The sequence below is a fragment of the Mustela putorius genome, unplaced genomic scaffold, assembly GCF_011764305.1.
Source record: "Mustela putorius furo isolate JIRA1106 unplaced genomic scaffold, ASM1176430v1.1 tig00003845_pilon_pilon_pilon, whole genome shotgun sequence".
In the NCBI taxonomy this organism is placed as follows: domain Eukaryota; kingdom Metazoa; phylum Chordata; class Mammalia; order Carnivora; family Mustelidae; genus Mustela; species Mustela putorius.
In genome coordinates this window covers 51,184,743-51,256,831 of record NW_025421998.1, presented here as the reverse complement: position 1 = coordinate 51,256,831, position 72,089 = coordinate 51,184,743, and the positions used below count along the sequence as shown (strand labels likewise).

The window sequence follows — 72,089 nt, the reverse complement described above, 5'->3', positions numbered from 1 at the left end:
CTGCAATTCTGTTATACAATAAAGTCTTGTTCTTTTGTTGCAAGATTGCCCTGGTTCATTTTTTTATTATTAATTTAAACCATGTGGGTAAAGGGTAATCCAGTAAGCCATAGGATTTCAGATCAGAGCTTTCATACAATCACATGTAACACCAAACATCTGGATATTTAGATGGATAGGCATAGGAAAAAAATTAAAAGAACCAAAGCATTGTCTGAATGAATAGCTATTAATTGTGTATAATTTTATACACTTTGAATATAACATATTCTTAGCATACCTAATACAAACAGTGGTCAGATTATAATAGAAATTAAAAATCATAAGCCAATTGCATCAGCCACATATAAATACATAATAACCAAATAGCTTTCAGTGAAAAGACCTTAAAATTATTATAAATTGCTTAAGTAACCTAGAATCACTTTTATTACATCTAAAAGCAAGTTTAACAATCCACTTAAAGAGAACCTAATATACGGTTTTCTTGGAGCTCTAAGTCACAAGGTTGTCTATTTAACATAAAACCTGACTCAGAAACAGTTTCCCTCCAAGGCACATTACTAATGACACACAATAATTAATATTTACCTTCGTCTATTTTTTGCCAACCCCTGTACTTTTCCTAACCCTACTTCCATAAGAGTTTTGATAAAAAAGAAATCATGATGATGTAGCATTGGGAAAAAATCTTCTTTCAAATTTCTATATTTTTTTCAAGGTACCTAAAACTTAGGAAAAATAAATAATATAAAGGAGATTTTTAAGAATCTCACTAACAAGTGATTCTCTCCTGTGTTTTAGAAGTCTGTTTAAAGCAAAGCAAGGAGGTACACTTAAGAAGCAAAACTTCTCATGCTTAGTAAAATACTAGGTTAATATTGTTTGTATTAAAATAAGACCAAGAATAGTAAAATGTCCTATTTAGTACCAAAGAGGCAGGCATAATAAAGTTAAAGCTAAAAATCATATAGAATTACATAAAGTGCCTATTGCAGTCCAGATCAATTTATTTCCAATGCATGATGCAGACACCAAGGCAGCTCTTCTAGAAGGTTTGCCTGAATGGATGTTATTTGCATTCTGTAATCCAGATGCTGTGTATTTTACTGCATTTGCCAGGTGCGGACATTCAAAAGTAAAAAACCTAAAGATCAAAGAAACAAAGCCTGATCTTGTTGAAATGTTTAGCCACAAGTCATTCATACAAGTAGAGACTTTTTGTTTCATGAGGTGTTTACATCCTTTGTTGTTAAAGCTATTTATTACCTTTGAAAACAGTTCACCTTCCTTTTTGGAATACTATAGAGTGTGATAAGGTCTTAATATGTGTTAAGGGAACATCCATGTTTGCAAGGGCAACCACTACCTCTATTACTACAAAAATAAATTCAATCTTTTGGGTTACAATATAAAAACAGGTCAATGTCTTAACAAAAAGGAACTCAGGCCCATTAAGTAATATGTGATAAATATGGAAACAACAAAGCTAAAATACATGAGGGGGGAAAAAAGTTCTAAAACTCAACTAGCTCCAAAGGTAGTTAACAAGAGGGGGCTGAAGCCACAGGTTATAATGTCTGCAGTAGCGTGCTCTTTTTCTGAGAGGTCTCAAGAGAGTTGACCCTCTAAATCCAGCATCTCTTTATTCCTTAATTCAACAAGTACTTACTGAGTACCTGCCTTCTGTATGCCAAGCAATGTATACACCAGTGAAAACAAGCTCCCTCGAGGATCTTACAACCTACTGGAAGAGATAGATATTTTTTCAGCAGCATAGGAAAGGCAGGTGTTAGACTGAGCAAAGGTCAGGCACAAATATTAAGGAAGGATCTAACCTTTTAGTCCATCTAAGCAGACTTCCCAGAGTGATTTCTATTGACAGATTAAAAAAAATAAACATTGCATATTAGTGAGAGAAGGGGATGGGGTGAGGGACCCTGGCAGGAGGAAAAGATGGGCAACTTCCCAGAGATGAGGCAAGCCAACAAATACATGTAACCACATGCAGAAAATGAGGACTCTAAGACAAGCAATGGGGAGAGGTAATGTATGAAAAGAAAAAAAAAGCAAACCTCCAAATCATGAAGAATTTTATTTCTTTTTTCATTTCTACCGTCCGAGGAAGGGAAAGTCATCTCAACTCACCCTGTACTGTTCCTTACTCAGCTCAACCTTAGGTAAGAAATTCTTAGGTATCATCTGAGAACTATACAGTCCTCAATACACGATACATCTGAGAACAGTACAGTCCAAAATGCACGATAAACATTCTTCCAAAATACAGACTTATTCTATTTTAAATGAAAGAAATACACATAGAACACTTTACACTAGCATTCAAATATTTACTACTTACTCAAGAAAATATGTATTTTTTTAATCTTTAAGAAAATTGCAAATAGCAAGGGGGAAGGACTGGGATTCCATTGGACCCGTTGCTCAAAAATAGAGAAAACTATGAACTTAATCTCTCTGTAAATAAGCTTTCTACCTGTTACCTTTTATTTCCATTATTATTTATATGGTGATAAGATTAATATTAAGAATATGGCATTGGGCATCAAGCATCTAATATCTGCCACACACTCCCCTGAGGTTTTCATGAATTCTCTATTTGTTCTTCACAATAAAGACTTACAAACTAATTACAATCATTATCCTCATTTTATAGAGTAAGATATTGAGTGCCTGTGATCTAAGTAGATCACAGGTCTGATAAGTACAGTTCTAGGACTCAAAAGGAGGACAGTGGAAAGTATACAAATATGCAATTTTAAATTTCCACATATTCTTTTTTTTAAAGATTTTATTTATTCATTTGACAGAGAGAGAGAGAACACAAGTGGGCAGAGTAGCAGGCAGAGGGAGAGGGAGAAGGAAGCTCTCCAATGAGCAGGGGGCTGGACATGGGGCTTAAACCCAGGATCCGGGGATCATGACCTGAGGAGAAGACAGACACTTAACAACTGAGGTACCCAGGCACCCCAGTTTTCACATGTTCTGATAATACACACACAGTCCTAGGTAGATAAATGAATAAAGATTCATCTCACAAAACAAAAACTTCCCAGGTCTATAGGGTCCCACAGAGAAATGCTTACTGTTCTCTCGGGGATGATGAAAGAACTCCTAAGAGATACACACTCTCTGGCATCATAAGAATAGAATCATTCTCAGGCTCACCAAATTCATCCATGGTTGCAAATACATTTGTCTCTTTTTCTTTCTGGACTTCGTTCGCCAATAGGTCACTACAATAATTAGTTGCAAACTCAGTCCAATCCTTGAACATTCAGCAACTTATTATTTTCTGTTTTTTGTCTGAGTTGTCATAGATAGAAATAAACTATTTTAGTAAAAACAGAGTCCATATGGCCACACTGACACATTTTATTTTAAATAAAATTACCCGTAACACCCCATAAACCTGAGCAACAATTTGGAGATCGGGTGTTCCTAATATCTAGTACTGAATATTATCCACTTTCAAAACTTAATGGCTTAAAACAATTATTATTTCACATTGTTCTTTGAGCTGACTGAGTTCAGCTGAAGTGGTTCTTGTTTGGGGCCTCTCATTTGACTACAGTTAGAGAATGGCTGGGGCTAGGATTATCTCAAGGCTTCTTCACCCATGTGTCGTGTCTGGTGCCTATGCTGAAATGGTTGGAATAGCTAGGGGCTAACTAGATATCCGTCTGGCTCTCCATGTGGCCAGCTGAGCTTCTTCATAGCATGATTCTCCTGGCACGGTCAACCGTCTTACACGGAAGGTGACTGCACTCACACTGAGCATGCCAGGATGTTATAATTAGAAACTACCAGTTTCTTAAAAGCTAGACTTGGAAAGAGACACAAGGTCACAATGTTGTACTGCCCCGATCAAAAAAGACCCCGAGCTCACTTAGTTTCCAGAGGTGGGGATGAGACCCTACCCCTCAATGAAAGAAAGGTCAAGTAATTCGTGACCACCTTTAATCTATGATACTAAATTCTTTGCTGGAAATAAAGCCTTAATCTCTTTATATTCTTATTTTTAATTAATCTATTGAGATATTGAAATTTATTTTTTTAATGTTAACTTCTTAAATGTCTAAAAGGAGAAAAACAAAAAGTATTGAAATTCAATATGCTTAGTCATTGTTCATAGGAATAAAGTAATTTATATTCTCATAGAATTTTAAGTTTGAATTAGCTTATAACTAGCACGTACGGTTGACCAAGGGTTCAAATGCACTTATTCGTGTTAGTCTCTAGTCTGAAAATTTGATGGATGGTGTTATTTGGGGATTAAAACTTCAATTCAGTTCAGAAGAACTGGCAAAGATGCCAAGATTCAAGATCAGTGGGAAGAAAATGGCAATTCTTTCATAGTACTTAAAACTCTTTTGGAAAAGTAAGAATTTATGATAGACTGCATAGCAAATAATATGCTCCTTTTAAATGATTTTATAATGATAGTAACAATTTTCATACACTTCCATAGGAGAATTTTTCTTTCCGTAAGTATTTTTTAATGACTATTTAAACAATACTTGATATTCACACAGAATTTGAACCATGCTATAATGGCTTGATTCACTTCATTAGTAAGTCTGTGGGAAAACCAGTGGCCCCTTAATTTGGGACTAAAAGGTTTCTTCCTATAGCCTTTAATTTAAATTCCCAGGGAGAAATATAGGATATGACTCTTTAAAGTTACATATATGAAGTTAGGTTATCTCAATCCAGTTTTAACAGCACTGTTTTTATGCTGAATGCAATTTATGATCCAATCCACAAGAGACACTGTGCAAAGACTGTTGACAATAAGACACAGGAGCGCTATGAGTCCACCACTGGGAAAGAAGACAGATAAAGTGTATATATACATACTATAAACTACTGCATCACAATAGGGAACATATTGAATAGATATTTAAAAAGTAACATAGATCTTAAAATGTAATGTTGAATAGAAAAAGAAAATTATATCTATATAATGATAAAATTTATGTAAACTAAAAATCCACACAACAATATATGTATAGTCTTTGCAAGAACAAATACAAACACAAGGATAAACCTTAATCACTCTATAATTGCTCAAAGGGTGAAGACAGAGGAGGGAAATTGCAGATAAAATGGGGGAAATGACTTTTTTAAGTAAACAAACAGAGAAACTTTGTACTGGCTAATAACATGATTTGCTACAAGCTTGGTAGTTGTGCTTGATTTAGTCTTTTTCACCAAATAAAACAAGTTATGACCCAATTACTGTCATCTAGTTTTAAGTTACAAATTATTAGATATTATAGATTCCATTCTACAGACGGATTAAATACTACTACTTATTGGCTAAATGCCATATTGGACAAAGGAAACTATTAGAACATCACTGCATATAAAAATCAGTCATATTAAAATAATTTTTAATATGGAACCAAAGGGGAGCCTTCTAGAATCTTCCATGATCTACTCACACCTTCCCAGCCCAAGTTAATGGGCTCTTTAAGGCATATTTTAAAGGTTGGCCTATGTCCAAACAACTGCTTTAAGAGATTGACCATAAAGGTACATTAAGTTAGAGAGGATTCTCAGAATAGTGGAATAGTAAGCACCAAAAATCTGTCTCCCCACCAAGACTACAATAGCACTAGCAAAATTTGTCTGGTGCAACTATTTTGGGACTCTGGAGACCAAGGAGGGTTTGCAATCTTTAAGAGAAGGGAGGTCAATTGCGGTTAATTTTGGTCAATTTCAGCTCTTGGCACAATAGCAGCAACCTGGTGCCTACTTCCCAGCCACATAACAGGCAGCCATACAGGCATTCCAGGAACAGCTTGCACACAGTTTCTAAAAACCACAGTGGTTAAAAGGACTCTGTCGTCCAAAAATCAGGGATCAGTATTCTGATTACTGGCTGCTGCTTCTAATCACAAAGACACAGACAAAGAGGCAGGTGACCATTTCTGCTGTAACTCCCCCCACTACTGCAAGCCCTTGCCCTATAAAACTCTTAGAAGAAAACATAGGGGAAAAGCTTCATGGTATTAGATTTGGCAATTATTTCTTGGATATGACACAAAAGGTACAGGCAACTAAAGAAAAAGCAGACAAATTGCACTTCACGGAAATTTAAAAATTACGTACATCAGAAGACACTACCAGAATATTAAAAAAGAAACCCACAAAATGGGATATTATATTTGCAGACCATATATCTGATAATTGATTAATATCCAGAATATGTAGGTAACTCCTAAAACTCAACAACAACAAAAACCCAATTTGAAAACCAGGGAAAGCACTTGAATAGACATTTCTCTACAAAAGATATACAAATGGTCTATAAGCACATGAAAAGATGATCAACTTCATTAATCATTACGGAAATATAAATGCGAATTACAATGAGATACTACCTCATACACCTTAAGATAGCTACTATTAAAAAACAAACAAAAAATAACAAGTGTTGACAAGGATGTGAAGAAATTGGAACCCTTGTGCACAGTGGGTAGAAATGTATAGTTGCTGTGGAAAGCAGTACAGTAGTTCCTCAAAAAGTTTAAAATAGAATTACTATATGACCCAGCAATTCCACTCTGGGTATATATCCAAAAGAATTGAAACCAAGGTCTTTAATGCTCTCATTAAATGAAAATGAAATATTCATTTCATTTGTACATCCCCGTTCATAGCAGCATTATTTAAAGTAGCTTAAACATGAAAGCAATTCAAGTATCCATCAATGGATGAATAGATAGATAAAATGTAGTACATACATACAGTAGAATATCATTTAGCCTCAAACAGGAAGGAAATTCTGACATGCTACAAGATGGATGAACCTTGAGAAAACTGTGCTGAGTGAAATAAACCAGTCACAAAAGACAAATACTATAAGATTCCACTTAAATGAAGTACTCAGAGTAGTCAAAATCATAGAGACACAAAGTAGAATGAAGTTGCCATAAGCAGAGGGAGGGGAGAATAGGAATTTATTGTTCAATGGGTATCGTGCTTCAGTTGTACAAGATGAAACAAGTTCTAAAGCTAGATAGTGATGATCCTTGCACAATGTGAATCTATTTAATACCAGTAAACTGTACAGTTAAAATGGCTGAGACAGTAAATTTCACATTATGTATATTTTACCACAGAAAGCAGCGGGGTGTGGTGGGGGAGGAGGCAGGCTCATAGCAATCACAGATCTATTACAACTCTTGAAACACAGCTAAACACACACCAGTTCCTTGATTGAAGCCAGACCAGTTGCCTGAGAGTGATTTACCATGGCTATTGGCTTTGCCTTCTGGCCCGTTGTTTAGAGCTGAATAACTTTCTGTCTGCTTCATGTCTATAGAAGGCTGAAGACCCACAGACCTCTTTTCATTTTAAGGCGACTCTACTCTTAATGTTCTAGTATATGTTCTTTAAAAGCCAGGTGGGTTTCTTGCCTATCAAATTAAAATCCATACCACACTGCATAGGAATGAGCTAAAGCCAAATCACCAAGGAAAGGTAAAGCATATTTATGACATAGCTGGATAGGTGTGAGAATTTATGTTAAAATTGAAACTTCATAATATAGCCAATAATAAAGCTTTTATACATTTTTCTAACATGGACCTATATGCAGAAGATTTTAATTGTTGTTGATAGCCTTATGTAAATTGGCTGTAAATCTAAAGGAATTTTGAAGAACATTTTGTTGATGTTGATAAATTCAAAGTTAATTTTACATTTTGCAATATTCTTGAATGCAACATTGTCACAAGAGTTATCACAAGAGTTAGTGAATTTATTTAACTTAGACACAAGTTTAAAACTGATGTTTTTCCTTTAAGTTCATATCAATTCTTCTAAAAACTATGAACCAGTTTTATCAATATGAATGTAAATGCTAAAGGAAAATGACTTGTGTTTTTAATTAAGTTTTTGGACAACTTTAAAGTGTATTTTAAACAATTTGGGTATATAAATCTTCTTTTTCAACTGGAAGTTTGAAAAAAAGTCTATTCAGTGAAAATTTAGTGTCCAACTTGAGATGTGCTATAAGTATAAAATCTATATTGGATTTTAAATACTTAGTACTTAAACACTTAGAGGATTGGAAAGTATCTCATTAATAATGCTTCTATTGACTATTGAAATGATAATAATTTGTCAGACTGTATTAAATACAATATATCATCAAAACTAATTTCACCTATTTAATTTTACATGTGGTTATGTGTCAATTTCTTTCTTTTTTTCTTTTTTTTTTTGAGATCCAAATTTACTCTCCACTACCTGCTCTGTAAGCATAGACTGGATTCTTTTTTTTTCTTTTTTTAAAGATTTTGTTTATTTATTTATTTGAGAGAGAGAGTACAAGTGGGTAGAAGAGGGAGAAGCAGGGAGCTCCCCGATGAGCAGGGAGCCCAATGTGGAACTCAGTCCCAGGAGCCTGGGACCATGACCTGAGCCGAAGGCAGACACTTAACTGACTGAGCCACCCAGGCGCCCTGGACTGGATTCTTAAAGCATTTTGCCTTTACAGTCCACGTGCTTCCAAATTTTGTCTGAGGGTGTTAGACACTGCAGGATAAAGGGGACTCCTCTTCTTGAGGAGCTTTTGGTGTTTACCTTGCTCTTGTGGCACAGTTATCAAGAGTATGGGTGTTTGAGGACATCTGGTGGTGCACTGTCCCAGCCAAATTTCTAGAGTACACAATCCCTCAGCAACCTCAACCCTGAAGTAGCGCCCCCTGCTAAGGTTACCCTTCTTTGAGTACTCTCCCTCAGCTCTAGAGTACCTTTTATAGTTTTCCTTACATTGTCATAGCTACTCTTCTTTCTTAGCTCAATAATTCTTTATATTAAACTTTCCCTGCTTTAATTACCATGTGACTTGTGTCTCCTGATTGGACTTAAACTTTTGTAGGGTATAGGCACAGAATATTTTTAATAACATATGTGGCTTGTATTGTATTTATTTAAGGTAGTGTTGCTGTAGAGCATACAACTAGAGAAGGCAGGGGGAGAGAAAGTAGCAGAAAGTTTTGAAAACAATGATTTAAATTTTTAAATTACATTTAAATGAAATTAAGAATTAAAAAATAATTTCAAGCTTCAAAAGACAAATGAAGTGCTTAAATCGAAACTTCAAAATGGTACTAAAATATGAATCTACTTATTAAGATTCAAAGATTTTGATGGAAAAAGTCTGGAAGTGTTACCTGAGAAGTCACAGTATTTAGCCCACTAAAAGGAAGTTTAAGCCATACCTCAACTGAAGAGAAGAATGGAGAGGAAGAGATAGATATGAAAAAAAAAAAAGGGGGGGGGGGTAAATTGGGAAGTTTTTATACAAAATAGATACCTTTCGAAAAGGCCAATGTTATGTCAAAAATAATACCAATCTGTTGGGTATTCATCCTTTGCCAAACAATTAAACCATTGCCAAAACAAATATGAATATCTGAAAAAATGGTTTACCCCTTACAAACTTCTAGTCCAAGTCTCAATTAGCAAAAATGAGCACAAATTAAACCACAAAATAAAACCACATTTTAACTTTCTAATGTGAATTTAAGTAAGCAACAAATATTCAGATATAAACAATCTACTGCTTAGAAGTCTGTGATATTCCTTAGAAAAAAGGAGTAATCATTATTGCCTATTAAGAACTGCCCCACCAAATGCAAGTTGGTGCAGCCACTTTGGAAAACAGTGTGGAGATTTCTTAAGAAATTAAGAAATTAATAGAGCTACCCTGTGACCCTGCAATTGCACTACTGAGTCTTTACCCCAAAGATACAGATGAAGTGAAAAGAAGGGCCATCTGTTCATAGCAGCAATGGCCACAGTTACCAAACTGTGGAAAGAGCCAAGATGCCCTTCAACAGATGAGAGGATAAAGAAGATATGGTCCATATATACAATGGAGTATTATGCCTCCATCAGAAAGGATGAATACCCAACTTTTGTAGCAACATGGATGGGACTGGAGAAGATGATGCTGAGTGAAATAAGTCAAGCAGACAGAGTCAATTATCAAATGGTTTCACTCACTTATGGAGCATAAGGAATAACATGGAGGACATTAAGAGAAGGAAAGGAAAAGTGAATTGGGATAAATCAGAGGGGGAGATGAAGCATGAGAGACTGTGGACTCTGAGAAACAAACTGAGGGTTTTGGAGGGGAGAGTAGTGGGGGAGAGGAGAGCCTGGTGGTGAGTATTAAGGAGGGTATGTATTGCATGGAGCACTGGGTGTGGTACATAATCAATGAATCTTAGAAACTGAAAAAATTAAATTAAATTTTTTAAAAAATTTAAAAAAGAACTGCCCCACTGAACTGTTTAAAGTTAGGCCAAATCTCACTGACTGTTCAGACAATACTTAATACTGTCTATATAAGCAATGTTATAATCATGTTGATTTCATGTTTGATGGGAGACATATCTAATACTATTTCTTAGTCAAAAAATCCTAATTAATTTTGTTCTGTGTGGTCTAAAAGTGCATTTAGAGATTTCAACGTAATAACTGAATATCTTCAGAACATGAAATGAAGATCATCATATCAATCAATAACAATAGTCAGCAAAGGAACGGAAGGAAATTTTACAGGAATGTAAATTCCACAGCACTCCAACTATAATTTCAGTCATGCAAGGACCAGAATATTAAGCCATCAGAAAAATAATCCATAAGAAAACTGCTGATTCCATGTTTTTTGTACTGAATAAAGTCCTAAAATTATGTTTCAGAAAGTTTGTTTAGTATTATGTAACTACTTCGGTTATGTGGTTTTCATATTTTTTAGTCTATTTACCACAACCACTGGTCCTACATTTAATTGCTCATCACACAGAAAGCCTTCCTAAGCTTCTGAAATAATAGAATCACACAAAATTTCATCAAAGTTTAAGATGAGAATTGCATTAAGTTACATATAGATGATAAATGTAATCAAGATTTTTTTTAAAAGGATGCTCTGTGTGATCCACTAAAAAAACTAATTTAAAATTATGACATAAAGGTCTTTTCCAGAATTACCAAAATCAGTTAAAGCAATTACAAACTGGATTTCACAATGCTCTACCCACATTCAATGTTATATACATAATTTAAACAATAGTGTACCAAGCAATCTCAATGAGTTGCTGGTGGCACAAAACCAGGACACTGATTTCAAGGAATGTATAATGGGACATCATGGGCCAGAATTCTAAGCTGATAATACAACTTAAAAAAAAAAAAAAAAAAAGATTTTATTTATTTATTTGTCAGAAAGAGAGAGAGAGCACAAGCAGAAGGAGTGGCAGGCAGAGGAAGAAGCAGGCTCCCTAAAGAGCAAGGAGCCCAACATGGACGCTGGGATCATGACCTGAGCCAAAGGCAGATGCCTAACAGAATGAGCCACCCAGGGGTCCCTGATAAAACAACTTTTAAGGTTTTAGGAATTCCAAGTCTATACCTCAGGAACCCAGGTCCATTCTCAAGCCACTAACAGCCACATTGTTCAAACCCATTGGTCTGTGATTCTCACTTTTTGGTGTGTACCATCAGTATTCTGAGTAATCACACCTCCCATCAAGTAGCTCAAGGGGAGTTTTGCTTATTAGAGATACTCTATTATATGTACACGTGTGGGTTTTGTTACCTTTTTTTTTTGTAAAAGCTTTATTGAAATGTAACTGACATATAATTCACTGCACCTATTTAAACACAATTTAGCAAGATTTCACATAGCTGTACATCTATGTAAAACTACCACTGCAATCAAAATAATAAGCATATCTATCACCACCAAGTTTCATATTGTTTTCCAAGTCGTCTCTCCCAACCACATGCCCTCATTCACTGGCCAGGACTGACCTGCATCAGTTATTATAGACAAGTCTGTATTTTCCAGAAATTTATATAAGTGGAATCATAATCTATGTACTCTTTTTCGTTCTGTGTTTGCTAACTCAGATAATTATTTTAAGATCCATCGTGTTGTAGTGAGTATCAATAATCCATTCCTTTTTATTACTGAGTATTATTCCATTGTTTAGATATACCACTGTTTGTTTATCCATTCATCTATTGATGGACATCTGGATTTGTCCACTTTGGGATTATTAAAGTAAAGCTGCTATGAATATTCATGTGCAATTCATATACTTTCATTTCTTTTGGGTAAGTACCCTAAGAGTGAATAGTTGACTCATTTGGTAAGCATATGTTTAACGTTCTAAGAAACTGCTAAATTATTTTACAAAATAGTCATATCATTTTACATTCCAAATGGCATAATATGAGTTTCAGTTTCAACTTTTTTTTAAATTTTTTATTTTTTATTAACATATATTATTAGCCCCAGGGTAAAGTTTCATCTCTCTTATTTATCCATTCCGATAGGTATATAGTATCTTCTTGTGGTTTTAATTTATATTTCCTTATTGATTAATGATGTTGAGCCTCTTAGTTTTCCATCACAAATATATTTGCTTTATTAAAGTGTTTGTCCAAATTTTTTCTAGGTCCAAATTTTTTATTGTGTGGTTTGTTTTCTTAACAATTGAGTTCTGAAAGTATTTTTAATATATTCTAACTATACTTCCTATGTGTTTAGATATGTAGCTTGTAAATAGTTTCTCCTAGCCCTGTGGCTTGTCTTTTCTTTCTCTTAAGAATGCCTTTTGAAAATCAAAGGTTTTCATTTTGATTAAGTCTGATTTATCAATTTAGTATTTTTATGAATCATGTTTCTGCAGTCAAATCTCAGAAATTTTTTGGATAACTAAAGATTACAAAGATTTTCTCTTACTTTTTTCTAGAAGTCTTGCAGTTTTAGGTTTTACATTTAAGCCTAAGATCCATTTTGAGGAGCACTATATTTCTCTACACATAAATTAACTATACTGATGAAGAAATACATGAGGATAGGTCGGTGGCCAATGTTACAATCATAGGTTGTGTGATACAAAAATCCTGAGGATTGCTTTAAAGCCCTACCACCTGGGGCACCTGGGTGGCTCAGTGGGTTAGCCTCTGCCTTGGGCTCAGGTCATGATCTTGGGGTCCCGGGATAGAGCCCTCCATCGGGCTCTCTGCTCAGCGGGAAGACTGCTTCCCCCTCTCTCTCTGCCTGCCTTCTTGTAATACCTCTCTCTCTCTCTCTGTCAAATAAATAAATAAATAAATAAACAAACAAACATTAAAATAAATCCTACCACCTGAGATGTTTCACATGTTTTTTGTTCATTTTTTGTTTTAACTAACTGAGCCACCCAGGCATCCCTCATTTTTTGTTTTAAATAGCAAATTCAGTCCTTATTGCTCCACCTTGCCCAAAAGTCCTCTACTATTTTTTTTTTAATTTTAGTTATTTATTTGAGAGATCGAGAGAGAGCACAAGCTGGGGGACAGAGGAAGAGAGAAGCAGGCTTCCCGCTGAGCAGGAAGTCCAATTCAGGGCTCAATCCCAGGACCCTGAGATCATGACCCAAGCTGAAGGCAGACGCTTAACCTACAGAGCACCCAGGTGCCCCTACTCTTTCTTTTTTAAGAGAACTAACAATATAATATCTGTCATTATTTCCTACCTGAAGAACTAGAGGGGGGGGAGGGAACAGAAGGATGTGGTACCAGGGGTGTGTAGAATATCTCACATCAAAAGAGCTAGAGGCTAACCGTGGTCTATCCCTGGAATTCAAAGAATACCCAAAGAATGTGCAGAATAAAGAGAAAAGGTAAGAGATGAGCCTGAAGAAGATGACAGAGATGAGATTAATAAAGACCTAAGTCATATAATGGATTTCTAATTCCCTCCTAAGAATAACTAAAGTCACTGAGAGGTTATAAACAGGATAGCTGTGATTAGATTTGCAATTTGAAAAGAATCACTTTTAGTTACAGAGTAAAAAATGACATGCATTATAGTGGGGTAAGAAATTCAGAGACCAGTTAGGAAATGTGAAACATTTGGAGTAAGTCAGGGGTATAGGATGAAAGGTTCAGAGTGTACTGTGACCAAAGGCAAATAATCAGGAACAAAGAAAGCATATTCCTTACATGGTTAAGAGAGAGCATGTGAGGTTTAATGGTACATTAGAAGATAGAGGAATATGGAAAGTTTTCAATGGTACAGGGAATAGAGTTCATATTATATGAATAACAAAATTAAATATTGAGCAAATTGAAGGTTTTGTTTTAAAGAGTAATAATATGATAATAATATGGCCCATGGGCTAAAGGAGATGAGGGTGAATTTTAAGGACTTTGGAGATAACTGCAGGTATTGATTTAAAGCAATATGAGGTTTGGGCAGATGTGCTAAAATGGGGTTTGAAATTCAGACAAAAATCTCTTTATCTAGTTTTAAAGCCTCACAATTTATCCACAGTCAATCTATTAAGCCAACCCCATTTCTCAATTCGATCATAGTTATAGATGATTTTCTTATAAACTTAAAATATTACTCAGCCCTCAAAATGTTTTATGTATTTTAAGTATGTTTACTATACTACTTTATAATACCTTCTATATTATGCAAGTCATTTCTGACTACATTTAGAATTATTTCAAGCCACATCATTCTGATTAAGTTTAGCATCTTAATTATAAAAATCTTATCCATCTATTGATTTATACCCTAGCCTATTTAAGCATTGAATAGATTAATGACAACAAACTGATTAATACTCAAATAAAGCAAATTAACATCTTCATGACTCTAATTATTTATCAATGAAGGCAAAATGATAAGAGACTGATGCATTTCCACTTCCCTTTATGGAGAATATTCTTATGATATCAAGCTCTACGGTGAAGAAAATATATTGTGTACTAAAATTTGAAATTTAGTTTTACCTATTTGATTCAAAAATTGCATTATAAAACAACTACTGATTTTTCCCCTCAGCCTAAATTAACATTGTTTTAAAAACCAAAAAGTTACATCACATCAATGAAACAAATGCTCAAGTTCAATAAAATTATCACCACCGACTTAAAATTTATAAATGACAATTCAGTAACTATACAAGTGAATATACATCCTTCAGTACACTGTGTGTGTATAATGACTGAAACCAGATTCCACTAAGAAATGATTCACCAGGGATGCCTGGGTGACCCAGGTGGTTAAAAGTCTGCCTTCTGGGGCTCCTGGGTGGCTCAGTGGGTTAAGCCACTGCCTTCAGCTCAGGTCATGATCTCAGGGTCCTGGGATCGAGTCCCACATCGGGCTCTCTGCTCAGCAGGGAGCCTGCTTCCCTCTCTCTCTTTCTCTCTGCCTGCCTCTCCGACTACTTGTGATTTCTCTCTGTCAAATAAATAAATATAATCTTAAAAAAAAAAAATTGATCTGGGTTGCAGCATGAAGCTCAGATTTAAAAAAAAAAAAAAAGTCTGCCTTCTGCTCAGGTCATGATCCTGCGTTTCTGAGATCAAGCCCTGGGTTGGGCTTCCTGCTCACCGTGGAGCCTGCTTCTCCCTCTGCCACTCCCCCTGCTTGTACACACTTGCTTGCTCTCTCTCTCAAATAAATAAATAAATCGGGGGAAAAAAAATACTAAAACTAAAAAAAAATAAATGATTCACCATACCCCTGAAAGTCATTTAGAGGATGATCTGATACACAAACATAGCACATTAATCTAAGTATTAATCATGTCTTGGCCATAAAAGAGTGAAAGAAAACACCCAGAATCAGTTGTGGTAACCAGGCCTTTAAGCATCAGATTCCCAACACTTGAAAGGTAGATAAGATGGATGTAAAGAATTTTTTTTTTAATTTAAGTGATACTTTAACCATTAACTTACAAAACTCAGGGAATCTTTGATGTTCATAGAAAGATGAATGGCTAAAGAAGACATGATAAATACGTACAATGGAACATTAATCAGGTGTAAAAAAAAAGAATGAGATCTTACCATTTGTGACAATACAAGGAACCTAGAGGGTATTATGCTCAGTGAAATAAGCCAGAGAAAGAGAGCATATGATTTTTTAACATGTGGAATCTAAAACACAAAACAGACACAGAATCATAAACACAGTAACAATCTGATGATTGACAGAGGGAAAGGTTTGGGGGGATGGACAAATAGGTGAAGGGCATTAAGAGGTACAAACTTCCAGTTATAAAATAAGTCACATGGATGAAAAGTACAGTGTGAGGAATAAAGTCAATAATATTGTAATTAATGTCATATAGCAACAGATGGTAACAACCCTTCTCATGGTGAGCATAGTTTAACATAGAGAACTGTCAAAGAGCTATGTTGTACACCTGAAACTAATATAACACTGAATTTCAACTACATTTCAAAAAAAAATAAAAATATTGAACAAATGTTAGCTGTTATTATTATTAAAAGACCTATTCCAGGGCACCTGGGTGGCTCAGTGGGTTAAGCCTCTGCCTTCAGCTCAGGTCATGGTGACCTTGAAGTCCTGGGATCAAGGCCGCATCCATCTCTCTGCTCAGCAGGGGGCCTGCTTCCCCCACCACCACCACCAGGCCCGCCGCCTCTCTGCCTACTTATGATCTCTCTCTATCAAATAAATAAATAAAATCTTTTTTAAAAAAACCTACTCCATTTTTTAATACAAAATCTATCTAACTTGACTTTAAGATGATCACATCTTTATATGTACAACTTACATAAAGTTTCAGAGGCTAACAGTGCAACACAAATATTCCAGTTATGTTATTATGGATTCTAAATGCATCTCATCTTTCTTCTTGTTGACTGAACTATTCTATTAGGAATCTAACTTTGATTAAACTCACATAACATGTGGTCAGAAAGAAAGTAAAATCAAAGTAAGACTTCACTATTTCGGCAATATTGCTTTCCTAATCCATGAATTCAACTGTAAGTGCATTAGAGTCACCTGGGGAATTCAAGTGCTGATTTAATTTTTCTGGGATATTATCACATTATCAATCGCTTTCAATTTACAGCAATTCCGAGATGTAGACAGGATTGGGAACCACTCTCAGGTTTAACCCATGAACCAAAATCTAGCATATATAACAATATACCGGACAGGGCAACCTCTGTCTACCATTAGATACTGTCATTCCATAACTCAAGGGTGGGTCCAGAAATCTGTCTTTTAACGAGCAGGTCATTCTGAGATAGATGGTGAAGCTTCGTATTTTTCTGATACGTTTAAGGCCTGTCTTAAGCACAGATTCCCAGTCGCAGAGGAAAAATAAGACACAGAGTCAGGAGAGGAAAATCAGAAGCAGGGTGACATGTGAATGCTCCATAACTTTCATAACTTCCACACAATGTAATGAAGATCAGTAAAAAAAAAAAAAAAAGAAAGAAAGAAAAGAAAAGAAAGAAAGAAAGAAAAGAAGAAGAAACCAAAGTGAGCAGAAGTTCCATCTATGCAAGCTGTATCCACTAGGTCTCTGATCCAATAAAATGTCATAGAATCTGCACCAGAAACTACTTCCCCTTGTAAAGTAAGATGGGGACTAGAGAGAGGCCTCGTGCTCTTCCTAAATACTAGTGTTTTCTTTGTATTACTGTTACTACAAAAAGTCTCAGTTGATTCCTTCAAGACTCTAGTAGCACCCTATGAACTTTAGTTTTCCATAACTTTAAATAAGATTCTGAAGATGGCCTATTTTAAGATATAAATGTAGGACTTCATTCCACAATGATTCCAACATTCATTGAAATCAACCTTCTCTTGTTAGAGAACGAAGACCCTAAAACGGAACATTCCAGATTAATATTGTACTAAGGTAAAAATAATCCACTGCTTTACTCGGGTACTACTCACCGCCTATCTTATCAGAAAAAAGAGCTTCTCCCTCTGGGTATTCATGAAAAGTGAAACTGACTACTTAAATGCCAGAAAACGCCTTGATCTGGACTGGGACATACTAAGAGAAATACTTAAGCGGGACTCGAACGCATACCTTGAAAGAGAAAAGACACAGACAAGAGGTAAACACCAGATGCACAATATATAGTAAGTTCTCAAAAGTATTGTACCATAGGATGACCGCTCCCTCACTGCCCATCAAGGCGGGCTTCCACATCACGGAAACGGACCAATCCCGGTCCGACTCCTTCGGGCAGGTGCTGCCGCCGCCGCCCACCGCCACGCCTAAAGCCCCGTGGTCTCCTGCTGTGCCGCCCCAGGCCGGCGCGCGCGCGAGCAAAGCGAACCTGCTTTCGCCCAGCGAGTTTGAGCACCGCAAAGCAGTGCCCATGGCGCCAGCACCTGCGTCCCCTGGAAGCTCCGTCGCCTAGTCCCGGGAGCGGTGTCCCGGGAGACTAGGAGCCGCCTCCCACGTTTGTCTGCGAGTCCCAATCCACCCTGTACCCCTCGGGCCCCCGCCTGCTGCCCCCCGGCTCCGCGGACTTGACCCAGCACGCGGAGGGCTTTGGGGTTCCCGCCGCGACCCGCGGACGACGTCTCTTGTCCCGCCCCCCTGCCCACCCCGCCCACCATAGGCACGGGGGACCCCGACGGCGCGGTGCGGTCGCCGCCACCACCGGGGCAGGCCTGACCAACAGAAGCTCTCCGCCGTAACCGGAAGTCCCCAGCCCGTCTCGACCCCCGCACTTCCGCCCCCAAAGCCACCTGAAGACCCCTGCCAAAATCCGGGGGCTGGCCGGTGCGTACCGAGCGAGTCGACCAGTGTGCGGCCGGACCGAGCGCGGTCCGCCGGGAGGTGGGCGCCCCTGTCCAGAAAGTCCTCAGTCCCAAAACGGCCACGAGGCCCGGGTGGGTCGACAGCCCCGCCCAGCTCCCGGTCTCCCTCAACCTGGCTTACCTGCCCCGCGGGAGCAGCGCCTGCTAGGCGGAGGAGGAGCTCTTCCACCCGCGCGCGCTTTGCCCTACGAGCGGCGCCGAGACCAAAGCACGTAAGAGGGCATGCGCGGGCGTCCCAAGAGTGCTGCCCCCCGGGCGAGCCGCAGTGGGATTGGGACCTACAAAATTCAAAAGTGGGTCACCCTTTTTTATTTTAATATCATAATGCGAGCCATATATTGGCCTAGCGGAAAGGGATATTGATCATGAGATCTGAGAGTCCGTGAGTAAAAGTATGGCAAGAAGAGGAGCAAAATGGGTAGAAAGAAAAAAGGTGAAAAGGCATAATATGGAACGCTGAAAAAGTCTAAGGCCTTAGAGACCCAACCATTATAATATTGTGTGTGTTTGGCATGTTTCTTCACAGATGAGAGAACGCGAATTGACAATGGCTAACAACGTAAGATATTGCTCGCAGTGTTGTTACTTTATTCTAAGGGCAACACTGAACCAGCTCACACTTTCCATATACTTTCCATAGCATGCCAAGTTCAAACCTGATATCCAAACAAGGTCAAAGTTACCACACTGTGAGCTACAGTTAGAACAAAACAAATCATGAAAAAAAAATTTTTTTAAGCTATAGAGTACAGATAATTGTCAGAAACTTTAAAAAATACTCGACCATTTTCCTTTTTTCCAGGATCTTAACAATTTAACTCTAGTTTCTGATCTTCCCTGCTATCTTCAATTGTCCAGCATATTATAACAGTACCTTGTAATGAACTGAAAGAAGTTTATCATACACTTCCTAGTGGATTCCAACTGAAGATAACCAATCTGGAGATAATGGTCCCAAGAGCCACTTCAAAGTCAACTGGCCATAGAGAAGAATAACAGAGCAAACCATAGTGCATAATCATAAATAAGCTAAATAAACCCAGGTAGGAGTAACAGAGAATAAATTTTAAAGCCTGGAGAAATAAAGAGATAAGCCGGGACTGTGTACATTTTTGACATAAGGTGTGAGGAGATTTGAGAATAGATCAATGGATATGGAGACTAGTGTGGCAACTTAATTTTAAAAGTCTTTAAGTTAGGGCACCTGGGTGACTTAAGTTGTTAAGCAGCTGCCTTTGGCTTGGGTCATGATCCCAGGGTCCTGGGATTGAGCCCCACATCAAACTCCCTGCTCAAAGGGGAGCCTGCTTCTCCCTCACAAGCCCCCTGCTTGGATCCCCTCTCTCACTGTCTCTTACTGTCAAATAAATAAATAAAATCTTAAAAAAAAAATTAAAAAGTCCTTTAAGTTAGTAGTATGTGGGTGAGCCGTTATGGCCCTAAAAGACAAAAGTGAAACCCGGAGTGAATGTATGGATAGAGGTCTAGAAAGAAGAAAACAAAAGTGTATAACAAACCACTTTGCCAAATAAGATAACTGGTATGATATTAATACCACTTGGTTGGGATGAAAGAAAATTTATTTTAAAAATTGGAATTTTCTCTTGCCATAGATGAACACTTGTGAGAGTGCTCTGGAGAGTCATCATCCTTCAGGACCCACAGAGATAATGACAGTCATGGCTTCCACCATGATGATGGCTTTCTCCATCCATGATACTAACCAATATGGAGATTCCATAATCCTCAAATGATAGCTATAAGAAGCCACAAAGAGGCTAAAGACAGTGGCAGGATAACCAGAAAATCCTGCCCAAGGAAGGCTGATGAGTCAAGAAACAGGAAAATGGTTAGGAACCATTTCACTTCAAAGTTTCACTTTGTTAGTTTTGAAACAGCCAGCATTTTTAAGCTTAAGTAAATCACTTAAATTTAGAAGAGATAATATGGGACAGAAATAAATCTAAATGATACCCTTGGTATCCTTACTTAAAGAAAGTTATTTAATGAAAATATCTAGTGAACCCAATACAATATCCTTCACTGAAGAAAAAAGGTGATTAAAATCATCCAAACTCGGGGCGCCTGGGTGGCTCAGTGGGTTAAAGCCTCTGCCTTCGGCTCAGGTCATGGTCCCAAGGTCCTGGGATCGAGCCCCATACCGGGCTCTCTGCTTGGCAGGGAGCCTGCTTCCTCCCCCTCTCTCTCTGCCTGTCTCTCTGCCTACCTGTGATCTCTGTCTGTCAAATAAATAAATAAAATCTTAAAAAAAAAAAAAGGCATCCAAACTCAATGCAAATGAAATTGAACATGCAATTCTTCGGACTGAAAATTATCAAAGAAATAATTGTGTTAGACTCTGTGCTGATATCAGAAATATAAAGACATGAGTTAGTGGGAAGCATTTTAGAGAGTCTTCTGCATAAGGCTCTTGTATCAAAGGAAATAATATACGCACAGCATTTAATATGTGGTAAGTATTCAAAAACATTTATTATTAATATTATTGCAAAATGGTGGGGGTTTTGTTTTTGTTTTTTTTTAAATGGTGGGGTTTTTATAGTTGTCTTAGAGTTTCTTAGGAGGGGTAACTCCCCTTGATTACTCACAGGTGACTCCTGTGAAAGTTAAAGAGGGAGGGGGAACAGAATTGAGCTGCCAAGAGCTTGAGGCCATAATACTTATATGACATCTGTGGGGGGAAAGAGAGGAGGAATGAAGACAACACGGTAAAAACATCAAACTATGATGCAGACCTGAAAAAAAAAGCTCTGCAAACATACTAGGGAGCAAATATCATTTATTAGGAAGTCCCACATTAGGTAGAAATGGCCAGGATCTAGTTCCTTTTGTGCTGAGGCTAACCAGAAAGAGTATAGCCTCACCTCGAATGCTGCAGTGACTCCTAAGGCACCGAGGATGGAGCGTGTTGGCTAAGTGCAGTCCTTGTAGCTGAAAAAGAAATGTAGTCCGTGCACTTCCATGGTTACCACTGGAGTTCATATTCTAATGAGGGAAACTGAAAGTACATAAGTGAAGAAATAAATACACACTGTGCCAGATGTTTTGTGTGCTTTGGAGAAAGATAAAGCAATGCAAGAGGGTTAGGGAGTACAAGAGAGAGGAAGTACTAGTTTATATAGGATGATCAGGAGTGCTTCTCTGATAAGCCAGCATCATCCAGGGGCCTGAAGGAAGAGAAGGTGAGAGTGATGTGGATATCTAAGAAAGGAGTTTTGCAGTCAGATGCAACAGAAATACAAAGTCACTGGGACAGATTATGTGCCTACATGTCTGAGGAACAGCAAAGAGACCAGCATAGCTAAAGCAGAGTGAGGAAAGGGGGAATATAAGAGATGAGTTCTCATGAGCATTCAAATATTTATTCAAATATCACTTTCCAATCAGACTGTTACATGATAACTATGTAAAAAACAACCTGTGGGGTGCCTGGGTGGCTCAGTTGGTCGGGTAACCGCCTTCCACTCAGGGTAAGATCCTGGAGTCCTGGGATCGAGTCCAGTGTTGGGCTCCCAGGGAGTCTGCTTCTCCCTCTGACCTTCTCCCCTCTTGTGCTCTCTCTGAGTCTCTCTCTCAAATAAATAAATAAAATCTTTAAATAAATAAATAAAATAGCAACCTGTCACTAACTTTCAGTATTCATGATATCACTTATACTAAGCAATTTTTTCCCATAGCACTTACCACCCTTAACACCAGAAAGAATTTTTGTGTGTTTCCAACTTGTTTACTGATACATATCAGATTCCTACATCAATGCCACAAGGGTCAAGCATGTTATAGGTATTCAATAAAAATTTGTTGAAAAAATTGTATAGTGTATTTTTAATTTAGTGTGCAATGCATTTAGTGTATAATAGAATAACAGATTATAATTTTATATATTGATGCACGTAGTACACTCTTATATGTAACATTAATTTTAAATATAATTCATTTTCTTATAAAGTAGGAGTGTCTTTAAATAAGTTAAGCCAAATCAAATTGTCCATTTTTTTAGGTTAAAAAATGGTTTGATTTTTGGAAGTTACATATGTTTCAACTTAATATTTTCCCCATATCATAAATAAATAGTATAACATGAAAAACTTTTGAAAAATTATTAAATTGCAAAGTCACACGTATAGTCTTTAATCTCCAAATATACAAAGAACTTATGGAGTTAAGGATGACTATCAAATCTATAATGTTTATTACAAAAGAAAGTCGTATTTAAAAATAATGTGCAAAAATATAGTATAGGAAAGGAGATGAAAAAGGAAATTATTTGGGGTATTAGTTTATAACATCCTGAGGGATTTTTCTTCACACCTCTTTAGTTTTCCACATGTTTTTCAAAAAGACTTTGGAAAGGGTTCAAACAACAGCTAATGTAAGATCTAATATAATAGAAAATTTGGAAAATATATTTATTCCAAAGGCTAACCGTAGTGGAACTATTTTGTGTGAAGAGGAAAAACCTGAGACAAAAAAAATTAATATCTGACTTTAAGCCATATTTATAAGTGATACTTTAAAAAAGATATAGGGTTGCTTGGGTGGTACAATCGGTTAAGCCTTCATCCTTTGGTTTCCCCTCAGGTCATGATCTCAGGGTCATAGAATCTGTTTGAGTTTCTCTTACCCTCTCCCATGCCCTCCCCCTGCACACACACATTCTTTTTCTCTCTCTCAAATAAATAAATAAATAAATAAATATTTTAAAATAGATATAAAGTAGCATATCACACCCAAAAAGCAAATAACCCAGTAAGAAATGGGCAGAATACATGAATAGACATTTTTTTCAAAGAAGACATACGGATGGATAACAGATACGTCAATATCACTCATCATCAGAGAAATCAAAAACACAATGAAATATCACCTCACACTGGTAAAAATGGCTAAAATCAACAACACAAGGAACAACAGGTATCAGTGAGGATGCAGAAGAAGGGGAACCCTCTTGCACTGGTCGGTGGGAACAAAACCTGATGCAGCCACTCTGGAAAACAGCATAGAGGCTCCTCAAAAAGTTAAAAAATAGAACTACCCAAAACCCCCAGCAATTGCACTACTAGGTATTTACCCATAGGATACAAAAATACAGATTCGAAAGGGTACATGCACCCTGATGTTTATGTCAACATTATCAACAATAGCCAAACTATGGAGAGATCCCAAATGTCCCTCAACTGATGAGTAGATAAGGAAAAGGTGTGTGTGTGTATGTGTGTGTGTGTGCGCGTGCGCGTGTGTCTATATGTACAGATATATCTGTATATATACTTATAAATATGTACACCCACGTACACACACAATGGAATGTTATTCAGCCATTGAAAAGAATGAAATCTTCCCATTTGCCAATGACATGGATGGAGCTAGAGTATATTCTGCTAAGCAGAATAAGTCAGTTAGAGAAAGACAAATACCATATGATTTCACTCACACGTGGAACTTAAGAAACAAAACAGATGAACATATGGGAAGGAGGGGAAGAGGAAAAGAGAGAGGGAAACAAACCATAAGAGACCCTTAATGACAGAGAACAAACTGAGGGTTGATAGAGGGTGGGGGATGGTTAAATGGGTGATGGGTATGAAGGAGGGCACTTGACATGATGAACACTGTGTGTTATATGTGATGAGCCACTAAATTCTACTCCTGAAACAAATATTACACTATATGTTAACCAGAACTTAAATAAAAATTTGAAAAAAAAATAATAACAATAAAAATAGCATATCTATCTGTTCAATCTTTCAAATCATTGTCTAATTTTTTGGGTATCAACAGAAAACACACCAATAAATAAAGAGCTCTGAGATACACTGGAAGTATATTTTTTTCTTATATATTAAGCTGAATTTGAGAGGTACAGCTCTATTCTGTTAGGGCATTTCAAGTAACAGCTTTCTGTTGCCCTGCATTACCTAGGGCAGGATTCAGCAACTACAGCCTGAGAATCAAATTCTGCTGCCACCTACTTTTGTAAGTAAAATTCCATTGGAGCGCTGCTACCTCCATTCATTTATGTATTTTCTGTGGCTGTTTTCACCTTACAGTGGTAGAACTGAGTAGTTGTGACAGAGATCACATAGCCTACAAAACCTGAAATAGGTACTATCTGGCCCTGTATAGAAAAAAGTCTCTTAGCCCTTGCCATTGGGTGTTGTCCTCATCTACATGGTCAGTGCTAGCTCTCCACCAAAGAACCCACATTCCAGGATAGGGGAAGAGAACAAAAGACCAAATGGAAGGGGAAAAGTTGCATTTCCAAAGACCAGCTTGAACTTGCACATATTATGTCTCATTTACTCTATGGTCATGGGTTAGACATGCTCAGCAAAAATGCAGTGGGTCAGAAATGTGCCCAGTTAACATATGTGTGGGTGGGTCTGTTACTAAAAGGAAAAAGGGTAAGTAGATACTGCAGAACGCTAAGCATTTTCTGCCACAGATATGGGGGGGCGGGGGAGTGGCAGTACAGTTGGAAATAAGAGTAGAAAGGATAAATTTCTTGAAACATCACCTTCATTGAATAAATATTGACGATTAGGAGCACATCACAAAGTAGAAGCCTGCCTTTCAGGAATTTTGCCTCTTCCTTACTTATTCCTAGTGAAATGTAATTCACCCCAAAACTGGTAATGCTTATATTTTAAAGAGCGATCATCAGGGCACCTGGGTAGCTCAGTCGTCAAGCATCTGCCTTTGGGTCAGGTCATGATCCCAGCGTCCTATGATCCATTCCCTCATCAGGCTCCCTGCTAAGCAGGAAGCCTGCTTCTCCCTCTCCCACTCCCCCTTGTGTTCCCTCTCTCTGTGTGTCTCTGTCAAACAAATAAATAACGTTTAAATAAATAAATAAACAAAAGTAAAGAGCAGATCGTCATATTTTATATTTGTTTTCTTTCAGTGACGAGAAATATGCCTTCAGTCTGGGCAAGGGTATCGTTAGCCTGGTATGTATGCCTCCTCTGCAGAGCCTCTTACTCTATAACACACCTCAGTGTAATTGCAGTGATAGTATCTACAGATTCAGTTGCTTCAGGAGCATTTTTACACCTCCTTTCCCTCTTCCTGACACACATATTCAATGTAAACAAGATATGTGCTCACTAACTAGATATTCATTTACATGCTTGAATGCCTTATGTTAGCAAATCCCCATAAGAGGTATCCGAAGGAATGTGAAGACAGGCATATTAAATAGGGCAGAGTCAGCAACTACAGTTCAACAGTTAAATCCAGCCCACTACCTATGTTGTAAATAAAGTTTCAGAGACCACAGCCATTCTTTTTCATTTACATATTGTCTATGGCTACCTTTATACTACAAAAGCAAAGCTAAGTAGTTCCACAGAGATTGTACAACCTGTAAAAAGCCTACATTTCTATTTTGCCAATTAAAGAGAAAGTTTGCCAATCCCTAAACGACGGCATTCTGAGGAGTCCTTACTTTCATTTGAACTCAGGATTATAAGTAAAATAGCAAGAAATTAATTTGAAGGTAAGCAAGAATTTAACTCTAAGTATAGACAGACCCTAGAATTGATATTTATATTTCTTGAAATTTTTTCCTGGAGCTTCTAAGGGCAGAAAAGGTACTGATTTCCTTTGGAAATACTTTAACAAGATGAATAAGTTTAATGAGGATTAATGGTTCCTTCCAATGGGATGAACTGTTTCATGTCATTTATATAAAGTTACTACATTTACTATGTATATTTACTGTGAAATCAAATATCCACAAAACCATTTTTTTTAATTTTTTTAAAGACTATTTATTTATTTATTTATTTGCCAGAGGAAGGGGGAGAAAGAACACAAGCAGGCAGAGCAGTAGGCAGAGGGAGAGGGAGAAGCAGGGGGTCCCCCATATGGGGCTCCATCCCAGGACCCTGAGATCATGACCTGAACCAAAGGCAGATGTTTAACCTCTGGGCCACTCAGGTGCCCCTCCAAAAAAATTATTTGAAAATTAGAGATGTTTCAAAATAAGCAGAGAAAAACAATTTCACTTATTTCTGTTTCACATTTATAAACAAAAAATAGAGTGAATCATTACAACTTAGATTTTAACATTTTTGCTCTATCTGTGTCACCATGATTAGAACCTTGTAGGAAAAACTGAAGTTATTGTGATATAAGCAGAAGTGTTAATCTTGGGATTTTTTTTAGCTTTTGGGGTATTTTTTAAAAATTTGGGGATGTTTTTTATTGCTACAGACATAAGACATTTTAAATAAATTCCCTAATATTTTAATATTGATATTTCAACCCAATCCTATGCATTGGGTGCCATTAATTTTGTTGCATTCTTTTGTGATAAGGTTATTGAAATATTCATACCTTTCCATAAAATCATGAAGAATTTTAGTCCAAGAAAAATGTTTCAAGTCCCATGATAGCTTCTGACACCTATTTTATTAAATTTTACTTTTAAATATCTCTCATGTTTCCCTTCAGTAATTGTCCTAATATATTCTGTTGTCAAACTAGATTCTTACAATATGAGGTATTTAATCCATTTACATTTGCATTTAAAAGAGAAAAGTCATGAGAAATATTTAACAACTAAAAATCAATGATAAAATATGTCCAAATACTGAATAACACATTAAGTTAAACAAGAACTAGAAAGCATGTTACTGCTTGTCAAAACAAAACAAAAAAAATAATTCTCCCATTTAGTTATCCTTTAGCTACTGCTGAAATTCCAATTCATTTTTTTTTAATTTCTCAGTCTTCTCTTTGAAAGAAGTTGAGTAAAAATCAATAGGTAATCGTAATCAAGGACCTCATATTCATTAACATCTTTCAGGAATATGTATTTCAATTCTTCTCTGCCTGAGTTATCACAATGCACATTGGAGCATAAAGAATAAATGCAAGAGAAAAGAAAATCAACCACAGGACAAAAGAGCAAGGGAGAACACAGACACAAATGGGTTAAAAGAACGAATGAATGAGAGAAAAGGAAAACTTCAAGACGATACTGCTTTAATAGTATCTAGGAGTACACAGGGGAAGGCTAGGAAGAAAATTGTGCTGACCTGTAAGAAATAGGCTGTTTCTGGGAGCTGTCCAATGTACTAACCGAACGGCTAGAACACAACTTACCTCCTTAGTAGGAATTGTCTTCAGGGATTCGTCCTTGAAACAAGGCATCTCTTTACTCATCTTTTACAGCTATTTCTTCTAAGCCATCTTTAAAACGATTTTCCAATATATTACTCTACCCTTCCGTGACTTCTTAAAAATCCCTACACCGAATAATTAAGTAAATATAGCCAGTGGCAAAAAAAGGAAACATGAACCCGTCTTTGTTAAAATATTAAAGATAATATGAAATCAGTAAAATTTCATTTTCTTATACCAAATTTTAAATTTCCTTTCATCTCAAAAACATGATCTAACGATAACTTTTAAATCTCCCTTAAATTGAACTCATATAGTTGCCACTCTTAAGTCCTGTAGGGCAGCACAAATCAATGAGGAAAACAAGCCAGAAGGACGTGAGGATTTATCTTTGTTCACAAATACCGATGGGCAATTTAAAAGTCGAAAGACTTCACAACAGAGGGCTGATCGACCCATTGGCCTATCAAAGGGTAAATCGCATTATTGAAAGGAGATTGAAGTTGTTTTGTTTGGGCGCGGGGGGGGGGGGGGGGGGGGTGGTGGTGGTGAGGGTTTGCTTTGCCCCCCACGCTGGGGTTACATAGTTAAGTACATTCAGAGAAAATATTAGGACCCCCCCCCATTTTATTGCCATCATAACTTTTGCCCTGAAGTAATTTCTTCCACTTTACATGAGTAGGAGATAAGTAGGGAAGGGAAACTCAAGTATCTGTTGTTAGGGTGATTACAACAAAACGGACTTTAGAAGTCGGGTTTGTAACACCGCAGGAGAGCTGTTTCCAGGCTCTGGAAGGAGAAAGCCGGTTCCAACAGCGACTCTGGGGAATGCGCTCTCCGCCCCCACCTACCGTGCTTACTTAAGCTAATGGAAGATCCTGCCTTTCAGTAGCGGCTGCACTGGGATACCAGACAAACAGCTCCCCTCGACCCCTGGCAGACAGGGCCCCTCTTCAGGACATCATTAAAAGCACATGCACTTATTTCACACCCATTGGCAGCCTCCGGTGGCAAGACTCAGGACTCCTACTCTGAAGCCAAGGAGAAGCCAGAGTGGTGGAAAACATCCTCGCTTTGAAAATCCAAAGCTAAATTAAAAGAGCTACATGAGATAAGGAGCCTGAAGAATATTAGTTGGCTGCGGGGATGAGGAGAGGCACAAAAAGCACAGCAGGTAAGAGGCTAGGGGTTGTTGCCAAAGTGTCCCAGGTGGCTCATGGAAAAGGATCTCGGAATTGGAGGCCTGTCCCTTTGAGACTTCCACGCGTGCTCAAGCTTGTCTTCTTCCATCAGTTTCGAGACGACGACATTGTCAGAGCCTTCCCTATCGGTGCCACTAATCCTATTATCATCTTGGTTATAAATATTAATTCCCCTGGCCTTTCGGAGATGGTGCCGCGTCAGATTCAGAGCTGTTAGGAGTCTCGCCCCTCGCTGCAAGAAACCGATGCGAGGCAAGTCCAAGCTGATGCGATGGCGGCCCAGGAGAGGTGCGTGGACGCCAGCGTGCTGGACTTCGTCGCAGACCTGTCCCTGGCCTCCCCTGGGCACCCTCTCCTCTGCGACTTCGCACCCGGGGTTCCCTTTGGGGACCCGGACCTTGTGCTCCGAGAGGGAAGACGCAGGAGGCTGGCACGCTTTGAGGAGGAGGATCCAGAAGAGGAGGGCGAAGTAGACGAGGGGGAGGAGGAGGAGGAGGAAGAGGAGCCTGGGAGAGGCGCCTCCCCGCTGGGCCGTCCCAAGAGGAAAAGGGTGATCACCTATGCCCAGCGCCAGGCAGCCAACATCCGCGAAAGGAAGCGGATGTTCAACCTCAATGAGGCCTTCGACCAGCTGCGAAGGAAGGTGCCCACTTTTGCTTACGAGAAGAGACTGTCCCGAATCGAGACCCTACGCCTGGCCATCGTCTACATTTCCTTCATGACCGAGCTCTTGGAGGGCTGCGAAAAGAAGGATACCGGCTGAACCGGAGCGGGAGAGAGGGGTCTGCGCCCTCCTCCCGGACGCGCGCGGGCTTGGCGTGCTTCGGGACCCAGCAGGGTGTGGCCGACAGGCCAGGAGGGACTCTTCAAGGCAGAATGTCTGGCCTTCTGGAGTTTGGTTCAGGGTTGCGAAATCCCCACAGCCCTCAAGAAGTGGCAGCCGTAGAGTTGATAGACACGCGAACGCTCTCAATTGGAGTCTGGGGCAGGGGCGGGCGGGGCGCCTTACGAGTTCGAACGCGCGGGGCTATAGACGCGAGCGCCGGGACACAGCTTCGGCCGGCCTGTTGGCGAGGAGCTAATCCTCTCCCCAAACTGCAGATTTCCGGGGCTTCTGTAGAGTCCAAACTCTTCTGTTTTCTTTTAAAAAGGAAAGGAAGGAAGGAAGGAAGGAAGGAAGAAAAGAAAAAATTAAATAGATGTTCTTACTTTTTTTTTTTTTTTTAAAGCCTCAAGAGTCAGTGTTGCCCAATCCCCAATCCCGGGCAGGCACGCCGCTCCCGCCCGCGCGTTTTTGGGGGGCACCTACAACAGAATCATTGGCAAAGCGTTCGGGTGCGGGTCTTCAGAGAAGCCAAGGGGCTCCGGACCTCGGGTCTGATCCTCTTTGGCTTGTCTAGAGAGAGACAGAAGGAAGGAGATGAGGACGGAAGGAGAGTCCAGGGGACAGGCGACCTCTGAGAAGGGACATTATTCTCGCCTCTCTTCCCCTTAATTTCCAGAACCAGAAACCTTGTTCGGGTCGCTCCAGGAGACCAAAGCTTGACCCCGGAGGTGGACCGAAGGAGCTCGGTCTCCGAGGGCAGGAATGCTCCCGGGCTTGCCCGGATCCTCGGCTCTCCGAACTTTGGCCACCGAGCGGGGCTTACCCCCTGCGCTTCCGGGAAAATGACCTGGTCTTCCCAGGTGCAGCGCAGTTTGAGTGCGCACTTTACAATTTTTAGCTGTAGGTAGAAAAGACAGCTTTCTTTCTAGCTGCATCTAGGAACAGGTAAAGCAAAAACTCCATTCTTCGACTTTGGAAAATGTATATGATGGAGAGGAGGTTTGAAGCAGGACCTAGGCGAGAGCCTACCTCCAGTTTGGACCCTCTGCCACTCCATGGTTTTGCTTTGTGGGCGACCTGAACTGGGGTTGTTCAGATAGGAGTAGGTAAGTGAGGAGGAACCTGAGTTAACAAGTACCGCCTAACCATAAATTCAGAAGTTCAAAAGGATAAATCCTAATACTTTATTTTGCCTCTTCACATCGCACACCTTTGCACACACACATACACAATACACACACACAATTCTCCCTCTTTACCTTTAGGAATATAATACATTTTTATTAATAAGTACGATATACTCACCCTAGAAAGTTTGGAAAACATAAGTTAAAAAAAGAAAATTTAAATCACTTCACAATGCCATAGTTAGCATTTTTTTTTTTTTTTAAATATTTATTTATTTGAGAGGCAGAGAGAGACAATGAAAGAAAGAGAGTATGAGAGAAGAGAAGTCAGTGGGAGAAGCAGACTTCTGCTGAGCAGGGAGCCTGATGTGGGACTTGATCCCGGGACTCCAGGATCATGACCTGAGCCGAAGGCAGTCGCTTAACCGACTGAGCCACCCAGGTGCCCCCATAGTTAGCATTTTTATTTCCTTCTACTTTTTTCTTTCTGTACAGATATAAATTGAATACGCTTAACAAATTTGAGATACTTTTGGATACAGATCTTTTTCCATTCAGCAATATAGAATGAGCACCTTTCCCCTGGCTTTAAATACTATTCATACATAATTCTGATTACTGTATTTTGTCATAACGACGTGTCATAATTTAATGCCAGTTCTTTACAAGTAGATAGGTAAGATACTTCCTTTAAAAAAAAAATGATGCAAAGAGCATTCTTTTAAATGTCTTCTCTGCCTGTGGTAATTTCCTGGTATTAGGTAACTAGAAGTAAAATTTCTTCATCACATGAACATTTAAGTTTGTGGCTACAAATGGCCAGATTGTCTTCCCAGGTGGGTTTTGCCAGTTCACACTCCTGCTCACCAGCACTGCAGTGACTTGCTTGTCTCTCAAGTGTCTTCATTTAAAACTTGTCCTAGTTCTTCTATCTATAGGAACTGAAATAGTTCTGAAATGACCACCCTACCGAAAACGATTTCATATTTTGACTGTGTCTTTTCACCAGGACTTTTTCTACTTCTACCATACGATCTGTATACACAGGTAAAAGGGAAAAAAATGTAACTAGATGAGATAAAAAAAAAAAAAACAGCAAAATCAGGGAGTACATTTTTTATTCTCTAGTGCCTTTAATAAAATGAACTGAAATTTGGATAATGACTCCTATGTCAGTCTTATAAAGTAAAATTACTCATTTTTCTAGACAACATTTTGGCTAATGAGACTAACATTTCTTTCTGTATTTTTAAAGATAAATTTAAAATTACTAATTTTAATATGTTGGAAGGACATAACTAATTACTTCTCAACTTTTCATTAAACAGTATTCTGTTTCCCAACTTCTTTTGGACTGCTAGTGGCTCCAGCAATACTTCATGTTTATCCAGTTATTTATTTAATTGGTTTAAAAATGTGTTGATATTTTATGTATAGTGTGAATGGGTTCAAAATTTAATGATCTTGCAGACTCTCCCTTCTTTCTCCCACATAAAGTCCTCCTGAGAATTAAACATCATGTAAAAAAAAAAAAAAGAAAGAAAGAAAGAAAGAAAAAATCTATGAGTGTTAAGTTTTTAAAAAATGATTCAACGCTAGGAATCATCAATATTTTTTTGAAAACCAGAAATTAAAAATAAAAACTCTGTAGACAAAAGACCTCAAAATCACTGGGTCCTAAAGAGTAAATACAAGCATCCACCATCCTTAATCCTCTCCCTCACACTCTGAACCACACTGTCCTATTTTTAGTAAGCACTTGATATCCTACAGTGAATACCTCTTCAGTGTAGTAAATAATATCTAGAGATTGTAAGCAGAAAAACAATTTCATCATTATCACTAGAAGATTTATGTCCACAATTCTTGAATCTGTTAAAGTGCAAATGTTTTGCTCTTTGTAATTTTTTATATGTTGAGAAGCTGCTTTAAAATGTAAAGTCCCTTAATACATTTTCTTAATCATTGTACTGATAGAATAATTTGAAGCCAAATAAGGATTATAAACACTGAGAAATGGGTTGACTTATTTCTCACATGAAATCATCCATAGAGATCAGACACGATCGTCTGCATCTAGAACATGAATCTACTATACCTCCATGTCTTGACACCCAACTTTTATAAGCAATGTGACAGTTGTAGTTCTTTTTCAATCTTTTCATCTAAGATCCATAAATTTAGTGTACTTTTAATTTTTTTTACTGTAGTTGACACACAATATTCCATGAATCTCAGACGTACAACATAATGATTCAACAACTCTATACATTATGTTACGCTCATCACAGTTGCAGTTACCATCTGTCAGTGTAATATTTTTAAGATTTATTTATTTACTTACTTACTTATTAGAGAAAGAAAGAGAGATAGAAAGAGAGCTTCAGCGAACGTGGTGGGCACAGGGAGAGGGTAAAAGGAACCCAATCAAGCTGCTCTGGGGTGAGCACCAAGCATAACATAAGGTAGGGCTTGATTTCAGGACCCTGAGATCACAACCTGAGCCTGAGCCAAAAAAACCAAGAGTCAGATGCTTAACCAATTTCACCACCCAGGTGTCCCCAATGTACTTTTTAGTACAACTGCTTTTAGTATATAACACATCCTATGTTAAACTATATTATTCTTTATCTTTTAAACTAACATGAATGAAATATAAGTAGATATTGTTTTTTTAATACCTTCCACCAGTTAAAAAATCCTAATGTCAATTACTTCTGGAAAATTCTAATAATGTTTTTGAAATCTAAAAGTTATTTGGACATTTGAAATCTAAATATCATTTCAGATGCTGCTTGGAGGCAATTTTATTTATATAAGTCTGACTGAAATCTGCCTTTTGGTCTCAAAGTTCCCCATACTTATCTGGTTACTACTAGTATTCAGACACGTAAAACAAGAAAAGATCTAAATGAAATCACATTTGAGACATAATCAGACTTTCCAAGGAAAGTAAAAATAATCAAAGCCTTTGCCATCAATAGGCAGCTATTCAGGGCGATCATCTTTTACGGCTGCCCAATGTGAAAGCAGATTTTGGCAAAATTAGCACTGAAAACTGAATATTATGCTAGTACGTGTAATTCCTGCATGAATATACAATTAAAACCCTTGGATTGGTATATATTATTGCATTTATCAGCCTTTCCATCACAAAAACACGATGGTGGCAGGTTTATAGCAAAGCTATAAAAATTCTGATTTGAAATCTGATAAGCAGAGTTTAGCATAACTCTCTTCTTAATTACAAGTCTCAAAAATAATTTCAAAGGTAATGAGGACACTTAAGTACATTTTACATTTGAGCTTCCAAACTGGACCTGCAGTTTGAAAAGCCAAGAGACTGTATTTAATACAAAAGGTAAATTATTTTGTTTTTATCAAAAATAACTGGTAGATTAATACTGAATTTAAGTACTAAAACCACTTTTTATAGGGTGATATTATTTCATTAAATTATCTTTAATATAAAGTAGAAAAATGTTTAAGTTTTATTATAGATATCTATCTGGGGGCTCAAAGGTTCCTGAACTTTGCCAACATTCTGGGTGAAGTTAGTCCTAGTTTCTGGTCAGTGACCTCTCTTCCTGTGAATCCTGCACTAAAAAGGTTTGCAAAACAAGAATCAGCAGTTCTGACCATTTTGTTTTGACTTTGGGGTTTCTTTGAATCCAAAGCTCAAAACCAAACCTGGCAGAGGAGGATAAGGAAAGGAAAGAGGCCATGCAAACTGACATGAATAAAATACCAGAGAGATGGAAAAAACTTCAAGTCTCTATAAACCAAAGCCTATAAATTTCCACAAATTTCTCTGTGACCCCCAATTTTTAGTTCTGTGCCTGAAACATGTTCCATAAAGAAATATAAGGAAATGCAAAGAATAGTATGAATGTATTTTTACACACTCTTTATGGTTAATATTTGGCAGAATCGCACCCTTAATCTTGCAGAAAGCAAGAACTTTTAATGCAAAACCAAAATTTAATAACTATGATGGAAATTATCATAATAAAATGACATATGGCTACTTAGTGCTTTATGGTTTTCAAAGCACCACTCACAAACCTCCTCTCATTCGATCCTCCCAAATGGATTTCAAAAGGATCTAGAGTCTCTCTATTAAATTGAGTCATCAGTGTACCATCTTAAAAATACATTCACTCATTGAAATCAGCATGATACTGAGATACCTAAAGAGGGCCAGTGGTCACATATAAGCAACACATTACTTTGAAAGATATTATTTCCAAAGATCAAAAGCACCTTAACACACTTTGTGGATGATAAATTGTACAAAAGGCTAGTAGAGTCCCGCTCCCTCAAAGGCCAAATTTTACCACCTACTATTTAGGGCTCTGTGAAAGAGATTTCCACCTGCAGTCAACATACGTAGATGACCTCAAAGCAGCTGTTACAGACAGCTTTTTATAATTTCCAGTCTTCAAAAGGGAGGAAAATATCTATGAGAATTTGGAAATAGATCAAACAGTTGGTGTACAATAAAAGGCAACAGCATCAAATACATGTGTTTGAATGAACAAATGAATGGAATATGATTATACAACTATTTTACTGCAGATAATTTTGTGATTTCTCCAAAACTTAGTAAAATCACAAGCTGTATTTGTTACCAATCATATCTTGAACTGATGATATTTAGTCCTGTAGTTTAGTGAAATGTTGGTTATATTTAATCCCACATTTAGTGAAATGTTAGAGAAGCTAGAAATGGTCTCAAGGAGAAAAACCAAATAACTGAATTATTAGGTCTAGATATAGTAACAATATCTATAATAAGAAGTAGTAATATCTATAATCCTATTTATTATATTGCTTACTTATATGACAACTCATGTTCTAAACACTGAGTTAAGTTCTTTCCATGACTATTAGAGTTCAAATAATAATTTTAGGATATAAACACTATGATTATCCTAGCAGTGATGAGGACAGTATGGAATAGAGAAGTTAAACAACTTTCCCGGCTCAAGCAGCTAACAAAGAGTAAAACTAAGATTTATATTCAGCCAAGGATTTGAGACCAAATTCTTAGGGATTGAGGTTATTTGTGAATGAGTATATGGTTATTGTTTTTAAATAGAAATTATATGGTAAAAATACATAAGTATTCTTTATCTTTACTGAGGAGCAGAAATGTGGACATGGGTTTATCATGTAGTAAAGGGATATAGTTTCTGCAATTAGATTCGTAAGGTGGACTACTGGTGTAAGTTTTTGAAGAGGCCTTGAAATAATCTTCTATGGATATTTTAAAGCCAAAACTTTCCTCTAGTGGTTTCAGGGCAATCCTGCCAGAAGAGAAGAGACAAAATTCTTTTGGTGAACATAATGATTATAAAAACAGGCTTTGGAATTTGACAGAAGCGGGTTTGAATTGCAAGTACATTACATCATGTTATGGAAGCTAGTACAACTTATTTAGCCTTGCTGACCTTCAGTTTATTCATTTTTAAAATAGGAATAATAGGAGCGCCTGGGTGGCTCAGTCAGTTATGCATCTGCCTTTGGCTCAGTTCATGATCCCAGGGTCCTGGGATGGAGCCCCACATTGGGCTCCCTACTCAGCAGGGAGCCTGGTCCTCCCTCTGCCTGCCACTCCCCCCTGCATGTGCTTTCTCTCTCTCAAATAAATAATTTTAAAAAATAATAATAAAATAGGGATAATAATATTATTCCCCAGTAGGGCCCTTATGAGGATTGACTAAAATATGTATGCATAGTAAATGGTGTATCAGCATTCAGTAAATGGTACCTACTATGAAAATATTCATTGTCTTCAGCATCATCACCATCACCATCATATCCCTTCCAATTCTACGGCAACAAAAACTCTATGCAAGGCATCACCTTTAGCACCAATGGTAATATATGAAAGTACAAATTATGTAAAAAGCAGAACTCTACAAAGTACTTTTAAGTAATTTTTTTTTAAAAACGAGATAACATTTTTTCCTCCAATATTTTTTATTCCTGAAATACTTGAATGTCAGCATTTAGCTCTGGTCCATGCATCTTTCTAAGGGGAACAATACACACCCAACAGGAAAAGAGAGATCAGAACCCCCTCCTTTAACCCATTACTGCAACAGCAGATATATTATAAAAGAAAGGATAGGTAAGTGACTTTAAATCTGAGACAAAATGATTTGAATTCATTCAGAGAAGTTCTAGTCTATCAGCGGCCTAAACATTACATTTAAGTATGTGTTTTCTTTTTTTTCCAGGTACTATTTCTTTTTAAGTATGTGTTTTCTAAATAAGTGTACATTTACTCAAATCCAGTAATTTCTGATGGAATAGTTCTGTATCTTAATTGCAATGTAGTTGCGGTAACCCTATGTATGTGATAGAATGACATAAAACTGTATCTTCTTACACCAATGTTAATTTCCTAGTTTTGACATTGTAGCATAGTTATGTAAGATGTAACCAATGGAGAAAACTGAGTGAAAGCTACACAGAACTTCTCTACACCACTTTTGTAATGTCCTGTGAATCTATAGTTACTTTTAAAATAAAAACTGAAAAAAAAATCAGTTAATAACTATGACATTCATTTCAACATATAAAGCACCTAGCAAATTAAATTGTAATTATTTTAGGGAGACATTCACATGTGCTTGATTCTTATCTTGTTCTACAATTTTTCTTCAAGTGTTTCCTGTGAAAGTAAAGCCAAGTTTTGTGCATGGTATTATGTGTATCCTGGAATGAAAATCAGGACTCCACCCATGAAGGTCTTAGCCAAGAACTGATTATCTGATTCTGGGTTCCTTAGTTCATGCTGACTTCCTTGGCCAGATACATTCTCAAGTATGGATTTGAGTGGTGGAAGAGTTATATATCCTTATTCTGCCACTTACTGGATTAGATAATAACTCACTTAAAACATCTGGGCTTCAGTACCAGTCCTGGTCTGTGAAGAAGAAGTAATAAACACAGAGTTAAAGTATCAGAAGAGATCTCATAAAGTGCTTAGTACAGTGCCTCATACAAAGTAAACATTTTGTGAATGTTGTTATTGTTATTGTTTATGCTATTTCAATGTTGAATGTGTATATAGAGCAAAATGACAATTCAACCTTTTAGAAAGGCTCATGGAAACACATACAAAAACAGTATTAAATTGCTCCTCTTAAACAGAATCAGCTTTTAAATAGCATGGCATTTGTGCCAAATTTAATCTGCCACCACAATAGCAAATTTTGTTTTTAAAGTATAGAAAGACCCAGCTTCTGGTCCATAACATGTAATCACAATCTTTTATCTGTCAGGAAGGTCACTGTAAACCCTACATTTCTAAAATAACCTCTAAAATTTGCATATAGTTTTTTTTTATATGAAAAGGTGATACCAGAATTGGTAAATCCTCTGGGAATTTATTTTTGAGCAACTTCATCTTGAAAGTTGTGGTGTTGGTAATAGTAACTGAGAAGTGGCACTGCCTCAATTACTAAGCAGTTACGTATTCCTGACCTAGACAAACACGAAATACGAAAACCTGAAACTCAGCTCAGTCAACCAGGAATGGAGTACATAATCATGCTTTGTTTTAGGTTCCCTAAGGGACACAGGAGTCCCTGTGCACCAAAGAAGGTTAAATGCTACCTGCTTTCCACAGAGGAGACTCAGAGAGGAAAAGAGAAAAGGATCCTCCCTGGAGCAGCAGAGAAGGAAGTTAGGTCTCAAAGTGCACTCTTGGACATCCTGTGTTATTTCTGCCATTTACATTTTTTTGAAAATTTGGCACCTTGCTTTATTCTCTTTATCCAGAGATCTTTTTTTCACTGGCAAAAAATTATACCAAATCTTTAGAAAGTTTTGTACACTTTGGCCTTGATTTATTTGCAATTTACAAAGGAATTTTTGAAATGATGAAGTTGGTCTGAAATTACACATACTTTCTCAACATTTAAAAATGGGTAACCAAAAAAAAATTAAAATTAAAAAATGAAAATGGGGGCACCGGGTATCTCTGTTGGTTGAATGTCTGATTCTTGATTTCAGCTCAGGTCATGATTTCAGGGTCCTGAGATCAAGCCCCATGTCAGCTCTATGCTCAGTGAGGAGTCTGCTTGAGATTCTCGACCTCCCTTTCCCTCTGCCCTACCCCATCGCTTATACTAAATAAATAAATAAATATTTAAAAAATAAAAATGGTAATTCTTTTTTCATATCCACTATTTTAATTTTTTTTCTTCCTTACATAAAAAGATAAAAGGATAATTGTCACATCTTACTGCTTTTAAAAGCTTTGATTCAACTTCAGGTGGTTTATTTGAGGGATGGTAAACGGCCTTCTGAAATTAACTAAAATTTTTCTGACTTATGGAACATACTTAATTTCAAATATTCTCACCATGGGTTCATACTTTTGACCAAAAAATGTGGTAACTGTAGCTAACAAGTATTTGACAAGAAGTGGTTTTGTTAATTGTAGATCTTATTGAACATGCCACACCAATTCTTTCATCACTATTCGCTTGCTTAATCTCACTGAAGTCCATTAAAATTAGAGCAAATGAGCTCAGTTAAAATATACATACTGAATGCCACTTTGTTTCAAGATGACACAACCACAAATTAAACTTCATACCCTTATTAGTATATTGCATTTACTCAAATTCAATCAACTGCTTCTAAAGTTAACATAAAGCAGGCTAAAAATATGCTCAGGACTCAAAGTATTACACAATGAATCACAGCAAAAATCTTCTCACATTATATCCACATGAAAATACGCATCATACCTCAATGCAAACCCCAAAGTCCTTACCCAAGACATCTCCAGAGGTTCTCTTTCTAGGTTATAATCCCATCCTTCCATTGTATGGTTCACATACATGCAAACATGCATACATGTAAATATATATATATCAGAATGCCTTCACTTGTATTTTAGAGTTGATGGTGCATATATATATTTTTTCACTGCTAGCTCCAATCTAAAAATGGTTTCAATTTGGGCACCAGGGTGGCTCAGTTGGTTAAGCAACTGCCTTTGGCTCAGGTCATGATCCTGGAGTCCCAGGATTGAATCCCCCATCAGGCTCCCTGCTTGGCAGGGATTCTGCTTCTCCCTCTGACCCTCTCTCTTCTCATGCTCTCTCTCTCTCTCTCTCATTCTCTCTCTCTCAAATAAATAAATAAAATCTTTTTTAAGAAATGGTTTCATTTTTCTTCATTTTCTTTCATACTTTGGTAGTTTCGCTTTTTTTAAACTAATAGCCATCTCTTTCTTCAATATTTCCTACGTCATAATATTAATGATTATTGAACATTTCTAACTTTTTTAACCAAAATTCAGGGGAGCATCAGTGTCTTTACATATATTGAAAATAAGCCCAGGAATTACTCCAGTTATCAACTAAATATTAGCCCCATGTAAGTATATCAGACCTGAATATAATTACTAAGACTAGCAGCCAGTAAATTGTAGAAAAGAAAGTGTCTGGAATTGCCATTCGGGAAACCTACAGAACACTCATTGATTAGATGAGGGTCATTTACTCAATGAGAAAAACAGAATTTCCCTGGGAGCAGAGCTACTTCCTCTTGGAGAGATTCAAGACTATCTGAAGTTCAGGTAATTTACCGTATCAAGAAAGGTGTTAGAAAAGATTCAAGAAAGCTCTCTGAACTTTGGCTCTAGTTGGGAAGATCTAAGCCGAATTTTACAACATTAGGACATTTTGTGGATTGTTACAACTTGCTTACAGAAATTTCACAGGTAGGAATTTAGCCTAGGAAAATAATACTATGTATAAAGATGAGATTGAAAAAGATGTGTCTAGGTATTATTCATAATATTAAAATTGAGAAAATAACCTAGATAACTAAAAATATAAGTCCTTAAAAAATGTAAGTCCTCGTTTTAAATTGTTGTGGTCAGTCAGGGGTACCTGGGGGACTCAGCTGTTTAAGTGTCTGCTTTCAGCTCAGGCCATGATCTTGGGTCCTGGAATTGAGCCCTGTGTTGGGCTCCCTGCTCAGCAGGGAGCCTGCTTCTCCTTCTTTCTCTGGCCCTGCCCCCAACTCGTGGGCATGCTCTTTCTCTTTCAAATAAATAAATAAAATATTTTAAAAAAATAAAATAAATTGTTGTGGTCCTTAAACAGATGAGGTATGAAAGAAGCTGGGCTGTGGAAAGATGATTCCAATAAATCATAAATGAAAAATTATAAAGCAAAATTTAAGGCATGATTTCATTTCTGTTTCATATGGGAATATGTGGAAATGCATATGGGTATGTATGCATATCTTTATGTATATAAACATAAATGTTCATTTTATACATGCTATGGGAGAATCGGTCATTTTTGTACTTGTATATATTTTTCCAGTCTTCTAACATTCTCTTGTAGTCAGAAAAAGAACATAATTATTTTAAAACAAGTGGGACCATATCAAACTAAAAGCTCTGCACAGCAAAAGAAACCATCAAAAAATCAAAAGACAACCTAAGGAATAAGAGAAAATATTTGAAACCATCTATCTGATAAGCAGTTAATATCCAAAATATGCAACTAACTCATAACTCAATAGCAAAAACACATATAATCCAATTAAAAATGGACAAAGGAAGCAAATAGAAATTTTTCCAAAGAAGACCTACAAAGGGCCAACAGATACACGACAAAGTGTTCCACAGCACTAATCATAATGGAAATGCAAATCAAAACCACAACGAGGTATCACCTCCCCACCTGTCAGAATGGCTGTTATCAAAAAGAAAAAGGAAAGTGTTGGCAATGATGTGGAGAAAGAGGAACCCTTGTGCAATGTTGGTGGGGATGTAAATTAGTAGTATCACTATGGAAAACAGCTTGGGGGGGGTCCTCAAAAAATTAAAATAAAACTATTATATGGGCCAGCAATCCTACTTCTGGGTAAATATCTGAAGGAAACGAAATCACTATTTGGAAGAGACACCTGTGCCCCTCATGTTCACTGCGTTATTTACAATAGCCAAGACATGGAAACAACCCAGTGTCTATGGACAAATGGATAAAGAAAATGTGGGAAATATATACAATGAAATACAGTTTAGTCATTAAAAAAAAAAGAAGAAGAAAATCTTGTCTTCTACATAATGTGATGGGTTTTGAGGACATTATGCCACAGGAAATAAGTCAGACAAACACTCTATATTCTCACTTATATGTGGAATCTAAAAATGCCAAAGTCAGAGAAATAGAGTAGAATCGTGGCTGAAGGGAGTTGTACAGCAAAGGAAATGGGAAGATGTTAGTCAAAGGGTACAAACGTCCAGTTATAAATAAATTCTGAGGTCTAGTATACAGCATGATGACTATAATTAACAATACTCTATTAGAGACTTGAAAGCTGATGAGAGAATGTATATTGAGTGTTATCAAAACAAAAAAAAATAATAAAATTATTTTTAGTCAAAAATAGCCAGGCAATACAAATTGTGAATTATATTCTTAGTTGTTTGTCAGGATGCTGTTACTTAAGTAAGAACTATTGCCTTCTAACTCTAAAATATTTAAAACTAGGTATTTAATGTGCTTTGGTAAGATATTCTGCAATATTTTTCTTTGGCTCTGCAGAGCATAACATTATCAACATACTAGAAGGCCCTCTCATGCTTCCCACCAATTATTGTCTTTTTCCCCTACAAGGATATCCAGTAACCTGATTTTTAACAGCCTTGATTAGCTTCCCAGTTTTTCTATTATTTTATATGAAGGAAATCATTAGGTTTTGGTAAAAGAGTGCTTTTCAATTATAAATCTGTCTTCAATAAAACAAGTATTCTGACATTCTTCCCAAACATACAAGAGAAGTTGAAATTAATTAGAAAGATAAGAAATAAATTTACCATTAAATACAGAGTTAAAAATTAAAAGGAAAGTACTTAGCAAATATGCATTTTAATTTTATTGACACTGAAATGGAAAATGCAAATGGAAATTTTAACAATGTTTTGAGCCTTCTTAAACACAGCTGAGTTCACCCGCAATTTACACACATACACACACACATATACAAGCCTAATAAAAATAACCATAGTAAACTACACTAATTTCTAAGGAAATTCCTCATTTTTAAACAATTAGCACCACATTTTTCTTCCTATTAGCCCCATAGGAATTACAGTGCATGTATGAATGCATGTGCATATGTCTTGTGTGTATTTGTGTGTGTAAATTGCTTGATGTTTACTTCAACATTTAAAAGGATACATTAGAACCAGATAAGCCTGAGCCTCAAAACCACAGTCATATGCATATTCATTTTCATGTACTTTTCATATTCATGTTTGAAAACTGCTATATATTAAAAGAAAAAATTCATTTCTAATATAATTTCAAATTATTTCAAACTTGCACTGCTTTTAATAACTTTTATTGTTTTTAACATGTGACATTTTATCCCCATTAGCAATAACAGATGTCTAATGCATTAAAAAGGAAAATCCTGCACATATGTTGAAATAGAGGACTTTCCTGAAAGGAAAGCATGTGCTTTGATTTATATTAGTCAAAATTTAGATACTGTACTTGTGCTATTTCAGGAAATGAAAAGGTGAGGAAACAGTTATATACTAGTAAACCAGAGCAAAAGTCTCCATAGAAACCAAAACAGTTTCAGTGGGAGCCACACAAGCTAAGTTAATACCTAGACTATGGTCATATTAGCCCCTAGAGAGCTAATCCGTACAGAAGAAAACTCTGTCTCTTGGTTCGTTTGTGTTACATAGTATTTACAACTCTTTTGTTCACATTTAATTGTTAAAAACTCATCAGTCATCGACAGAATGAAAATCTGGGTGAATGCTAAAGAGAAAAGATCACAAGTGTTTACTTACTCTTCCCCAAATCCATTATCTTCACTACGAGTCAAAGGGAACACAAAGGGCAAATTGAAAAATAACAAAGGATAAATCCCATGTTATTTATTTGGCCGGTGTTTTGCCTCAGCTCTCACAAGCACTTCTGTGGACTTAGCTCCCCACTGCAGACAGTGCCATGTGACGAACCACAAGACAGCAGGGACAGCAATTAATTGACTGAACAACTACTATGCTGCCTACAAATACTATGTCACCCAATCCTTAAAAAATATTATGATAAATATTAATAAATCCATTTTAAAATAAAAAACCAAGTTAAATTAGATAAAATATCCTGTCCAAGCTCAGACAGTGGTGGAACTAGATTTTGACCGAGTTGTGTCCTTCTCTAGAGGTAACGGTGACAAATGTTGCTGTAATGGAGCTCTATGCCCTGTCAGTTAGCTGGAGGACAGCATACACTTCTTGCAAACGTGGCCTGGCATTGTCTGTGTGTCCAGTTTGGTAAGGAACTTTTGCAAGCATAGACTGAAGGACTCCTTTAAGAGTTACCATCAATTCCTATGGTTTCAATCTATACCAACTTTCAAGAGTATATTTGTTGCTAGTAGGATGGTTTGTATTTCATGCGATTTGTATTTTGTTCCCTTACTCTCATTTTCTGTATTATTATTGCTTTGTGTTCATAGAGTGTGAAAGAAATCATTTCTTGCATCTAAATTCAGCTGTTTTCTTAGATGCTTCAGAAATATGTGACACACTTGTACAGCTTCATACTGGCTAATACAGTAACAAAAAGGCTACCACCTCAAGACCACATAATCCTTGGTATTTCCTCCATGTGATGCATTTCATTAGTCTCTGGTTCATAATTAATCATAAGGTAGGCTGTCAGCTAAAGTGCCCTGTATGTGATATTTATTGTATTTATGGTGCTTGGGGAACAAAGGGGTGGTGTGGAATACATAAGCATTAGACAAATCTGTGTTTTGGCAGGTGTGTCCTACTAATCAAACTGAATATCACAACCTTTGTGCTACTGGACAGAGTTACTGTCCATTTTTTTCTTTTCTTGTTTACTTGATTTTCTTACAGTTTAGCAAAATTAAAACTAAATTGAGATGATCCTCTAAATGCGAAATGTTAACCTTAAAACAGAGAAAACTTGCTTGTAAGAGTGTCTATTTCATTATCTCCACAAAAAGAAAAACACAACTTACAGGCTGAAACTAAGTCTGGTTCATATAAGACATAATTTGTCAAGTTATAACGCCAAGAAACCCAAAACAATGTCAAGCGCAGCAGCAAGGTCAGAAATGCCAGGTCCTACTTATAAGAGGACAGTGTGGACAAACCCCAAGGAAGCATTTTTTAAGAAGAAAGGGTACTATTCAGACTACCCTAAACTATGAATCGGAGGGTGGCTGGAAACGTTTCATGGGGGCTGACAGCAAATTTACTACCGAGTGGATCAAGTGGCAAAAAGTGAATACAATTCTCAGATTTATGACATTTAATTCAAAAATAGAGGTTCTCCTGAAATAAAATTCAAACCATTGGGAGAATTTCCATGTCAGAAGATAAGATTTATAACATTTTCATCATCAGCTTAAAGTATAAGGCCATTCTTATGTCTCTGATTTTGTGGATGTTCTTTGGATTACTTCACTATTGCATAAATCTGTTTTTCCTTCATACTGACTGATTTGCTCTAAGTCAGTTGTAGTTGCTTTTTAATGTTTCTATATCTTTAGTAATTGGCTTTCAATGTATGACACTGTATTACAGTTCTACTAGCTCTTCATTGATCATTCATGCCACAAGGATAAGTGGTTATGTATAACAAAAAATAAAATTGTTATAGATCAATCTTTATTCCCTTCACTTCTCTCTCCCCACATAGCTTCCCCCCTCCCCGGCCCTGTTCATGCTGTTACTCTCTTAGACTCACTGGCTGAATTTTACACAGTAGCATATAAAATTAAAAGTTTATTTTCTAGAGTCTTTCCTTCTGTGAAAATGCATGCAGATTATGTTTCCTATAGACATTTTAGAGAAAGAAACATGAAGACATATTTTACTCCATCAGTGAAGTTAGTGGGCTACATAAGTATCTCCTTTGGGGGAGAGAGGTTGACAAAATGATCAAGAAGGTGCACAATTTCCCGACTCCTCTTTCCCCAGTCAGTGTGCATGGTCATTCTTATGCATAGCCCTGAACTAGGTAAGCACACAAATGTCACAGCGAGCAGAGAGTGAAAAGCAGCAATAATGTAGGCTCAGTTTACATTGAAATTGGACTGGATCGAATTGTGTTTTCTTGCTCTATTCTGCATCCAGTTCTTGTGCTAACTTTCATTACTTATTTCACAAAAATCTATCAAATTATATATTGGATGCTTACTATGGACTTGGCTCTGTTTGCAACACCATTCTCTTATTTGGTTAAGATATCTTGCCTAAAATGAGTTCACAGTAGAATGTCCCTCATTCATCCAGCTTGTGCAGATACTGGATGAGATATGTGGGAGCCTTAGAAATACTAGTTGTTGTGATAGAATAGAAGATATGTAGCTAATATATTTTAAGTTCTGTTGTAGCTTACACTTCAATGCCCTTAGGTTGAGGCTGCTGGGAAGAGGTACATTGGCAGGCTGAGTGAAAGGGCCATACACCTAGCATGCAGACTATGATGAGGTCTGAAAGAGTAAATTCTCAGGTAAGAGCTACATTGAAGCCAAGATTCATGACTGTTTTTGTTCACTACTTGATAAAGAACCTGCTAGTTATCTAAAACTATCCATTCTCCCCTTCCTCCTTTAGCAATAGAAACTGTGAAGGTTGCATTTGATATGGCTATCCAGCTAATGACTCTATTTCAGAGGCTCACTTGCAATTAGTTGTGGCTATGGGACTATGATCTGGTAATGGGGTATGAGCAGTAGTCACAAGTAATTTCTAGATAGGGCTCTTAAAAGAGGGACATGTCTTCCCTTGGCCTTTCTCCTTTCTCAATGGCTGGAATCCAAAATTGAAATGAGACCTGGGGTGGCCTTGTGGTCTATGAGGTGGAAGTCATATTTTGAGGATAATAGAGTAAGAAGTTAAATCAACACGGCTCAGCCATTGAGCCAAACCTATAACACCTATCCAAAATTTTAATAAGGTAAATAAACTGTGCTGTTTAATCCACTTTATTTTTCAATTTCTTTATTATAGTGTCATATTCTACTTAATATATCTCTTCCGCCCAGGTGCCTGGGACAGTGCCTGACACATAATAGGGTCTCATTAATATTGTGCCCCATGAAGGGGCAGAATGAACTCACACCGCACAAGTTTTTAAGCCTGAGGCCCAGGAGTAAACACAGGCAAGGACTAAGCTAAAATTGTCCTAACCATAGTAAGTTGATATGAGAGAGGGAGTGCTACACATTATGCCTTTCCCTCACCTGTTTATAACACACCGCAGTTCCTCATACCCTAGTTTCATCTTACAAGGTATCATTCTGAGGGTTTAGAAGGGAAAAACACTTTAGCTCTACAAAATGAAAGAGGGAATGAAATGGAACAGAATAGAAATTAGCTCATGTACATTATAAAACACGACTCAAAGTATTGTCATTCTGTGACAGTATAAACAATTTAAATTTGAATGCAATACAATGTTAAAAAAACAGTTATCTAAATTTAAAATTTTAAATCATAAGAAATTAAGCATGCTTTTAGTTCATCTGTCTTTTGTGACTTTCCCTTTGACAATGCAGATGTGGGCTAATAGTACTAAATTACAGAAAATGGTAACTGTTAATTGTTATAGACTTGTCTCCAAATAGGGGCAATAAAGCTTTTAAATTAAGTATGTTTTCCATTTAAGTTATTGTTGGGCTCAATGGTTTTTGCAACCTGGATTATTTCATTTGAGTATCAAGTTTCAGGGAACACAATCTCAAAATCACTTCTCAAGAACTGTCAATATCTCAGCTAAGAAAGACAGTATTGGGGCACCTGGGTGGCTCAGTGGGTTAAGGCCTCTGTCTTCGGCTCAGGTCATGATCTTAGGGTCCTGGGATTGAGCCCCACATCCAGCTCTCTGCTCAGCGGGGAGCCTGCTTCCCTTCCTCTCTCTCTGCCTGCTTCTCTGTCTACTTGTGATCTCTGTCTGTCAAATAAATAATAAAAAAAATAAAAAATAAAAAGAAAGACAGTATTTAAGTATTTACAGAGGATAACCAGAAGTAGACATATTATTAAAGACACTCAAAAATCTATGACAGGACTAAACCACACAATTAGGAAGAAATTACCCTCTGGTAAAGTTATTTTTAGTTAACCATTTTTGTCACCATACTATCCTAAACCTATGTTAAATAACACAGGAAGAGCCCTGTGTAACTTGTTGGGTATTTAATATACAGATACTGTCATATGAAACTGAATGCTTCCTTTTCCGATTAACTTAAGCAAAAAGAGAAAAAAAATTCTTTCAGGCAGGTCACAGTATCAGGAACAGTTAGACTTCTCCTGGAATGTGTGTGTGTGTGTGTGTGTGTGTGTGTGTGTTTCCCTTATGGACCCTAAGGATCTCACATTTTTTTGTGACACTTGTTCATATCATATACTAGATTTCTTAGAGCCAAGTTTTTGGATCCACCATTAAAAAATACACAGAACAAGATAACTAGCCTACTGGAATTCCTGACATCTTAACTGTAAGTAAAAAAAAAAAAAAACAAAACAAAAAAAACACAGAACAATGCTTATATTTTACTTTATATCCTTGGTTTCTTTTGGTTTTTTGTTTTGATTCATTTATCTTGCTTATTTTTAATATAGGTCTTCCTACTGACTTTTTTCTCTTTAAATCTTCTACCTCAAATCTTTTTCTGGAATTGTTACTTATAAATACACAATTTTTTTTTTAAGATGGTCTTGTTTAAGAATTTTTTGTTTAGTTTCACAATTACTCTTGTCATTTCTATAACAACTGGCTGGACTTAGGTTGCTGTATTTCCTTGTATCATTGCTCACCACATTTTTGTATCATTCTTGGAAACTTAAGAATACACTTGACCTTTTGTTGTTGTTAAGAGGAAAATGGTATTTTCTGAGTCTTTCCACACTTGTCCATATGTTTAAGTGTGACTTTGGCTGGTAATGTGAACTTGATGAGCTATGACATTCTTTTGGCATGTGTTCTTATGAAGAAGACCTACATAGCCCTTCTTTTTTAAATGAATAATCTATGTTCTCCATCTGAATGCCTGTAGGATGGTTTCTTTATCTTCTTCAACATTTTTCTGAAAATAGTAATGGGTGTGGGCCCGTTTTCATTCACTTTGCTTGGAGTGTGCCATTCTATTCTGTGAACTGGGTTAACTATTTTTCCTACTCTGGAGAATTATTTAATGTCTTTCATTATTGATTATTGCTTCTTCTTGATGTGTCCTAATTTCTTCTTGGAAAAATGAGTTATCTCTAATTTCATAAATATCACTCTACTTAACATTGTACTGCCCCATCAACCCCCATTCCCCTTCTGATTATTTTTTTCTCTACAGAATAATTACCATCTTTGGTTTTTCCACTCCTCAGCTCTTCCTCACACATACTCCCATCATGATCTCCAGCATTACACAGCTTCAAAAGTCACTGATACACTGTTATATTCTGAATTTTACCTCCAGTCCAGACGTCTCCCACAAATCCCAGCTCACAAGTCCAATTGCCACCCAGCAATTCCACTTGGATTTCTAACTGACGTCTCAAACTCAACATGTCCAAAATGGAACTCTTTGCTCTGAAATGTGCTCCACCACAGCCTTCTCCATCTCAGTAATTGCCAATGCCCCCCTATTTTTTCTCAAATAAAAAGCCCTGAGGTCCTTCTTGATGCCTCCCCCACACACCTCATATCTTATCTTAAGCGAATCCTACTGGATCTGCCTTTAAAACATAGCTAGAATCCAGTCACTTCTTTCCAATTCTAACTCTACTGTTACTGTTAGGTCCTCCTAACCAGATTCTGTTCCCCTCAAAGAAAAGCCCATATACCCCATAGACCTTGGCACATTGCTGGGTCAGCATTATTTCTTCTACACGGGGATGTCATCAAGTGAACACTCCTGAGTTCTGACACCTGTGGTGGAGTGATATCTTCATATTGTGACCAGAATGGACCACTTCTTAAATGGCTGTGCCATCCTGAGGAATCAGAAAGAAAAAAGGATTGACGTTTTAGCAAAGAACTAACTATCCTCCCCATTTGAACTGCCACAGCCTCAGACTGGATACTTCCCTCACTACTTTCTAGCAAAATATTTCTAGCAAATATTTCATCATGCAAACCTCCAGCTCTCTGTAACAATTAGGCTGGAAGGTCTTCCTTGTCCTCTAGCTCAGGGTCAGCTGTTGCAACTTCTTCTTTGCAAAAGAAAATAAAACAGAGAATTTACAGATTTTTTTTTTTGCTTTACTGTAGTCTTTTACCTCCTCACCAGTATTTGTGCTAGTGATGCTATACAAAAAAAAAATGCTAAATATGTGTGGGTATAGACACACACACACACACACATACATATATGGGGCATATATAGCTATAGCAAGACTAGATATGTTTACTGAACAACTTCAGAGTCCAGTTAGTGGCAATATTTGATTAAATATCTGTGGGAGGAAACAGTCTCCAAATCTGTTTATTTATTTATTTATAAAGATTTTATTTATTTGTCAAAGAGAGAGAGAGAGAGAGCGCACGCACAAGTGCATACACAAGCACGGGGAGCATCAGGCAGAAGGAGAAACAGGCCCCCTGCTGAGCAAGGAGCCTGATGCGGGACTCAATACCAGGACCCTGAGATCATGACCTGAGCTGAAGGCAGATGCTTAACCAACTAAGCCACCCACGCATCCCTCAAAATTAGTATTTTTAAACTAAGTGTTTGTAATCTCTGATTTTGGAGGAATACGTAATACTCCATTTTACTGTTCAAGTATATTAGCTCAAATATGAGGTTAAGATAACACTGAAGTAAATTAAGAAATATTTAGCCTGTGATAGTACCTGCATTTTTTGTACATTTCTAAAGAGAGTAATAATCAATAAATAAGTATTTATGGACTGCCCATTTAGCACATTATGGAGCCCATGAGGAATTTGGGAAGATTCTGGTTTCTTAAAACAATTAGGCATCTCAGGAAGAAAATACTAATAAATGAAACAGATTCCAATATGAGTCACTTAACACTAAGCTGTGCAACAGGTAGTCTCAATGGTGTGAATGCTGGAAATGCCATCTCTGTTGGAGTTGTAAATACACCGCACTCAAACTAACTTCCTACTACCGTGAGAACACCCAGTCTGTCAGTCTTGGTAGGAGACTGTACTCCACATGATCACTTGGATGGCAGAGAGGGTGCTCTGAGAGCAAGAAATGGATTAATGATGGGTCCTAGGTTTTTAGGCTAAGCAATGAGATAAATAAATTACTGAGCTTATGGGAGGAACAAATTATATGAGAGTGACAATAAGTTCAATATGTCTGTGAGAAAGTGTCATATCAAGTGGACACTTGAATATGAATCTTTAGCTCAGACAACATACCACCTATTATGGAAAATGGAGGTTATATGCCTCCTGTTACCATTTCTTGGTAGCAAGGGCATAGATAAATTATTGAACCTCCTCCAATTAGTGTCCTCACCCTGAACTTTGAGTCCTCAGGGAGTGAGACAGGAATATAGGAATAGTTCTCTTCAGACAGAACTGGATCATCAATTATTTTCCTCATTTACCCTTTAAACCCTTTTTTGCACTTAGAATTGATGTAGAATTGATGCTACATCAACATCTACAAGATATGCACAACTTAGTCCTTATTTAAAATAATAATATCAAACACATATCAAATGCCAGGCACCATTTTAAATACTCATGACAACCACTGATGATGTACATATTCTCTCTCCTTCACAGGAAGCCTGGGGGAGTAAGTAACCTATTTAAGGTTACATAGGTAGTGAGAAGGTGAGCCATATTTGAACCCAGGCTAACTGGCTCCAGAATCTGGGCTGTCATCTACTACACTGTTCTCCATGACTATTCTATTCTATTCTATTCTATTCTATTTTTAAGTGTTCCAAGATTCATTGTTTATGCACCACACCCAGTGCTCCATGCAATACGTGCCCTCCTTAATACCCACCACCAGGCTCACCCATCCCCCCACCTCCCCTCCCCTCCAAAACCCTCAGTTTGCTTCTCTGAGTCTACAGTCTCTCATGCTTTGTCTCCCCCTCCGATTTCCCCCAATTCACTTTTCCTTTCCTTCTCCTAATGTCCTCCATGTTATTCCTTATGCTCCACAAGTAAGTGAAACCATATAATTGACTTTCTCTGCTTGACTTCTTTCACTCAGCATAATGTCCTCATGATCATTCTTTCTTGTCAGAGAAGGGAGAAGTGCTCTGGACTTCTAAAATGTCTTCTAGCACTAGTAGTCTATGAGTTTACTGAAGTGCTTTTTTTATAAGTAGTTTTTCCAGTTATGCAATTGTAATGTTTTAAGAATTTTATAATAAATTAAACCAAAAATGATTATCTAATTTAATCTAAGGAAATGACATGGATTCTTAATCTGCATTCTATTCTATCCTATCCTATCTTATCCTATCCTATTCTCCAATAATACGATCCTCTGTCATGCCTATTAACTCAGGGAAATGACAAAAGCTAAAACACTTTGTGACTGAAGCTTCTGTTGCTGATGCATTCACAAATAAAATCCAACAGTCATTCTGTTTTACCAAAGCTGGCTATGAAATTCTTTCTCTCCCATTTAAAATGTATATTAAGGGGTGCCTGGGTGGCTCAGTGGGTTAAAGCCTCTGCCTTGGGCTCAGGTCATGATCCCAGGGTCCTGGGATTGAGCCCCACATCTGGCTCTCTGCTCAGTGGGGAGCCTGCTTCCCCCTCTCTCTCTGCCTCTCTGTCTACTTGTGATCTCTCTGTCAAATAAATAAATAAAATCTTTAAAAAAATAAAATAAAATGTATATTAAACAAAGTACTGTAAAATGTTTAATGAATCTCTATAAAATATCTGGGTGCCTGATTTGTCATGTAAGAATCAATATAACACACATAAGAGTGAATAAATGTTACATGAACCAAGAAGTGGAGTTGATTTTTCCTAATAATTCTATGAGAGTATAGGCTATTTTGGAGAATGGCCCTGTTGAAAAACAAACTAAACAGAACTCATTTGCAGTGTCTGTTCTTCAGATAGTCTGAGCCTGCCAATATGCTTCAATTTAACATCTCTGTCTTTCTCTTCAGAATATTTTTAACAATTATTTATCCCCGTCCCAAAAACTTGGCTGTGAAATTAAAATTGTCATTAAAGTTGCTTATGGGGGCACCTGGGTGGCTCAGTGGGTTAAAGCCTCTGCCTTCGACTCAGGTCATGATCCCAGGGTCCTGGGATCAAGCCCCACATCGGGCTCTCTGCTTGGCGGGGAGCCTGGTTCCTCCTCTCTCTGGGCCTGCTTCTCTGCCTGCTTGTGATCTCCGTCTGTCAAATAAATAAATAAAATCTTTAAAAAAGAAAAAAAAAGTTGCTTATGACTACTCATGGCTTTTTTTATTTTTCTCAGTCATTAAATGTCTTTCATATTCCATGGAACAGTTCCACTCTTGAACAGAACTACATCTAAATGGTTTCATTATAATTAAAGCAAAGAGACTGTGATTAATATTTGCTCTTAACACACAGCTGAGAGTGAAATAGAAGAGTATGGTTTCTTTGATAAACATTGTTCAAGGTTCTAAGACCTTGGCAGACACCAAGAAGATGAGACAAGACCAGTCAGTGGGTTCTTGTTTCCTCACTGTCTCATTGTGCTCTCCCTAGAACTGAATCCAAAAGAGAGAAGGGGACATCAGACACATTGAAGTGCAGGCATGGAAGGCTCAGACAGGCCTTGGAAAAACGGCAAAGGCCTTAGTACCACAATCATTCCTTCCTTAACAACTTTCTTTGACTTTCGATCCCAGCTTTCCAATTTGTCCCAGTGTCCTTCGTCTACCCTGGGGCCCTCCTTTCCTAAGGAAAATGTCTTACAAAGGAATCACGATCATGTAAAGGTGTTAGTGAGTTAATGTGTTACCTCACCTTGAGGCCTCTGCCTTCTGATAGACGAATAGACGAGCCTGGAGAGGACAATGCCAGGCCCCAACTTAATGAGTTACCAGTGAAAGGCTTAAAGCATGACTATGGGAAGAATCAAGTGGTTTTGGAGGAAGCCTCTCCTGCTCCCCTTCAAACCACTTTTCTGCTTATTTTACTCGTTTTTGGTACAAAAGTTTAGGCCCACAGTTGGCCACAAGCAGTTTGCCGAAGGAAACTCATTCTCGTCACTTAGGAAAATGCTTGCAGGTTCCAGATATTGCCAAATTGTGGCGTTAAAAGCAGTCACAGGCAAAACTTTTTTTTATCTATAAACCCGTCAGAGGAGATAATTTCAAAAATGCTTTCAAGTTTATACATTTTTGAACTTTTTTATATTACTGATCCGATTCCTTCATTTGATAGATGAGGAAACTAATGTTTCCAAATCTCCCTGAATCCAGTCCTTTCCTCTCAGATTCATTCTCCTGTTCACATGCCCCATAGCTATTACCATGTGTAAGTTCTCATAAGTTAACTGATGTACTTACATAATGTATATTGTGAGTTGATGCAAGAATTTCCAAATTATAATCACATAGCTGTCTAACCATCCCCGTACTGTCTGTTCACAGGGTGATACTTCTAGAATATAAATCTGATCATGTCCTTTCCTTACTTAACATTCTTCAGTTTTCCCAACTGCATTTAGAATAAAATCCAAATTCCTTAGCATGGCACACAAAGTTAGTGATCTAAACTTTGTGTCATTTCCAGACGTCCTCACACCCCTTCCTTCTCCAGCCCTGTAAGACTCGTCCCAAGCCCCCAAGCAGGTCACACAGGCTCCTGCACCCCTGCCTTTGCCCATGCTGCTCCCAGAGTCTTTCCTACCTTCTATCCAGGTGCCCGTCTAGAGTAAAGATGAGATAAAGGGTACTTCAGAAACATTGCAGTGTATGCCTCCTGTAATATTTATGAATATTCACTTCTGCTGAGGAGAATGGAGGACATGAAGCATAGAAATAAGGCAAAGAAAATAGATGACACTACGTATGGAAATAAGTAACAAAAGGACATCTTAGATATCACTAAAGTAAGTGGGAAGGGACAGAAACACCTGTAACATCAAGTAGCCATGGGGCTCTCAGGGAATTCCGTATTCATGAGTTCTTGGGCTCCCTGTTGGTAACGTCCTACCTAGGCCTCTTGTTCTCTGGCCCAGAAAGATTAAAATCCATAGCTGCTCAGAAGATAGGAGCCAAGTTCTGGCTGTGGACAAGACCATTTGCCCTTTGTAATAGAGCAAGTTATTTGACCTCCAGGCACCCTCTATCACTGCTCATCCTTACCTTGGACCTCTTTAACCATTCCATCAGCAAGGAAGGCTGACAGAGGCACAGAGAAGGAGAGATCACTGTGAACCTGAGTACTCCAGGACCTGGGGAGCATGGACCACCCTGCATGCTTGCAACCTATTCCAGTATATTAACTTACTTGACTTCCTTTTCTTGCTGTATGTTTTGAGTTAATAAAATAAACCATGTGACATGTGCCTTTTAATTTGGTCTGTGGGCTTATGTTTCTCTCTGGGACACACTTCCTGGAAGTGTAGCTGGAGGCTCCCATGGCAGAGAGGTAATTTCCCAACCCAGAAATCCATCCTGTCATCTCAGACCAGGTCCACATTCCTTCCTTGGCATTCTGTGAAAACATCTATGACAGCAGTTAGCTCTCCGTGTTACAAAACTGCTTTCATATTTTACTTCTCATTTGACTGGGACATCCTTGATGTCAGGTACTAAATCTTACTACAAGCACCTAGCGTAATTAGAGACTGACCTCTTTTTGTTAAAGAGTCAAAAAACATGTTGTAAATAATTAGTGCCACTTGAAACCAGAATTCAGGTCTTCAGAATGCACCATCAGACAGAACCAGAACCTTACAGTCTCTCAAGTAGGGAGAAGTGAGAATAAAATGCATCACTTAAAGCTATGTCTTCCCGGAAGTATCTGAGGTGAGGAAGGCAAAGGTATTGATCTTGGCTTACAACAGGGAAAGACCGAAGTCAAATAGAAAACAAATGATGAGCTAGGATTTCTAAAATCCTTCCAGGGTTCAAAGCCTTTTGCACAGAGTAATGGCATCAGTGTCCCCAGATATCTTCCTCTCCGCCATCTTGAGAGGCAGGAATGACAACATATATCATCTTCACTCTAATTCTGGATAGACCATATCTGTTAGATGAACACTAACCTCAATTAAAAGTTTCATGGCCCTCCACCCAGTTCCTTATGTCTTGTTAGGACTTCAGTGAGAGTGACAGGGATTTTTAAAATTAAATGCCTATACAGAGGGAGAGGTAGCTACTTACAACAGTCTCTTTGAGCAGAAACCGAGGCCAATAATCTTGGTACTTTTCTGCTTCCCACTGAGTGCAATTCTTTCTGTCTCTTGTGATTTAAGCCTTTTATCATTGACCCCCACATATGAAGCCTCATTCTTTTTCTCTATCAGTCTCGGTCGGTTGTTTAGCTCTCTCTTGCACTCTTTTCACATTCTTTTCGCTCTTGATCTCTTCCTTATTTTCACTGTTCTTTCCTTCTTGTCTTTTTTTTCTCTTCTCTTTCCAGCTCTTTTGGTCCTCCAGCAGGGTCTCAGAAAATGTGATTAGGAAAGGATCTGCAAGAAGATACAAGTGCAAAGCAAAAGCATTGAGTTCCAGAGGACGCCTGGGTGGCTCAGTGGGTTAAGCTACTGCCTTCGCCTCAGGTCAGAATCTCAGGATCTCAGGATTTCAGGATCTCAGGATTGAGCCCGGCATCACATCGCAGCGGGCTCTCTGCTCAGCAGGGAGCCTGCTTCCCCCTCTCACTCTGCTTGCCTTTCTGCCTACTTGTGTTCTCTGTCTGTCAAATAAATAAATAAATAAATCTTTAAAAAAAAACAAAGAAAAGCATTGAGTTCCAAAGGAAGCAGAGATTTCCCCAGCCGGGTTGGCACCCACACTCTACCAGAACCCAACCATAAAATTCTTCTAGAGAAATATCAAGACATGATTCATTTTAATGTATTATTAATTTACAAAGTAATTGGGATGCTCTGAAACTTTTTTCGAGAAGTAATAAGAAAGAAGAAAGTGATCTTGCATTAAACAGTGTGCATAATAATTTGGGGGAAGTGTTGGGAGTTGGTATCTTAAAAATGTTCTTTTCCCTATCTATGAAAAAAAATTTAGTTCTTAACCTACAATATTCATTAAAATATAATCGGCAACCATAAAACATAATTTCCGTGTAGTTTTTCCACGTAAAGACATTCTAAATGTTAAAATTAAAAATTCAAACTTTCAAAGGTATTTTGGAATAGTCACATATTTTTTTAAAAAAACTGTTTTACACTGCCAAACATAGTTCTAAAATTGAGAAAGCAAAATTCCGGGTCACTCAGTTTTGTACAAAATTCTACTAATGTAAAATAAACATTTTCCCTTAAAATGGTAGTATTTTGATATATTTTCATAAATGTTTTTCTTTTGCATTCTACAATAAAGAGAAAAGAGAGAATCTTCCAAAAAACCTAACGTTTGAATGCCAACTCACGTATATTTTTCAATTAATAAAAGTGACATAAATCAAACAGGCATACCCAAAATGACAGTCACAGATTGTGCAGTACTTTTGCTATTTTGTTAGTTTTCTTCCCTAAGTTTCTTTAAAAACAAAGTTCTCTAGGAAATTGTGTCCTCTTGTGGTCACTGGCAAAAACAACATGTTTTGTGCAGGAAGAATCAATCAAAACAATGGAAATAGGATTTAAGGCTTCAGGAAAAGCCATTTGTGAAAAAAGGAAATCCCTTGAAGTGCAGAGAGATGAAAGTTATGAGTAATCAGAAAAGCAACTTTATCTGGAAAAACACAAAATATAAACCATTAGATTTAGATTTAAATTGCTTGATGATGAAATAGAGAAGATAAAAATGCTTACTAAGCAGGAAGCCTGTGACCATGATACAAGCCTCCATGAATAACTACATATTTCTTCCATTATTTCTTTGGTTATTCCAGAAGCTCCTCAAAATAGGTGAGAGTGTATTTCACCAAGGTTAACCGGCAGCTAGGAGGGACACGACCTCTCTAGTCTGTACAGCCAATAAGCCAATAAAGGTATGTGTGTGGGGGTGGGTGCGGGAGGCTGTTGAAGACTCCGTTCTTTCCACACGCAGATTCCACTCGACGTGCAAGTTCAGCATATCATGCTTCTTTGCCTTATCCTCATTTGCAATGCAGAATGTCAGATATTTTAAAGATTAATTTATTTGAAAATTTGATTTGCTCATTTGAGGTGCTCTTTGCAACTCAATCTCTTATGCCATACTCTTTTTCATTTTATTTCTGGACTGAAAGTTTCCCGTTTTATAATTTTAGTTCCTTAAGGGGTTCAGAAAGAGAAATACAGAATCAGTTAAATTCATGAATTTAAACTATTATTAAGAGAAACAGAAGGACTTATTTAGTGCAAGGAGTTCAAACACCATTAAGGCTGCCTGTGTTGCTACGAATCTGCTCTACACAGTCAGAGAAATCACTTGTGCTGATACAAACTTTATATTCCGCTTTGATAACATTCTCTTACTTCACTATCAAACTAGGCAATCCCTGTGGAGTGTTCAAAACGAGATGAAATCTAAGATGTACACTCTAATTCAACTGCAGCCTTTTCCAATTTGCGCCCCCTTCTGTGTGAATGCTCCTGTGCTTTATTCATGCAATTCAGAGAAATTATTTCACAGAACTCTAAGCCATCCTGCAGGTGGTAGGTCATCCCAAGACTAAGAAGAAAGACTAGGAACAGATTCAAATACTCACCTTTTGTGCAAACCCAATTCCAAAATTTACTATCTTGCCAACAGTTCTATATAGCATATAAATGTTTCTTTTCCTTCTCTAAAAGTATTTATAAATGATTGTTGCTAAGAGAATGCCAGTGCATATACATTCAAACTGGAAAAGTACAGATACGTACATACTTACTGCATATGCTCAGTATGAGATTCCTAACTTTGTTTCTTCTAACGGTATTTTTTTTTTCAATTTTTAACACAGCACACATTCCTCAGGAAGGACTGCGAACATGCCAAGTTTGCAGTTTTGAAAACAAAGCTCGTTTTGAAATATCCGAGTGCAAAAGAAAAACTTTTTTGTTTTCAGTTAATTTTTTTTCAGGGAATTTATTTTAGAAGTAGACAAAATGATTTAATTCCAATTAATCCAGTATTCCCAAAGAAGGTAGTTCTCCACTACTGTCCTTCAAGTCAAGCTGAGTTCAGCCCCAAAGGGAAATTTCTAAAACTGTTTTTAAGAGCCTGAAATTAGGATTCTCGAACTAAGTCTGCTTTCCCCAGCAAGTGTGGACAAGAAAATTGTTAGATAAAATGTTAGGTAGGATACAGCTACAGATGAACAGGGTGGGACAATCCGGCCACGAAATATTACAGTTTGCAAAGTAGGGAGTATCAAGCCCCAGACATTCTGAGAGGTAATTCATTTGGCAAACCACAGCCTTCTGCTCAAAAAGTAACATGTAGGCACTCAGAATCCCTCTCATTCTCATCCTCCACTCCTTCGAAGAGTTCAAGAGAAATTTCTTCTCAGAACTAAAGTCATTCATTGTGACTCTGTCAGGAAGATTCCATGCTGAGATGGTTCTGGTTAGGTCATTCATTTTAAACTCTCTTATTATAAGCATTCTGGCATCCAGGGCACGGCCTCAGCCCCAGGGGGATCCCTGGTACCCAGTGGCCAGGCAGGCACTCGCACTCTTCATCCCCTAGAAGTTTAGTGACCTGAATAGGGTTCCGTTCATTTGTTTAAGAACCAGTCTTGGAGACTGACGACTTTGCAAGTCCAGCTGGTTAATGATCTGGAGCTGCTGTGTTTTTGTGGACTCGATTTCTCCTCCAGCTCCTGCCCTCATTTCCATCCCCCAACCCCAAATCCCCTTGGTCAGGTAAGGTTTCCTTTTACACTTTGCCCACACTTTCCTGTCTTGCTTACCCATAGCCACAAAGGAAAAAGCCCAATTATTCAATCTCTTTAGTTTTAAGAATTCCACTAAAGGGAAAAGAAAAACAAAATTAAGATTTGGGATTGATTTTTAAAAAGAGAGAGAGGTGAAGGTGGAAAATTTTCAAGATTTCTGCAACCACCTTCAAATAAAAATTGTGGAATAATCGGCAATTCGGAGTTATAAAAGAGAACACTTTGTAGAGTGTGGCAGAATTCCTGCCTTAGTCTCAGCTTCCAAGAGATAAAATCCTGAAGGCGGGAGATGTAAACAAAAGGGTGACTTAACACAGTTCACTTGGTTTTAAGGATACCTGTCTGCATACTGGTAAGTGGAGGTATCCTTAATTTTCAGACAGGATCTCATTTTAAATGAGGGCAGAGCCTCTCCAGGCAGACCAGTTGGCACGCTGTGGTCATTGTTTCTGAATCTTTGTAAAAATGGTGATAAGCCAAATCCTGCAAGTTGCCTCCAAAGAAGGTACAACCCCCGTTGGCCCCCCACGGGAGGGAGGGATGCCTCTTGCTCTCACTTCCCCCGCAGAAGTCTGAGCCCTTCAGCCAGCTCCAGGCGCACCAGACCCCAGGGTTTCCGGACTGAAACTGTGAGCCCCAGCGGGGCACAGCCACATGGCCTGCCCTCCAGTCTCCTGGGCTCCGTCCTCCTCCTCCCCACACCCAAAGTCACCACCCTCGGTCAGGCCCAGAATGGGGCCTTTCGCTGAGTTAATTCTCATCTGACAGTCCAGTCTGGGGAGAGCGTGAGTGGAGGGCGGCCTGCGCAGGGCACACAACTTCAGCACCCCTACTTCCCCCCTGAAAACCGACTACTGCTTTTGACCTCTAGTTTGCCTTGCAACTAACGGATGAGCACGATACGGTTATTCTATCCCAACTCGTTCCAAAAAAGAGAAACAAGTCTGGCATTGCAAAGAGGGGTTTCTCTTTCCAAGGCTTTCCTTCCAGCCCACCAACTTTTGTTGCCTCCTGTTTGCCAGAATCTGCATTAACACCCTCCTTAGGGCTCTGGGGTTCGTTGTTGTCAACGTATTAGATAGAATTGCTTAAAATATACAAGTGTCCAAGTAGCTGGAACGCGTTTGGGTCACACGCAGCGTAACTGCCCACCCCACCTCCTAGGAATGAGGGGTGGAGAAGGTGCCTCTCACAACCGTCAGCCGCGTGTGTTTGGGGGCTAGAACCCCATCTCTTTCTCTTAGGAGCCTACCTTTAGAGATCACCATGTGGGGCTTTGAGAGTAGGGTTGGGATGAAATGCCCACAGGGTCCTCCACCTTGGATTGGCAGCTTAGGAGATCGGGGCCGCAGCGAAGACGCTGCACTGTTCCTCTCTGGCCCCGGTGCCTTCTCCAAGGACAGGACTACCTGCGGAGAAAGCACGAACTGTCGCTAGCACGGTTGGAGGTGTAGACTTTTGAGTGGTAGGAACCTTTAGATCGGGTCACTGTGGAGGGAAAAGGAAGGCCCCGATGCTTCTCAGGGAGGGGTGAGAGCAGGCCGGGGAGCAGATCCGCAGTCCCCGCGTCGCGGCCACGTCTTCAAAAACACCCACGAGCTCAGGGCCAGGCGCGGCTGTTTGGCCTCTGCGACTCTGGGGGCCCGTCTACCTGGCTCCTGGGGGGAGCTGGGCGGTTGCCAGTACTCCTGCCACTGCCCCCACCCCAGCCATCCCAAAGCGGCCCCACGGACCTAGAGGGTACAGGGGCGAGATGAGACATCACCCACTGCGTAGAAGCTGTTGCTGCCGCTGCTGTCACAGCCACTCCGGGAGGAACTGACACCGGGCCTCGGGGCCGAAAGGTCCCCTCCGGCCGCTTTCCGGGGCTGCGCTCGGGTGCGGGGGCGCGGCCCGCGCGCTGCGGCGCGGAAGGAAATCGCCCCGCGCCCGCCTGCGGAGGGCGGCGGAGAAGGAAGGGGGAGGGCAGCGAGGAGGCGGGCAGAGGGGCCGGCCGCCGGAGCCAGGTCGTTTTTGAATGGTTTGGGAGAACGAATTGTTAGACCCTGAGGAAGGGGGGGTGGGGACGGCGAAGGGGGGCTGGAAAGCGGAAACTTTCCTATAAAACTTCGAAAAGTCCCTCCTCCCCACGTCAGGCCAATGACACTGCTGCCCCCAAACTTTCCGCCCGCACGGAGGTATAAGAGCCTCCAAGTCTGCCGCTTTCGTCCAACTCCCAGACACCTCGCGGGCTCGCCGGCACCGGCAGCGTTTCCGAGAGGCCGAGCAGGGTGTGCTTGCGGCCGTTGGGCGCCTTCTTTTTGGACCTCGGGGCCATCCACACCGTCCCCTCCCCCTCCCGCCTCCCTCCCCGCCTCCCCCGCGCGCCCTCCCCGCGGAGATCCTCCCCGTCCCTCCTCCCGCTCCCTCCTCGGCGGGCCGCACCGCCCGGGCCGGCGCCGCGCGCGGGGGAAGCTGGCGGGCTGAGGCGCCCGGCTCTCCTCCTTTTCCCGGGCCGCCCCTCTGCCCCGGGCCTGCGAGGCCGCGCGTCGCCACCTGAGAGATGATGCAGGACGTGTCCAGCTCGCCAGTCTCGCCGGCCGACGACAGCCTGAGCAACAGCGAGGAGGAGCCGGACCGGCAGCAGCCGCCGAGCGGCAAGCGCGGGGGGCGCAAGCGGCGCAGCAGCCGGCGCAGCGCGGGCGGCGGCGCGGGGCCCGGCGGGGCCGCGGGCGGGGGCGTCGGAGGCGGCGACGAGCCGGGCAGCCCGGCCCAGGGCAAGCGCGGCAAGAAGTCTGCGGGCGGCGGCGGCGGCAGCGGCGGCGCCGGGGGCGGCGGCGGCAGCAGCAGCGGCGGCGGCAGCCCGCAGTCGTACGAGGAGCTGCAGACGCAGCGGGTCATGGCCAACGTGCGGGAACGCCAGCGCACGCAGTCGCTGAACGAGGCGTTCGCCGCGCTGCGGAAGATCATCCCCACGCTGCCCTCGGATAAGCTGAGCAAGATCCAGACCCTCAAGTTGGCGGCCAGGTACATCGACTTCCTCTACCAGGTCCTCCAGAGCGACGAGCTGGACTCCAAGATGGCAAGCTGCAGCTATGTGGCCCACGAGCGGCTCAGCTACGCCTTCTCGGTCTGGAGGATGGAGGGGGCCTGGTCCATGTCCGCGTCCCACTAGCAGGCGGAGATCCCCACCCCCTCGGCAGGGCCGGAGACCTAGGTAAGGAACCGGCGCCGCTGCGCCCCTTCGCCCCTCCGCCGCTCAGGTGGCAGACGGACTGACGGCCGGGCCGCGGCTCCCCGTCCACCTTGCCTTCCTCAGCTCCCTCTCCCACCCCGCTCTCAGCCTTCCCACCCAGCCGGGCTCCGCCACCTCCACCCCCGAGCTTCCCCGAAAAGCAGGTCGGTCCCGGCTAGGGAGAGGGGGATGCGCCCTGCTGAGGAGGTACGTGTGCGTGAGTGTGCGTGACGGACAGCAGGGCGGACGGAGAGCGACTCAAGGGTCACGGGTGTAAGGGCGGCTTTCTTGCCAGCGCCTCCCTTTCTTCTGGCTCTAAAAGTTTTCGTTCTCCTTGAAACAAATGCTTCCAAATTCCACCTCCTCCTTCTTTCCGCCCACCCACTTCCTCTTGCCCTTGGGCTGAAATCCTTCCAGGTTGTTCAGCGTAATTTCTCAGTAGTGGTGATAAGAACAGTGCTCCCTAGTCTTAGCAAGCAGCCACGAAGACCTAAACAATAACCAACTTTCCCCCCTCTCTGGGTTTTTGCAGATGTCAATGTTTCCAGAGAAGGAGAAAATGGACAGTCTAGAGACTCTGGAGCTGGATAACTAAAAATAAATATATATGCCAAAGATTTTCTTGGAAATTAGAAGAGCAGAACCCAAATTCAAAGAAACAGGGCGTGGGGCGCACTTTTAAAAGAGAAAGCGAGACAGGCCCGTGGACAGTGATTCCCAGACGGGCAGCGGCACCACCTTCACACCTCTACATTCTGATAGAAGTCCGAACAGTTTGTGTTTGTGTTCCTTTTTTTTTTTTTTTTGACGAAGAATGTTTTTATTTTTATTTTTTCATGCATGCATTCTCAAGAGGTCGTGCCAATCAGCCACTGAAAGGAAAGGCATCATTATGGACTTTCTCCATTTTAAAATGGTAACAACCAGAGGAATTTTAAGAACATCTTTAGAAATAAAAATACGGGGATCAAACTGACTTGCAAAATCACAGTCAGTTGATTCCTTTTTACAGCCTTCCTCTGAGAGAAAAAAAAAAAACTTAAAATACAAAAAACAACATTCTATTTATTTATTGATGACCCATGGTAAAATGCAAATAGATCCGGTGTCTAAATGCATTCATATTTTTATGATTGTTTTGTAAATATCTTTGTATATTATTTTTCTGCAATAAATAAATATGATTGAAAATTTTAAGAACCTCAGAGTTTGGTCTATATTTTTAAAGCTCAGGATTAAGCTGGAGGTAAATACCTGCTTGTTTAACTCTGGAGGCACCCAGGAGGGAGGGGGGGCACTAATATAAACAAAGCAGTGAAAAACGCAAATAAACTAGCTACTGACAGGCACAGGCATGTTATTTAGAAAGACAGCTTTATTATTATTCTAGTTTGGTGTTCAGTGGGCTTTGTAGCATCTATCCTTCATCTCTTATCATGTCCCCAAACGCAAAAACTTAACAAGTTTGTTACTCACTTCTCTTGCTTATATTTTGAGGAGGCAGCTGTAAAACAGTTAAACGCAAACAAGCAATATGAAGCCAGCACTATTTTCTCTTGTTACTGTGTATTTTTGTCAGGCCCTCTGCTGTGTGTGAGGATTTCTAACTAATAGGTTCATTGCACTGAAAGGATGCACAAAGTTATTAAAATGATCTATTTCTGTACACGTATAAATCAGTAGGGATGCATAGGAAATAATAAAGTTTACTTCAGCAGTAAAGGTAATTCCATTTGCAAAGGAATTTGCATAACTTTTTTCATGAATGAAAATGATATTTAGCGTCTTGTTTCCTTAAAAGAAAAACCAAAGTTAATATTTTTCCATGTTGATGGTACCATTCAGGAAGCAGTCTCCTTCTTTATATATAAAGAACATACAACTATGGAGTAACATACAATAAACAAAGAACCTGAACTTTCAGTATCTTCAGTAACTATTGGAACAATCACAATTTTAAGTACTAGAGTTATTCATTTTCTCGTGAGCCCATTAGCAAATATATTTTATTCAAAATAACACAAAATTTTTCCCTGGTTACTTATAAGTATACAAAACCCGAAGTTAAGTAAAACAGTAACAGCAAAACAAATGGGACTTGATTTTTATTGCATTCTGGTTATTTCTGAGCCAGGAAAATATTGGCTTTTATAACTCCTATCATTAGAAGTAGTAACTTTGTATTAACATCTAGTTGACTGCATTCAGGTGTAATCAGGGAAGCTTTCAAACTTTCAAACTGGAAAATAATTTTGCTGTCTAATTCAAACAATGGCTATGGCAAACAACGGTGTATGAATTCAAACAGATCGTGTTTGCTCAACTCAGATTGAGGTTGTTATTGCCTGAAGGTTTTTGTTTCCCTCCCACACATCATCAGAGAATGCTGACATAACAATATTGTAAATTTACTATTCTGAATATCTTAGACCATGTTTTATGACTAGGAACCTGTAGCATTGACTTACACACTGAGAGATTAGTGAAGGCTTGGGGAATTAATTTTTGATTTTGATAGTCCTTTACCAAATAACTACATGAGCCGGGAAAGTGATTACGTGCGAGTGTACTTGTAGGGTGTGGGTATGTTTGTAGAGTGTGTGTGTGTGTGTGTGTGTAGGGTAGAAATGTAAGGTGGGTACCCTGGAAGGAAGAGGGAGAGCATCAGGGTGGTAATTCTCTCTTCTGTGTGTATCATCCTACCACCTCCATTTTCTAAACTGTTCATGGAGGAATCTACTTGTTCACTAGCTTGGTATGACTATTTGATATTTCAGATTTCTTGGTGTACATCAAGATGGAGCTGACCATCATTGCTGAGAAGGTAATCTCTCTTATCTCTGATGATATAAAGCCCAGAAGTTTCAAAAAAAACTTGCCTTTAAAAATTTTTTTGGTGTTTATTCTCTTTACATTTCTCATAAGAGAAAACCCTTTGGAGAAAAGCAAATGCCATATTTATGTTGCTAAACTGAAGATAGTATTTCCCCCTAGATTTTCAGGGAAATAAATAAATGAATGAATGAAAGGTGATGGATAGCTTTACTTTGAATGAGAATAATTCATGGTGGAAATATTAGCTATTAGAATACCATTTTTAGCTTCCGTTTGTATTCCCAATGTCCTCCTCCATATATGTGCCAATAGTAATTCCTTTTTAGAAGAGAAATAAAGCCACCTGTGTTTCTCTAGCTCTACCATTATTTCCTGTTTTCAATTTATTTTTGCTACCTATTCTTATATAAAGGACAATTGGAATGAATTACCTCTGCTTCAGAAGTGAGAATTTAATGTGGTGGCTAGACCGGGGAGCTCTATCCTTTAGCCAGAATGCATTTACTGGAGAGAAAATGCTGTATAAAATTGCCTTGGGTGAATTCTAAACTACTGAGTAAGAATGTGCATCTATGTAATTTTTTAAAAATCTTTTTAATTTTGTTGCATTGACAGCCTTCCCTCATAAGAAAGCAGTACATGTTTGTCCTCATATGAGAACATATGCACACATTTCTAAGCACAACACAGATGATAATTCATGCACAGTTGCAGGTACCCTCCCTAAAGTGGTACATATTGTTAATAAAATAACGTTAAATAGCAGAAACTCACATACTGCGTGTACTTTTTTCCCACACTCAACAACGGCACAAACTTCTTGATCCTTCAGTCTTCAGGCTCATGTTCATAATAGAGCTTTTTAAGGGACACTTGGCCTCTTGCAAAAAAGTCGAGCATTTTGCACATTCCACGGTTTGGCAAACTCAGAACTGGTTATTTTCTCTAGACCGGTATCAAGTTCTTCTCAGGCATATGATTTCACTTGAAGTCCTGCCCAGGAATCCTTCAAAGTGAGCGTTTGTCCCGCTCTCATGATGTCAGGCGGTTTTCCCTGCATCTGTAATTTGAAGAAAAACAAACAAACCTGCGGGGAACAAACGCCACGGAAACCCAAACAGAACTCCGTGGGGAGCGGGAGTCTCACCTGCAGCGGGCGCGGGAGGGGGGCGCCGGCCCAGACTCCCCTGCGTGGGTGGCGGGCCGGTGCCACACGGTGGGGAGAGTGACAATGTCCGTGTCCTCCTCCAACTGCGTGGACGCCCCGGGTCCCGCGCCTGGCTGCTGCGCGGAGGCGGCGGTTCCAAATGTCAGCGGTAGCAAAAGGAGCAGCAGCAACAGAGTCAGGCAAAGGCCCAACCTCAAATTTCCAGAGACAGGCCTGTATTAGCGACAAACAGGGGTCGGGCGGGGGATCCCCAGGGGCCACTTTTCCAGAATTTTCTGCGTGTGTGTCGTAAAGTGTGCCCCACCCCCAGCACCAGCGAAAGTGGAAGGAAAGTGCACCGGCAAAGTGGAAGGAGAAATCGGTCACCTCATAATTTCTCAAAGCCGGCAACCCCACTCTATCCCAAAAAAACTTGGAAACCGAGACCTCGAAAATGCAGACAGGATTATTAATGATCCTTATTTACCGAACAGCAAAAGATAGACCCAGTAAACAGGGCATGGGATACATTTGCCGTTTGCTTTTGTCCCAAGGCCCCAGGACGTGAGCCCACTTAATGTTCTTAGCAAATCAAAGCACGTGTCCTTTGAAGAAGGTGTGTAATTGGAGTTTAAGGCATGTATGGAATTCCCAGATGTCTATAAAGTAAGAAGGAGCATGTGGCAGGTCACTGGAAGGTGGGGCAGGTTAAAATCACTGGCACAAAAGTCCCCCCTTTATACTCTCCTTCTTTAGGAGGGCCAGGGAGATAAACCTTGGGGACCGGATGGGACAGGATCATAATGGATATCCAGCTTCTCCTATCAGAGTCCTAGTAACCATGGCAAAAAGCACATGGTCAGAAAACCTCAAAGAAAACACTCAATTATAGCCGGGATTTCGTGAGCGCCCTGCAATGAGATCGTTTGGGGTTTGCTGCAGCGCAGGCCTCCAACGGCTGTCCTTGTTTACGTGGACTGTTTTCTTTTCCTTCCATTCCCCAACCCCTCCAGTTTGTCGGTGTGTACTTATGCGTGAGCAAAATTCCAGATCAGGAAAAGAAAAAAAAAATTTCTAAGACCATTCATCCCAAAGGCAGCCTTCTTGGGGGGAGGGGGAGATTACGAGCAAGTGAAATTAAATTTCTCTAAAACACGCAGTTTAAACATCTACCAGAGAGAGCGAACGTTCGATGAAAAGACAACCATCAGAATCAGCAGCACTCTTTTTTGCTATCACTGAAGAATGGAGAGATGTATAGGAGACTAAGCGCGAGTTTCAATATTGCTTATTGGGCAGTTTTGTTTTGTTTTGTTTTTGGTCTGAAGCCGGAACCGAAGGCAATCTCATTTTCCTCCTTGGTTTCAAGATGGTGCCCTCATTTACCTGCACGGCGGAGCCAGAGGCGGGAGATGTAAGGATGGGGTCGCCCCAAAACGCTGGCCTTGGCCAAGGTTGGCGTTGGGAGGGGGCGATGTGGGGTCCCAGGAGGCTGGGGGCCGGAGCGTGGGGGCTAGAACAAAGCGCCACCGAGGCAGGCGGGGGGCGAAAAGGACCCACCGGGGGTGATGCGAGTGTGACAAGTGAAAAGTTAAGCAGGTACCTGAAGGAAGTTTATCTTGCCCAGATGTTAGGGCTTTTATGAAATGTCACGTGAAGAGAACAGATGTACGATTTGCAAATGGGGCCACGCCTGTAAATACAAGGAAGGCAAATGCTTGGAGGAAAATCCAGGCATCAATCATCAACCTCCTTTTCTAGATATCTATTTTCTCCTTTAAATACTTGCTTCCGGAAAGGGAAGACACATCTTCAATCGTTAGGTGCCTCCTCCAGGAGAGGTCACAATCTTATCCCTTCCCCAGCGCCCGCTCATCCCCTAGATGAGCAGAGGAGCAGAGGGTTGGGGTGGCTGGCAGATTTCTTCCCTTCCCCCCCCCCCCTCGCGCTAGCCTTCTTCACGTTCCCCATCCCCCACGGTTCTGTCTTGGCCTCTCGGAGACTTTTGATCCTGAGAAACGTATCGGGTCTCGGTTTGGAAAAGCTGAAACTAATCAATTGCCTTTTTGAAGGGGTAGAGAGTGATAAGAGGGAAGGAATGCCAGGACTGACAGACCCTAAACCTCCAAGATGCTCAGCTGGTTTGAAAGATGAGCGGGTGATCCCTTCCTCCTGGGGCCGGGTTCCAGGCTCTGGGGATCTTTGCTGCCATTGGGTAGGGCTTTTACGAAGTTAAATTATCGGTTTGATTGAGGATTCTTTAAAATCATGTGTACAAATAAGAGGCTCCCCCTTCCCCTGCCATTCTATGCAAGAAGGAAGCTCAGTTCCTAAACAAAATTAAAATGAATTAGTAGTTGCCCAGTTGTGGAAGACAGTCCGATTCCTTTCTGTATTCTAAGAGAGATGTTCATAGAGGCTATTGTGAATATTAACGGGTGGCTCTGGCCGGATCTCTGCACATAGTAAGGATTTAAATATTTGTTGACAATACCTTTAAGACTGTATATTAAATGAATGAATTGTTCTGTGGCTCTTCACTTAAATGCAACATTATTCCTAAATCACTGTTAAATTGACAATTGCACCTGGCTCATAGTTATTAGATAGCTGCCCATACAGCTCTGTACTTTTTTAAAATTAAAAGTTGGGGTGTTTTCTTACACAATATTAAATCTAAATATACTGTCGGAATTTATATTAATCTTTGGGTTTCTAAAGAATTGAAATAAATTCAAAATAATCACATTAGCTTTAAGGGTGGCAGTTTTAAAAATGCGCAAGACCAGATAAACAGACACGTCTTTTCTCTATGGGATTTAATCTAAATACCCATCCAGCCATCCCTGAAGGAACTTAACCTTGATTTATTACCTTTGGGTACATAACGTATCTGGTTATGGCCCCTACAGCGTCCTGGAGGAAGACCTCAGATCCTGCCACTCTGGGTTTGCCTAGCCAGGATGAATGTTGGGTTGAACTCCAACCCCCAGATTCTCATAAGTGTTGCTTTGGGGCTTCCAGACCTCCACTTCTAAACATACTACTGGACACAATAGTCCGAATTTCTTTTCCTCTTTTGTTTCTGAAACAACACCAATTAAAAGAATTGTTACTAATTGTTGAAAGCCAACATGCAGAGAAAGAGACGAGTCAGTACTGCACGTTAAGTAATGATAATGAACCCGTCAGAGAGGTGCGTTGATGAACCCCTACAACCGTGCTCCAATCCTGGGCAGAACCCGACCTTCCAGAGCAGCATTCTTTAAAAGTGTCCTTATAAATCCCTGTTCCATTATGACAGAAGGAAACTTCTGTTAGTCTCTTGCTAAGGTTGCCTCTCCCCTCATTCCGCCCTTGACTTCTCTTGCTACCCCCATCAACACACACCTTCTAAACCTTAACTTTGTAACATATTAAAGAGACCTGGAGCAGAGAATCCTTCTTCCTCTTCCTTCTGTCCAGGCCTCCACTGAGTGAAACTTAAAACACATCTCATAGATCAGTTTTCCTTCTCTGAAGTTAGGCACAGTCCACGACCCGGATTTTCAAATAGCCCAGGCTGGAGTCTGCAATATTTAATCCAGTCAGCTATTAAATGTCCTCCAGCTAAATCAAGAGTATAAGAATCCGTGGTGGGATAATGATACCAACCAAGAGCAGTTTGGTAAAGGAAAGGGGGGCTGGGAGGGGGCACGGACTGCAGGGATCCTTTGATTTGGAAAATCCTGTTTTTAGAACTCCCGTCAGAGTAATAACAAAGCAAAGAAACATGAAAGAGCAGCTCTTTGTTCCAGGATATGGTTTTAATGAAATACTACTAACACACACACACACACACACTCACGAAAAGAAAAGAAAAGGATCTACTATTAACAACCGCTTCTGAGACTCCGCTTTCCCTTTACCTATTAGGGACTAGCGGGCTGAGCAACGTGATCCCCCTCCCCCTTTTCGGCCGCCTCCTTCCCTCCCTAGTTAAGCCGAAGTGATTGTTCTGATGAGTCCCGGCCAGCACTGAATCCCGGACCACACTGCCCTCCGCATCCGGGCTCCAAGTCCCTTCTCCGAGCAAAGCCGGCCCCCGCGGAAACTTGACTGCGAGGGCTTTGCCTTCTCCCTTCCCAAGGCGGGCACCCGCACTTTGGGAGCTAGTTCCCCGGGTCCCTGGCTGGAGGCCTTCATACAACCCCAGCACATGTGGCACCAAGGGGATAGCGTGCCCCAAATCTGCCTGCCTTGGCTCCCAGCTGACCCTGCCCAGCGCTTTTTTGTTGACTTAAAACATCCGGAGGGACTGCAACTAATAGAGAGAACGGGGCTGGGGGCAGGGGAGGAGAGCGAAGAGGCAGGGGGTGGGGAAACACCAGAGAAAAAGCAACAGCATTTGGGAAGGGGGGAGCAACCTTTTAGGCAGCGGGAACGGGGCATTTTAGCAGCCGCGTCTGTCATCTGTAACAGTGGACAGATAAAAACCGTCCCAGATCAAAGAGGTTCGTTCATAAATCACCCGTAAGAAATGGATTGTGAGGAGTAAAAGACACGTGTCCAATAATCTCAGCCCTGCGGTCAGCTAGCTGCCAGCGCCGCTCCTAACTCCCCCTCTCGCGGCACCCGCGCAGGGAGCGCGTCTCCCCGCAGGGGATGTACGGGGAGGGGGGTATCTCCCTGCTAGTAGCACCCGGCTCCCCATCTGCCAACCTCCTGCCCTCCACCCCGCCGCCCCCTCGCTTCCGCCTTAGACGCCCGGCTGGGCCATCCCTGCTCCAGACTTGAGATTTCAATAAATCGGTGGACTAGATCGACCAAGGAAGTCATGGTAAAAATTGGAGTCTTCATTTCTGAGGCAAGAAAGTTGCTCTCTCAGAGTCTTAAACATCTA

At 39.5% G+C, this 72,089-nt stretch overlaps 2 protein-coding genes and 1 long non-coding RNA gene across 4 annotated transcripts; 2 read left to right on the top strand and 1 right to left on the bottom strand.

Moving 5' to 3' along the window:
• Positions 1-28,823: 28,823 nt before the first annotated feature.
• FERD3L (Fer3 like bHLH transcription factor) lies at positions 28,824-29,969 on the top strand. Its single transcript, XM_045062765.1, has one exon. The coding sequence runs from the start codon at positions 29,282-29,284 to the stop codon at positions 29,771-29,773; it is 492 nt and encodes a 163-aa protein (XP_044918700.1). The 5' UTR covers positions 28,824-29,281; the 3' UTR covers positions 29,774-29,969.
• A 17,028-nt stretch (positions 29,970-46,997) lies between these two features.
• LOC123387015 lies at positions 46,998-62,047 on the bottom strand. Of its 2 annotated transcripts, none has more exons than XR_006601340.1 (3): positions 61,745-62,047; positions 56,345-56,652; positions 46,998-50,008 (listed from the first exon to the last, which is right to left on the bottom strand). It is a non-coding gene; the product is annotated as an uncharacterized LOC123387015 (long non-coding RNA). The 2 variants fall into 2 exon arrangements; XR_006601341.1 differs by lacking the exon at positions 46,998-50,008 and adding an exon at positions 53,331-53,375.
• Positions 62,048-62,184: 137 nt separating this feature from the next.
• Positions 62,185-64,426, top strand: TWIST1 (twist family bHLH transcription factor 1). The gene is made up of 2 exons (XM_045062764.1): positions 62,185-63,207; positions 63,758-64,426. Exon 1 carries the CDS (start codon positions 62,554-62,556, stop codon positions 63,163-63,165), a length of 612 nt encoding a protein of 203 aa, XP_044918699.1. The 5' UTR covers positions 62,185-62,553; the 3' UTR covers positions 63,166-63,207; positions 63,758-64,426.
• The last annotated feature ends 7,663 nt before the right edge of the window (positions 64,427-72,089 follow it).

Coding starts and splice junctions, on each gene's coding strand:
- FERD3L (XM_045062765.1), top strand. CDS start 29,282: ATGGCGGCCCAGGAGAGGTGCGTGGACGCCAGCGTGCTGGACTTCGTC.
- TWIST1 (XM_045062764.1), top strand. CDS start 62,554: ATGATGCAGGACGTGTCCAGCTCGCCAGTCTCGCCGGCCGACGACAGC.